Source organism: Wolffia australiana, chromosome 20, assembly GCF_029677425.1.
Source record: "Wolffia australiana isolate 7733 chromosome 20, ASM2967742v1".
Taxonomy (NCBI): Eukaryota; Viridiplantae; Streptophyta; class Magnoliopsida; order Alismatales; family Araceae; genus Wolffia; species Wolffia australiana.
The window spans coordinates 2028323-2100411 of record NC_135854.1 but is presented as its reverse complement, the minus strand read 5'-3'; the positions used below and the strand labels follow the sequence as shown (position 1 = coordinate 2100411).

General features: G+C 41.5%; 2 protein-coding genes across 3 annotated transcripts; one reads left to right on the top strand and one right to left on the bottom strand.

Moving 5' to 3' along the window:
- The first annotated feature begins 19455 nt into the window (after window positions 1–19455).
- On the top strand, window positions 19456–23731 carry LOC144716140 (receptor-like kinase TMK4). The gene is made up of 2 exons (XM_078591197.1): window positions 19456–21857; window positions 22547–23731. The coding sequence occupies exons 1-2, from the start codon at window positions 19607–19609 to the stop codon at window positions 23083–23085; spliced, it is 2790 nt and encodes a 929-aa protein (XP_078447323.1). The 5' UTR covers window positions 19456–19606; the 3' UTR covers window positions 23086–23731.
- A 4144-nt stretch (window positions 23732–27875) lies between these two features.
- Window positions 27876–62396, bottom strand: LOC144716141 (SNARE-like superfamily protein). Of its 2 annotated transcripts, XM_078591199.1 has the most exons (6): window positions 62238–62396; window positions 53166–53279; window positions 52388–52467; window positions 52058–52182; window positions 28304–28379; window positions 27876–28132 (listed from the first exon to the last, which is right to left on the bottom strand). In XM_078591199.1, exons 1-5 carry the CDS (start codon window positions 62393–62395, stop codon window positions 28308–28310), a joined length of 549 nt encoding a protein of 182 aa, XP_078447325.1. In that variant the 5' UTR covers window position 62396; the 3' UTR covers window positions 27876–28132; window positions 28304–28307. The 2 variants fall into 2 exon arrangements, with proteins under 2 accessions (XP_078447325.1, XP_078447324.1); XM_078591198.1 differs by lacking the exon at window positions 27876–28132 and having other exon boundaries at window positions 28167–28379.
- Between the last annotated feature and the right edge of the window lie 9693 nt (window positions 62397–72089).

Sequence of the window (72089 nt, the reverse complement as noted above, 5' to 3'; positions counted from 1 at the left end):
AACAGACAAAAGGTAAAATCCTTCTAGTTGTGTGTTCCAGCATTAATCGTTTGTTATCACTTTTATCTGTCACCCATCATCTGGTCATACGTCTTTAGACTAGACTTCGAAAGAGACAATGAGGAAAACCTTTCAGCCTTTTGTTTCATCATCAATTATCCATCACTTATTGTGTTATATCTCATCAATATTGACTTTGGAACATAAAATGGGGTCAAAGCCTTATTGAATCCTTCTATGTCCCATTCCATACAATTTTGGTGATTTAACTCTAGGTTTATTACCTACCATACTCCAATGGCAATGAAGAGCCCCCCCCCCCGGCCGGAACCACCCCCCCCCCCCACCCCACTCAACGGTGATGAAGAGCCCCTCCCCCTCACAGCTCGAGCGCCCCACCCCAATGGGGATGAAGAGCCCCTTCTCCCCCCCCCCCCCCTCGGCTGACTCTGCTTCCTCCATCCCATGCGCCAGAAATGAGATCTGTCGGCGAGGACCCGGGGTGGTGGCCAGAGTGGCCACTGGTGGCGCGTTCTTCCTCGCTGCCTTCGTCGGTGCCGTCGTTTGGGTGACGCGGCGTCACTGCCCTAGCCCGACGACAGTGAGCTGGGAAAATTTGTATAATGTGTGGTGCGGATTTCTGCACAAATCTGCTCATTGCATGGAGCTTCTGGTGCATGCAAAAATTTGCACAATTGGTGCTAATTTTTGCACCACACCGCACGCCCTTCTCTAGGTCAAACTCTGAAATTAAACACATGTAAGCCTCACCCTGTCAGCTGATTCTGCCAGCTGGATTCATCCATGTCGGAGGCCAATATTTCTGATTTACCACTTGAAAGAGAAAGGAGGAGATAATAAAAGGGATGTGAATGGATCTTGATCATTCGATCTTCTTTAAGAAGATCAACTTTCAAGATTAAAATATTTCAATTTAAAGAAAGCCTGGTCTAAGAAGGGCTTCAGGCCGTGCTAGTTTAAACCCTGAAAGTCACTTTCTTTCTCTATTTTGTTCTCACAGTGGCCCGGAAGGCCTTTATAGCTTTTTTCTTCGACATTCCCCTCCCCCTGGTTGTAGCTAAAAGCTCCAAGGAGTTAATCACTTATAAAAAATATCAACTTGGAGTCAAATTTGAATTCAACGGACAAATATGAGTAAGAGATTATTTTGCTCTTTTTCAAAGTCCTACATGCGCACACAAGGCCTAGGCTCCTCATTTACCTCTTGAATCTGCAGCCTAGGATTGCCTTAACACCTATAGTTTTGGTGAGTGGATATCTTAAAACCTGTGGCTATGGCTGCTGCCTCAGCTGCCCTAGTATCCGGGGCAGCACCTGCTGATGTGGCCACAAAACGCCTTTTTCTTTCCTTTTTCCTTTTACAAATACACTAAAACTTTCTCTTGCCAAGAAAGGTCACACATTATAATTGATTTCAAACGTTGAAGTTATATTCATTGTATCCTTCACGCATTAATCATGTCAAAATCAGAAAAATAGGAAAAAAAGTATCGTATGTGAAGTAATGCATCAAATGGGATTAATCGACAAACAAAAAGACCTGCATCAGAATTCAATGTTTTAGGCATGATATAATCTTATAATCATAAATATATGCATGAGTTTGTCTATGTCAGATAGGAATGTTGTATCTCCTCAAAACAGTTTCCCCCAATGTAGTTTTGTGACATGAACTGAGCATTTTTAGTGCTAGAAAATACATAAAAAACCTTTTGGTTTCCTAGTTAAAAATGGCTGAGAGTAAAACTTATTGTATAGGATCACAAAAAAAAAATAATTTGGTTTTTCTCTTTTCCTTTAACAAAATCTTCTTCTAATGATCAAAGGTTAAACATAATGATGAATGTATAATCTAATTTTTCCTCAAATAAAAAACGTAACCTCAATGTTCCCACAATCTTTCCTTGCTTCCTCTTCTTCTTTCATCTTATTCTTCTTGATTCTTATTTAAATTTCCTTATGGCTTTGTATAATCCAAACTATATCAGATGCCTAGGGAAGGGTTTTAGTGATATATCTAAAGTATGTGATGTAGAATGCCAATGTAAGCCAAGATACTAACCTTGTAGCCCTATGTTTTGCCAGCATCAAGGCAATTTCCTGATGTAGAATCCAAGAAGACCTTCTCCACGCACTCAAGACACCCAAAAAACCTTTGGCGGACCTTCCAAAACCTCTCTTTGAATCTACCTCTCCAGGACAAAGGAGTTCAGAGATGTTGTTTACAAAGATCTGGGGTCAATTCATAGTTCCAACCATATGAACAAATTGAGGGGCACAAGACAAAAATACCCTCTATAAATTTCAGCTAGATTGGCGTATTGTATCTTTTCAATGATTGGTTGATGTCTATCATTGATAAGTATAACTCATTGTTCATTGTTCCACGAAACGAACGGTGACACGTGATGCAAAAAATTTTGAAGCAAGAAATACATAATAGTGCATATGAAATCAATTATAATTCAAGAAAATAAAAATAAGCATGTTTTCCAACATAAAGAACAGTACATTCCTGAATATAATGTCAGAAATCTCATGAAAAATCATATTACAACTAAAAGAATTAGTTAATTTCAGAATATAGCATCAGAAAATTCCCAAAAAACTTGTAATCCATAAAATTCAAAACATTTTTCTAAAGATGGATTTCAACATTTTAGGCTTGATAATTTGCATATATAACTACTTTAATGCAAATAAGTATGCAAGTATGGTCATATTTACATATTAAGAGTGTGTCGATGGAAATATATATGGACAACAGGCCAACAACACGTTCCACATCTCATTCCATGTTCTTTAATAAGAAATACATTACAGTGCATGTGGGATGCTTATTAGAAAGTCCATGAATACATGATCAGATTTAGTGAATTATGATGAGATCATAATACATAGACCATTAGTATGTAAGCATATGTTATAAATATTACTATTCAATGGATACTCAAGAAGTATATCAAAGTATACATATAGAATAACACTATGTAGTCTCACTCATGAAGAGTATGGTCAATCCCGTAGTCATTAATGTGGAAACACTAAGGATAGATAGCGGGTGCTCTTAAGTGGAAAGTTCACTGAATTGGTTCATATGAATCCCTAAATGGTATTATACCAAACTGACAATCAGGTTGATTCGTGTCATGGTTGTGTCAGTGGTACTTAGACTTGAGACATCAAAGATATATTGTGGATGGACATTTACGAGTCTCTAATCATGGGATTCTAAATAATATTAGTTCAAGTGCATCAATAAGTTCAAGAATACAATTGAGAGGTCAATATAGGATTGTCCACCTTTGGTATGAGAGAAGACAACTCAAGAAAGATGATGTGATGAAGTCCTTGGCCAAGGTACTGAAATATCAAAGAAAATTTATACGATGATTTTAGAACACATCAATACTAACTTGGATGACCAATTAGGGCTTGACAGTTAACCACACCCTAAGTGATCCTTGGAGCGTTAAGTGAGTGAAGGATTCTACGTACACGATAACCGATGATGAACAAGTTCTATGAGTGAGTCGATACACACTCATTTGTATATTGGAGCACGAAGTGGAGTTTTGCAACCCACATGTTGAATACTCAACCTATAGATTGGGTTAGATCAATATGCCATTATTTTATCTATATGATGAAATAGTTAATTAATTTAGAATTCTAATAAAATTTATTAGGCTCATGGAGTTGTTAAATAGACTTATACATGGGCATAGAGGGTCACACATAGTTGGTCTTTTAGACGCCAGTAAATATACTTACGTTTGGGGGTTTGTTATGAAAAAAGCCCCCTTACTATAAATAGGGGAAGGCCATGAAAAAATTTCTCCCATGCTAGAATTTTTGAGGTGAATTCCACTTCTTCTCCCTTCTCCCCATAGCTCCTTTCCATTCCCAATGTGATGGGGACAACGTAACGACAACGATGGAGGGCGTACGGAGCTCATCAAGGTGAAGGAGGATATTCGATGCGTTGAGGATCACATCGATACATCTAGAGGCTGCGCACATGAGCTGCTCAGCTTCTCTTGTTTGAGGATATCTGATGAATAAACATGTGATTCATTTCATGCTTTGTTGATGCCGTAACGATCATTGTGCTATAAAGGATCATTGTGCTCATCCTGATCAAGGCCTCAAGAACCCAACATTTGTGTTATCAACCATCAAGGAAAAAGATAAAATATTCTTTATCATTATATCTAAGATGAAATCTTAATCACTAGGTCAATTATCCTTGATTAAAACATCTATTAAAACCTCAATGCTCAATATATCATTCCAAAATATAACTAATTCTTTTTATCCCAATTAGCTATATTTTTTTACTTTAATGAAATAGAAAAGAAACGATGTCATTGAAAATAATTTATTCGATTAAACAATCAAAACATTTTGAATTTGAATTTTAAATCCTCAAAAAAGGTAAATACTGTTTCAAACATTTCACATCAACAAACTGAAAACGCCTAGCATCTGATACTAATAAAAATCGTGAAATAATTTACTCAATAACATTTGAGCCAAAATATGCCATTTTTCTAGATAAATGAAATGATATTACCATAAAGATAAATAAAAATATATGTTTCAATCATTGCATTTATTTTGAAAATTAAACTATTTTCATTCTATATCACAAATAAATCCCTTTTACTCCAAAAATAATCCTCATTTCATTAAATAGAATGATGTTTTGAGCATATAACCATCATGTTACTAGCAACAAAATTTCCAATACATACCTGGATAAAGTTCTGCCTAAGTAGCAGCCACGTGTTAAGGTTTTCATAGTATCTCCCATAAATTAATATAAAAATTTGATTTATTTTTTTTATCTGTATTAATTCAAACATAGATCTTTGCTGATGTTAATTTTCTTGATGACAAATAGAAGTCATCATCTTTTAAATTTGATAAGCATTATTTTTTTAATTTCATGGTGATTCACTATAAGTTGTGTTTTACCCTATTCACATGTCTTAGTAATTAAAATCTTAATATTTGTCATCGAACTTTACAAGATATGTAATTGTAATCAAAATTTGATGTATGTACACTCAAATTAACTATACATATTATGTGAATCACCTCTGAGATTTGAATTATAATTATTATTTTTGTATTGTATATCTGAACTATGTTCTAAATTTAGTTAACATTCTTTAATAGTAAATTATTTGGAAAAATAAAATATAAATAGTCCTATAATTAAGTAACTCTCTATTTTATCAAGGAACCACCCTTCAAATATCCATGGCACACACTTTCACTATATTTTTAATATCTGTATAGACTTTGATATGACTGATAACATGGAATTTACAGTATTAGTTTCATATATATTGCATTTTTATTTACACTAAAATGATTATAATTGCATGTTATTATACTTAAAATCAAACAAATATGTATTTAGTATATTCTCCTGAATTTTCCTGATTTTATGGATTTTTCTATAAATTATTTCGAGGAAAATATGAAGAACATTGCTCTAAAACTGCTATCGGTAGTTTTAGCAGGCGTAAATCTCCTATTTGATTGAAGTTTTTGGTATCTTAACTTGTTTCAGAAGAACATAGGGGTTTTGCATAACTAGTTACTTCTAGGGCGGCATCCAAACATAATTTTGCAATAGGAGAGGATTTTTTCTGCTAATTTTGTGGAGAGAGAAGGCCAAAAGTATCAAATGCCTTATATTGCTCCAGATTCAAACCTTAATATATGCAGATCCAGCGATCAAATTGAGCTCACATTTTGAGGGCTAGTTTTTCATTGTATCCTCTTTCCATCATTATGGATAGATCGACGAGAGGAGTCCCGGAGCTAAACAAAATTAAGGAATACTTTGGGCAAAAGTGGAATTGCCTCACTCCTCTACCTTAGGTATAAATCCCTAATTTTATCTCTATTTTTTTAATTCTTAGATGCTTGACCACATTCTAAAGTCATATGGGAGCTCTCCTTAGATTGAATTTTCTCCTGGTATTTTATTTGATTTTTAGTTTCCATCTTCATTGAACTTGATTTGTGCTTTCCTAAATCACCTTCGCTAGGGCGAAATGTACTAGCCCTTGCCTTGATTCAAGAATGAAGTTGGCTAATGATCAAATTCTGTTATTAAATAGAATAATACTATAAAAATAGTTGGATTATCTATTCCTTAATTTTCTCCTTATCCCCACATTCTTCACCAACCATTATTGTTTAAAAACCCTATATTATGTACATTTCTTATCTCATTGCACTTCTGCTTCTGGATCTTCTTTTGAGCATTAAGGTGAATGAAGTGAGGAACCATATTCTCATAATATCTCTCATCTCTCCTACCTCTTCTCAAATTTCTTCCCTTGTGATCTCTAAGGATATATCCTTTATTTAAAATTGAAATTAAAAGAGATCATCCCGATTTAACCTTGGAAATATTATTGTCATCGAAGATCATATCTAATCAAGAATAAAATCTACTAAACTACATGTAAATCACTTGAATTAAATCTCTGAACTCTGCCTCCCTGTGGACGACCCCTATACTCATCATGTACATCTTAAGATAGTGAGTTCATTATTAATAGTATTGTTAAGTAGATAACAAACAACAGTAGTAATTATTTTGGTTAACTACAGTAAAATTCTATTTATCAATGACCCTGAAACTTTACATGCACTTCCATAATGAAAGATAATCATTACTGATGCTATTCATAAAATTAAATTGTTAAAGGTCAATAGTGGGAAATAAATAAATATATGGGATTCTAAATAATTTTTTGCCTTATCTTATCATGTAAATATGACCTTAAAAACAGCAGGTTGATATTGCATTTTCCACCTGGGGTGAAATCCTTCAAACTATCATACTATAAAATGATTCATATTGGAGTAAGTATTATAGCGATATATGAGATAAATGCATTCATAAGTTGGTATGTTATAATTTGAAATAAATGAAAGAGTTGAATTGACATGATACATGTGAAATAACAAACATTATATGTCATATGGTTCTAAATATTTATTTCACGGTTGAATTATATATTAATGAAAAAATATTTAAGTTAAGATTCCACAATATTAATGGATATATTATCAAACACAATTAAAAATGTTATAAAATATTACAAATGAATACATTACATAGATGTATACAAAACACCCTATCATGTCTTGATGTTAATTTTTATAAAATCATAAACCATAAGACTATATTATTAAAATATTTCCAAGAACCACATCAAGCAACTAGGGCAAGCTAAACAACGCCTTTATTTAATATTTGCATATATTGACATTTCCTTTATTTGTTATTTCCTTTTCTGGTAGATTACCATTACATGTAACTCCCTTGTATTCCATTATATAAGGGGTTCAAGGGGACTGATCAAATTAATCAAGAAGTTAAATTTCTTTCTGTTTCTCCTTCTTGGATCCTTTGATATGTTTTCTTGTCAATAAAGAATTGGACTTGGAAGGATTATTCGTCTACCCTTCCAACATGGTATCAGAGCATAATCCGTGAGGAACACGTTGTCCGTTTCTGGTGGCGACCATGACTGCAAATTGGAACCGGACGTGCCTCCACCTACACACGAGACATCCCGTGTCATTACATGTCGTCAATGCCAACTCCAGAACTGCTCTTTGACGTGACAGGTCGACATGTCGTCTATTTTTGTCTATTTTCTCTTACTTTCTCTTTCCTCCAAGGCCTATACATAGGCCAAAGTTGCTTGAAACACTTGGTGAATTTCTTTTGGGATTGAAGTTTCTTCTTCTAAAAGGAAGCTTGCCCTAGCCGTCTTCCTTGTCGAGCCGCCGTCGCTGCCTCTTGCCGCCGTTGCCACCGTTGAGAAGACCACTTGCCCTCTTGTGCCCGCCGCGCACATGGCCGCCCATCTGCACCCGCAGTGTGCACGCCCGCCGCCCGCCGCCCGCCGCCCGTGCCCAACGCGCTCTCGGCCACCTGTGCCCACTACACGCTCGGCGACCCGTGCCCGCCGTGCCCCCGGCCGCCCACGCCCTCAACCGCTCATGCCCACCGTGCCTTCGGCCACTCGCACCCGTCGTGCGCTCGGTTGCCTACACTGCCGCGCGCTCGGCCACCGCGCCCGCCGCGCGCTAGGCCACCGCGCCCGCCGCGCACGCTAGGCCACCGCGCCGCGCGCTCGACCGCCCGCCTGCCCTCCCTGCCGCCACTTGCCACCACCAATACCTTCACCTGCCATTTGGTCTTCGTCTCTAGCCGCCTACTCCAAATCACCCTTGCAGCCACTTGTCGACATGCACACCTTTTAGGTTTCGGGGCGCTGCCCCAAACCCCCCAAGGGGCTGACTTCCCCGTTGACCCCCCGCCAACTGACCGTGCAGTTGGATCCATGACACCCTATCGAAGCACACGCCAATCATCCCGCCAACGACACATCGAGAATTTCCCGCATTGCCACAATGCACTACTCTAGTGCCGAGGTACTTTCTGCACTCTTTGGTGATCGTATTCTTCATCCAGTATTGTTCAAGTGTTTATCCACTGCCGTTGGATTAGTTTTGGATTTTGAATCTTCAAGCGATTAGACTGAATAGGCCTTTGAATCTTCTAGCGATCATCTGTTCGAATTTATTGACATTGGTGCTTTATTTCACTGCGGTGGTTGTTGTTGGGTTCTAGAGGCCTAGATCTGGATGAACAGAACAAAACAATGTGCATCGGAAGATTTTTGCGAATCAAACGGCATCGACAAAAACATTAAATGAAGTACCTTTGCATGAATCTCATTCGTGATTTCTTCAATCCCAGAGTGAGACGAGTCGAGCTGCTCAAGTGTGCAGCCTCTAGACGTATCTACGCGGTCCTTGGCATGTCGGACCTCCTACTTCTTGTTGACGAGCCCCGTTCTTTCTCCAGCGGTGTTGTTATGTCGTCCCGATCACATTAGGGATGGAGAGGGGTTTGGGGAGCGTATAGAAGAAGGGGAAAGGCCCCTGAACAATTCTGGCCTGGGTGAATTATGTTCAAGGCCTTCCCCTATTTATACTAAGTGGATATTTTTCATAAAAACACCCAAAACTTAAGTATATCTTCCAACGTCCAAAAGACCATTTGCGTGTGACCCTCTAGGCCCATGTATCAGTCTAATTAATTACTCCAGCGGCCCAATAACCTTTATTGGCCTTCCAAATTAATTAACCATTTCATCATATAGATTAATTAACGTCGAATCAATTTAACCCAATCGATAGGTCGAGACTTCGACACGTGGGGTGCCAAGCTACACCTCGTGTCCTAGAAGATACAAAGGAGTGTGTATCGACTCACTCATGGAACTTGTTCGTCATCAGTTACTGTGTATATATAATCCCTCATCCACTTGACGCTCCTTGGACAACTTAGGGTATGGTCAACTGTCAAACCCTAATCAATCATCCGAGTTAGTACCGATGCATTCGGAAATCATCGGAGAACTCTTCTCCGATATTTCACTGCCTTGGCCAAGGACTTTGTTGCGTCGTCTTCCTTGAGCTGTCACCTTTTATACCGAGGGTGGACGATCCCATCTTGACCATTCAATCGCCTTCGTGTACTTCTTGATGCACCCAAACTAAGGTTGTTTAGAATCCCACGATTAGAGACTCGTTGGCCATAGCCAAAGTACAACTGTCCGTCCACAAGATGCCTTTGGTGTCTCAGGTCTAATGACCACTTATACAACCGTGACGTGAATCAACCTGATTGACAGTTCGGTATAATACCATTCAAGGATTCATATCAATCGATTCAGTGAACTCTTTCCACTAAAGAGCACCCACTATCTATCCTCAGTGTCGCCACACTAATGGCAACGGGACCGGCCATACTCATCATATGAGTGAGGCTAGATAGTGATATTCTATCCAGATACTTCGATGTCCTTCTCGCGTATCCTTCGAATAGGAATGTTTAGAACACATGCTTAAAGACTAGTGATCTCCGTATTACGATCTCATCATAATTCACTAAGTCCGATCATGTATTCATGGACTTCATTATACGCATCACACGTGCACTATAATGAATATGTTCTATTAATGAACATGGAACAAGATCTGGAATGTGTGATTGGCTTGCCGGACACATATATTTCCATTAATTGTAAGACAGTACTCCCGCCATCGATCAGGAAAGGGGCTGCACCATCATTATTTTCACCGGATAGAAATCCTCGAATTTGATTGTGTGATTCGTGGTCTATTTTATCATACCCCAACATTAGATTGTCCTAGTACCCAGTTTCCCCTCGTCATCCTGCAACCATCTCCCCTAGTCATCCTGGATCAATTTCACCATCGCTTGTGGAGAGTAAAGCTGTCAGCGAGGTTACGATCAACATCGTGCTGAGGTGTTGTTTCGATCTCTTGTGGAGAGTAAAGCCATCAACAAGGTTGTGGTCATCATCGTGCTGAGTCATCATCATCAAAATTATCATGGACGCTCTACTATTCAATAAATGGCTGTTCTAGATTCGTGGACACTACGAATTCAACAAAGTTGTCGGCAAGATTATAGTTATCCCCGTGCCGAGGAGTCATCGTCAAGGAAACTTAACGTAAGAAGTATTCTACATTGAAGGAGTTGTCAAGATTGTTGGGGTATATTACTGCTCAAGAAGTACTCATCATCAGTGAATATACGAAAAGAGTAACTGTCAAGAAATATCCTCTTCCAAATTTCAGGACGCCCTGAAAATTCAGCAATAATATCTATGGTGCAAGATGTCGTCTGGTGAAGCCTCATCCCATCTAGAGAACGACGTCCAAGGATCCATTTCATAACCACATCCGCCTCTCTATGGAGTTGTTGGATTGCGATTCTACTTTGATCATTATGAACTGGTACCAAACGACCTAAATTTAACAGCCAGCACAGTCACAATGAAAATGGCTCCTTCTTGTGGAGTCACACAGCCTTATACCATCATTGATCCCTCTAGTAGTTGAACCACTTCGGTATAGTGGAAAAAATTTTGCCCAATGGGGGAAGATAGTAGAGTTGACGCTGGTTGGCCGGGAACTAGATGATCACTTGATCATCGAGATGGAGCCATCATGTCCATCATATAAAGCTTGGAAGAGAGATGATGCAAATTTCCTCATTTTTTTACTTGGGAGTATGACCAAAGATCAGTTCCCAAAATGTCTTTCTTAAAAACTTCCAAATAGATATGGGATAATGTTCGAAAGAATACCCTAAAGAAGAGCAATCTTTGGAGAACTTCTGAAATCGTCATCAAGGCATGGAACTTGCGGCAAGGAGACAAATCTGTGACAGATTATGTGAATGAACTCCAAGCTATTCGGTTAGAATCAGACTACTACCGACCAATTCAAAATTCTGATGAGTGGGAGTATACACTGTGAGATAGAATGTTCAAGTTTCTAACTGGTTTAAACTCTGAGTATGAACAACTACGGAGCCAGATTCTCAATCGGGAAAAGGTTCCCAACCTGGAGCAAATTATTAATACTATATTGGAAGAAGAAGGCCATCTACAAGTAGCTTCAAATGCAGCAAAAGATGAAAATGGAATGAGACTTATGGTCAAAGTTAAGGGTCATAAGATTGTCAGGGATCCCAACTCCAATAATGCAACAAAGAATAGTGTGCCATAAGGGACTGACATTAACACAAAAAATCAGGGAGGCAAAGTATATTGAAGTAATATTTTGTGAAACTACTGCAAACAAAGGGCGCATACAAAGGACAACTACTGGGATATGCACGGACAACCTTCCAAGTTCCAAGCCCACTCAGTAAATACTCAAGGCAACAGTCCAGAAGTTGGGGGGAGTCATCTGAGCAGGAGTTAGGGAAGCATATACCAAAACATAAAAGTGATGAAGTCAGCAGTATCAGGGAAGAGCTTGAGACGTTGAAAGCCATAGGCAGTTCCACCTCCATGTCCAGAACAGCTACTATACCGGGTAATTTTCTACATTCTGAATGTCATCTTTACTTGGACTGGATTCTAGATTCTAGAGCTACTGATCATATGACTCCTCATTCAAAAATTTTCACTTATATTTTGTATGAAGAAGATAATACGGTTTTTACTGCCGGGAGAAGTGTTACCTGTAATTGGTATAGGTGATGTAAAGGTGGGAAGCTTGGGAGTAATTAAAAAGGTTCTGCATGTACCTAACCTGCAATCTACAATGATCTCTCCTCAAAGTTTGGTTCAAGATATTGGTTGCACACTAATTATTGATTCTATTAGCTGTTTTACTTGTGACAAGGCAAAGAACCAGAAGATTTCACAATTTAAGGAATGAAATTGACTGGTCTACGTCAAAGATGAAGTAAATGCAGGACTGATGGTGGTTGCTCAGAGATCGGAAGTGAAGGGCAACAACCGACTTGAAGAGTTTAAACTTTTACATTCTCAATTGTGACATCCAGCCTTTACTTTGCTGGAAACGATGTTTCCCTTTTTTGAAAAAGACTTTGAAGTTTCAAAAAATTTTTGTGAATCTTGTCAATGTGCAACATACAAGGGAAACATACAAGGGAGATGGCGAGAAGAGTATGACTCCATTCTCTATTATCCATAATGATGTATGGGGACCATCTCCCGTAACATCAGTAACAGGTGCAAGATGGTTCCTTATCCTAGTTGATGACTGTACACGACTGACTCGGGTACATTTGCTCAAACATAAATCATAGGTTACAAGAATAATATAAGAATTTTGTGTACCAATTCAAAATCAATTTGGCGTGTCAAGTAGTTTTGGTCCGATAATGCAAAGGACTTCTTTAATGAAAGTTTGTCTTCATATTTCTTGACACGCAACATACTACAAGAATATTTATGTGTATACACCCCACAACAAAATGGAGTTGTTGAACGGAAGATAGGTCATATAGTTAATACATCAAGGACTTTTCTTCTTCATCATAATGTTCCCAACTATTTTTGGGAAGAGGCCACACTAATAGTAGTCCACCTAATTAATAGACTACCTTCAAAGGTATTGAAATATGTCAGTCCAATCGATATTATCTCTAAATATTTTCCTCATATTAACTTGAAGACCATATTAAAGCCAAAAGTTTTTGCATATACATCCTTCGTTCACATATATAGTCCAGTTGATAAATTTATCCCAAGAGCAGTTAAGTGTATCTTTTTTATTGGAAAAATCATGGTGCCGAGTACGCCCAACCCTGTGGTTGTGCCCCTAGACCGATCCATCCGTGCCCTGGACGCCACCCAGGGGGTATTTATTGTTAAAATGTAGTATTTTTCATTGTTTTTAGGCATGGAGCGAGCATACATGTCCCAATTACACATGGACCCTACTCGCCCACGCCCATGTTGCAGGAATGTAAAGGTACATAGGTGTTACATAGTGAAGGCCGAGAGATGGTCACTCGTGTCACCATGAGTTGGGGGAGCCCTCATTGTGATGCAAAAGTGGAGTGCATATATTTGTTGGTTACTTGCAAGGAAAAAAGGGTATAAGAGTTATCACCCAAAGTCAAAGGAATTTTTTATATCTGCTAATGTAAAATTTTCTGAAAACGAGCAAATCTTTGCAAATAAATCAAATGTATGAGCTCAGAAATCATTTGAAGATAACTATCTGGATATATTTGTTGAGACAAACTACTGGGAGTACAACTCATGGAGAAGTGTTAGAGCAGATACATCCAGCTTTGATTAAGATCCAATTGATATTACTGTTAATGACCAATCACTCACAAAAGATATTAGATCAATTGAAGATGAGCCAACTTAAGAGGTTGTTGTACCTCAAAATGAAGAGCCGTAAACTGAGTTGAATTTACCAGATCAAGAGCTCCAAACTGAGTTGAATATACCAGATCAAGATGATAATTTAAGGTGGCACATTGCCCTGAGGAAAGGGAAAAGAACATGTACCCAAGGATTTAAGTATCCTATTTCTAATTTTGTGATTTATGAGCACACCTCTTCCAACTTTCAGACATTCCTTACTACTCTGGATTCAGCCATCATTCCAAAAACTGTTAAGGAAGCATTAACGGATGACAAGTGGATTGAAGCAATGAATATCAAAATGGAAACTCTTATAAAAAGTGGCACTTGGGAGATTGGCGATCTACGTAAAGGTAAATGGCCAATTGGATGTCTTTGGGTGTATCTAGTAAAATACAAAGCAGATGGAACCATAGAAGGGTTTAAAGCCTGATTAGTTTCCAAAGGATATACACAGTGTTATGGAATTGATTATGATGAAACTTTTGCTCCACTATCAAAGCAAAATACAATGCGTATATTGATTCCAGATCAGAAAATCAGAAAGTTTGGGATGGAAACTACATCAATATGATGTTAAGAATGCCTTCCTACATGGTTATCTGGAGGGGGAAATGTACATGCAATTGCCTCCTGGATATTATTCCAAACTATCTGGTTCCAAGTTTTGTAAGCTGAAGAAGAGACTCTACGGCCTCAAACAATCCCCAAGGGCATGGTTTGGAAAGTTCTCCCAAAGTCTCAGAAACATGGGGTACACAAAGAGACATGGTGATCACACTCTTTTTGTGAAGCAATCTCCCTCTAGACGTATTGCAGTACTTCTAGTTTATGTGGATGACATAATCATTACCGGTGATGATGAGGAAGAAACAAGGCAGTGAGGAGTTTGCTTGTCAGAGGTGTTTGAAATTAAGTTCTTGGGACCTTTCTGATATTTTTCTGGTAGGGTAGGCTAGCTTCACTAGGGTAGGATAAATCAGACCACAATTCACACGATCGAATTCGAAGATTTAAGTCCGATGTAAATATTGATGGTGTAGCCCTTTCCTCGATCGAGGACGGGAGTATTGTCTTTCAACTACCCTGGTAAAACAAGCAAAAATTTTAATAAATCGAAGGGTCGATCACGAGAAGATTCAAAAGCCAAATCTACTAATCCGACAGCGGTGGAAAAACAATCGAGGAACACTGGAGGAAGAACACTGATACCAAAGAGGGTACAAGTTACATCGGCACTAGAGCAGTGCGCCGTGGCAATGCGGGAAATTCTTGACGCGTTGTTGACAGGGGCGAGTGACGTGCACTTCAATAGGTGTTGCGGATCCAACTACGTGGTCAGTTGGCGGAGGCTCAAAAGGGGAGTCACTCCCTTGCGAGGTTCGGGGCAGCGCCCCGAAATCTAAACAGTTTATGGGGCGTGCACTTGCAGAACGAGGGTCTGAAGCCCCTAGATACTAAATACGGAGGCCGCGTGGGCGGGCGGCCGCATGGGTGGGCAGCCGTGCATGTGGCCGGCGTGGGCTGGCGGTTGTGCATGCGGCCGGTGGGGGCTGGCGGCTGTGCATGCGGCCGGTGCGGGCTGGCAGCTGTGCGTGCAGCCGGCACGGGTGAACGTGCGCGCGGCAGGCGCGGGCAGTCGGCACTGCACACGAGCACAAGAGGACATGTGGTGATGGCGAGGACGCCAACACATCACCGTCGAACGCATCGCCACGGTAAACCAGAGTCAACACGCCTGCTATGGACCCAACGGCAAAGTCAACCGAAGTCAACCGCCACAGTCAATTGAAGTCAGCATCAAAGTCAACACGCCGCAGCCGTCGACAAGCACGTCTCCACTCGCGCACGTCCCTACGCGCGTCATGACACGACGCCAGTGGCAGATCCATAACTGCCCTTTGGCGTGACACGACGCACGTCTTTACTTTCTCGTCTCTAATTTCTCGTCATTTTCTCTTTCCTCCAAGGCCTATATATAGGCCATTGTTTTCAAGAAACATTAGGCAGTCATAATTTCAAGAATTGAGTTTTGTTTAACTCTTCTTGGAGGACTGCCCAGCCTTCCCTATCCCTCTTAACCCTAGCCGTCGTCGTCGCCGCCGCCGCCACATTGCGTCGCCGGCCTTCCACCTCTTCCTCTCCCCCTCTCTCTCTCTCTCTCTCTCCCCCCAGCCACGCAGCCGCCCCCACCCGCAGTGCGCCGACCGTCTGTCCGCGCCGCACACGCGGTGCGCTCCGTCCACTCCGCGCACTCCGCGCGCGCGCTGGCGCTCTGCGCGCTCAGCGCCCGCGCGCTGCTCTGCGCGCTCCGTGCGCTCCGCGCACCCTACGCGACCACGACATCAACTCTCTACCAGGGCCGTTCAACGCCCAGAACGCCCAGACTCCTTTGTCCAATGGGCCGCTCAACGCCCGGATTCGCCCAGCCTCGTCACGATCAGAATTTCCCGCACCCTCTTCACGCACTACGGTGCCGAGGTACGCCTGAACCCTTTGGTGTCGAAAGTGTTCTCCGTCCAGTGTTTTCTCGAGAAGTTTCCACCGCCGTCAGAATTAGATTTGGTTTGGATTAACCACTAGTTCTTTATCTTTCTCGACTGTTTCTTTGCGACGCGAATTCGGATATTGATTTCGGTGCTTAGGCATCGTCGCGGTGGGGGAAGACAATACTCCAGCCCTCGATAAGGGTCGGAGCTGCATCACCAGGTTTTCATCGGTTTTAAAGTCTGAATCCGACCGTGTGAATTTCTGTGGACTATTTTATCCCTCCCTACAAACCCGTCTATCACCATTTACCCGTCATCATCCCATCCATCTCCTCAGTCGCCCTTTTCCTTAATCGTCCTACGTCATGTGGCCTTCTCTCGACGGTGGCGGCGGTGGCAAGAGGCAGCGGTGGCGGCTCGGACTGGAGACAGCTAGGGCAAGCTTCCTTTTAGAAGAAGAAACTTCAATTCCAAAAGAAATTCACCAAGTTTTTCTTACAACATTGGCCTATGTATAGGCCTTGGAGGAAAGAGAAAATAAGATAACTGTAAATTTAAAAACCTAATATTAATGGACACTGGCAACGTGCCAATGTATCACGTCAAAGGACAGTTGTGAAGCTGGTGTTGGTGACATGTCATGACGTGGGACGTCTCGTGAGAAGATGGAGGCACGTCCGGTACTGGTGCATTGTCGTGGTCGCCATCAGCATTGTTTTTTATTGACACATATATGTTGATTACATATAGAGATGAATTCTTTGTGTTGTCAGTTGACGACAGATATGGCTCAATATGGAGAGATTGATATATGCCGTAAAGATTAGAAGAACTGTTGTACATTAAATATATGATGATATCCATTGAATAATTTCACTAATTATCCAAATATATTAATTAAAAAATATCCAAATGCGTGAATCTCTTAATTTTAGGTGACATGAAAAAATATGAGTAATTATTAATGATAGCTTTTCTAAATAGTTTTTTGAAAAACGATTACTTGAGAATTACACTTTGATAGTAATTGGAAAATAAGTTGGTGAATGTTATTCATTTGAAGTCCAGAGACAGTAATAATGTTTTTGTAAATTTCAGATCAATATGATGGTAATTATACTATGAAAAATAAAAAAACAGTACATCAAATTCAAATGATATTGGTGAAAAAGTTGACATGCATGCATGCAAAATAATATATACAAACTTGATTAGATATCAATATCCGCTGTTAGCTGGTGTGAAACCACAACTTCATTAATTCCCTATGTAGGCCTTTGAACAAGAGAGTCAAGGAATTTCTTATTGAAAATGTAAAAAATATCTTGTTGAAAATGCTGATTTTGGTATTCAAAATTCAAAAGCATGAAGAGATGCATTGCACAATAAATCAAGTCTCTTTACCTTTCAATGTCCAGTTTTTTGTTCAAAATAACAGTTCACCATTGTTATTACTATTTGGAGTTTAAGGTTTTAACAAAAACATGTTTTTTTATTTCCAGTTATGTGATGCTAATTTTAGTGGTTCAATTTTTATGACCTCACCATAACTAAATTCATTTTTAGGACTTCTCAGCTTTCAAAGATATTTGGTAAATATTATAGACTAAAGTTTTACATTTTATATTTTATTACACAACAATACACATAATTTTTCTACAATACACTTAAATCAACTTGACGTCTCATAGGGCTTCATATAATGAATACTTAGGAAATTAACCATGATTTTAATTGTATTATCAATCATAATTATCAACCATTGCGGTTTGCCAAATGGTTGGACAGGATTGAGAGGTAAGGACATGGTATCCTATTTAACCCAGGCTAAATGTGTCCTGTTGGACAAGTCAACTTAGTTGATACACATGTTGACTGGGCTCCTCTGACCTCAAACATGGCCTCTTAGATAGGTGATTGGGTCCACCCTGGTAGGGTCAGCGCCGGATCGATTTGACCCCACTACCTGTCGTCCTATATGTGTAGGGTTAGTTGATCCAAAATTCAATTGGACCGATTTGATAGGGCTATGTGGCATCAGTCTAGTGGTGGGGTCAGCCTCGACAAGGTCATGTGCCAAAGAGGGGAAAACAAGTCAACTCTATGAAAATAGACTCATAACCTACGGCACGTTCACTTTAAAAGAGTCATTAGACCCACATTTCAAGTGGGCCAATCCAGACTCGAGGTGGAACCCACTCCTGACATGTACTCTTCAAATTCAGTCGGTGGACCCATAATTCAAGGTGGACCAACCCCGCCCCCTTGTACACCCCACTCCTAACCAGCCATTTTCAAAGAATCATTTAGTAGACCCACAGTTTAGGGAGGGTCAACCCTGCCCACTTGTACACCCCACTCCTAACCTCCCATTTTCAAAAAATCAGTTAGTAGACCCACAGTTTAGGGCGGGTCAACCCCGCCCACTTGTACACCCCGCTCCTAACCTCCCATTTTCAAAGAATAAGTTAGTAGACCCACAGTTTATTGTGGGCCAACCGGGCCCCGGGTAGACCCCACTCGTGACATGCCCTCTTCAAAAATCAGTTAGTAGATCCACAAGCAGTTAGTAGATCCACAATCTACAGTGGGCCTACCCGGTCCCAGGTGGACCCCACTCCTGACATGCCCTCTTCAAAAATCAGTTAGTAGATCCACAGTCTAGGGTGGGCCAGCCCAACCCCGGGTAGACCCCACTCCTGACATGCCCTCCTCAAAAATCAGTAAGTAGATCCACAGTCTAAGGTGGGCCAGCCCGACCCCGGGTAGACCCCACTCCTGACATGCCCTCCTAAAAAATATGTTAGTAGGCCCACAGTTCAGACCGACCCGACCTGACCCGACCCAAACCGACCATGGGTAGACCCGTTCGAGATCTGCCCTCTCGGAGTGGTCAAGTTAACCCACAGAACCAACCCAATCATGAAACCCTAATCAACACTCCCTGACATAACTACTATTCCCCCTTGATTGAGACTATCCTATTCTGGGTTTGAAATTAATGCATCATAGATTACATTTAAAACTCAGAACATAAACATATCATTCTCCCCCTCTGTAAACGCACCGGGCCCGTGCAAATCGCGACGCATCCCTTGAAACAACGCGCTTTTGCCAGCATTTCCCCACCCTTTATCCTTCGCCATGGCCTTCCATCCTCGTCTTTTTCCCCCCCCCTCTCTCTCTCTCTCTTCTTTCCATCTCTCGTCGCTTTCTCTCTCTAGGGCGATCATTGTCTTTCCTTCCGCCATTGCCGGAGCTCCGAGCTCGCCGCCGTTGGGTTGGGCGGCGCCGCCAGACACCGCCGTGGCCATGGCCGGAACGCGGGTAACCGTTGCTTTCTCCTTGATCCTCCTCTTTCTAGGGTTTTGCGAAGCGATCACCGATCCCGGCGACGCGGCGACAATGGCAGCGCTGGCGAAGGCGATCACGCCGCTGCCCTTGAAATGGAGCACGGATCCGGCCTTGGATCCCTGCGGAGATCGCTGGCAGGGCGTCAGATGCCTCTCCGGCAAGGTCGTCGCCATTGATCTCCAAGGAACGAATCTGAAAGGGGGGATTGCTCCGGAGATTGCAAAGTTGTCGTCTTTGGAGAGCTTGTCCCTTCAGAAGAACGAGCTCGGCGGCGCGCTTCCTTCGCTGTCTGGGCTCTCCGATCTCCGCGAAATCTACCTGGGTAATAACCTGTTCCAATCGATTCCCGATGGTTTCTTCGGCGGATTGGTTAGCCTGGTGAACGTCTCCCTCGATCACAATCCACTCTCGCCATGGGCCTTCCCTCCGGAGCTCGGCCAATGCCCAAGCCTCAGCCATTTCTCCGCCATGAACGCTTCAATAGTCGGCGAGATCCCGGATTTCTTCAACGATCTCACCAGCCTTAATCTCCTCCGGCTGTCATACAACTACCTGATTGGATCTCTTCCCCCTTCTCTGGCCTCGTCCCCCATCAGCGAGTTCTACATCAACAACCAGATCTCGAACGGCTCGTCGCCGGAGAAGCTCGGCGGCCAGCTCGATGTGCTCGGCGCCATGGTGCAGCTCACAATGGCTTGGGTCCATGGAAACAGCTTCACAGGGACAATTCCAGACTTGGGGAAATTGACATCTCTGGTGGATCTTCAGCTAAGGGAAAACCAATTGACTGGGCCGGTGCCGCCCTCGTTGGGCTCCTTGCCAAGCCTGAGGAGCCTCAATCTCTCCAACAATCTCCTCCAGGGGGAATTTCCTAGCTTGGGGAAAGACGTTGTCGTCGACGCCATGCCAGGGAACAGCTTCTGCAAGCCGCAGCCCGGGCCGTGTGATCAGAGAGTGATGGACCTGCTGGAGGTGGCGAAGGGATTCGGGTACCCGCCCGCCATAGCCAGAGCTTGGACGGGTAACAACCCTTGCAATGCTTGGCTCTTTGTCTCGTGTGATCCTCAGGGGAACATAACAACACTCAATTTCGCCGACCAGCGGCTTACCGGCGTTGTGTCTCCGGCGATTTCCCGGTTTCCGGCGCTGCGATTTCTCAAGCTTCAGGACAACAACCTCACTGGGGGCATCCCTTCCAGCTTGACCACCCTTGCCCATCTCCAGATAATTGATGTCAGCAACAACAATCTGACTGGGCTGATACCGCTGTTTGCGCCGTCGGTGAAGGTGATCACTACGGGTAATCCTTTAATTGGGACTGATTCTGGGTCTGGTGCCTCTGGGAGTGGTGGGGATGCCAGTGGTGGGTCAACCTCTGGTGCGAGCTCGTCTTCGAGGACAAAGTCTCTCTCAATTGGTATCAGTGTCTCGATTGCGATGTTCGTTGTTCTTGTCATTGCCGGCGCCGTGGGACTCTGCTACAGGAGAAAGAAGAATAGGCTGAAGAACTTTGGTAAAGTGGAGATCCATACCCCCCCAAATGGCTCAGAGATGACCAAATTTCCCTCCCCGAGTGAAATCTCAACCCTCCAAAGCTCTGATTATGGAAACAATTCCAACACGATTGAAGCTGAAAGGCTGTATATCCCGGTGCAGGATCTTCGAAAAGCGACAAACAACTTCAGTGAGGGTAATATACTTGGCAGAGGAGGGTTTGGGGTGGTTTACAAAGGGGTGCAGCCAGATGGAACTCTAATTGCAGTGAAGAGGATGGAGTGCATGGACATAAGTAAGAAGGGGATGGGTGAGTTTAAGGCGGAGATTGATGTTTTAAGGAAGGTCAGACATAGGAATTTGGTTGCTCTTTTGGGGTATTGTGAGAATGATAATGAGAAGCTTCTGGTGTACGAGTACATGCCACAGGGCACGCTTAGTCAGCACTTGTTTGGTCAACTTAATTGCCCTCCTTTGACTTGGAAGCAAAGGCTTGTGATAGCTCTTGATGTGGCCAGAGGATTAGAATACCTGCATAATTTGGCCCAGGCCAGTTTCATTCACAGGGATCTGAAGCCGTCAAATATTCTTCTGGATAATGATTTGAGGGCTAAAGTGTCAGACTTTGGCCTAGTGAAACTTGCTCCTGATGGCAAGCATTCTGTGCAAACTCGGTTGGCAGGAACGTTTGGCTATCTCGCGCCAGAATATGCCAGTAAGTTATAATACGCTTCATCCTTCTCCTTGGTATTTAACCTTTCTGGTTGTCAATTGAGGATTTTAGAAAAGAGAACATAATTTTGTTATTAAATTTTTGCCTTTAAAACTCTTGTTTTGGATGTTAACCAGATGATCCTTTAGTCTTGCATCCAACGTCATTAACATGATTTTTTTTCCTAGTTGTTTGACCGAAATAGCCCTATTTTAGTTGCTCATGTGTCTAATAAATAGGTATGACGTGGTCCATCAATCAATAGAGTTGCATCTGCATCAACTAATTTGTTATTTCTGTCCGAATAACTAGGGTTCTTCGGATGATGACAAATGACTAAAAAGTCGTCATCTTTTATTTATTGCGATCCACAATCTCGTCATTGTCACTCATACTCAGCTTGGAACGGCCATGGTGATGATGAATCGCCATCATGATCCATAGCCAAGTGGGGATGAATCATTATTGTTATCCTATAGTGGACATATGACAATGACAATGATGATGGCGTCAAGAAAGAGTCAAGAGAGAGCCATCTAGAGGAAAAAAAGTTAATAATGATAATTAATTCCATTTTTCGTCGCATCTTCATTGTCATCATCCTATTGTCATTGTCATGTTTACCAATGATCATCAGCAATCAGATAAATAGTGGAACTATTTATATTTAATACCATTTTTCCAACCTGCAGCCACTGGTCGGGTGACGACAAAGGTGGACGTGTATGCATTCGGTGTGGTGCTCATGGAGCTGATCACAGGCAGGAAGGCCCTCGACGAAACCCTCCCTGAAGAGCTCTCCCACCTCGTCTCCTGGTTCCGTCGCCTCCTCATTGCCAGAGACAACGACAGCAGCAAGAGCGGGTTTATGAAGGCCGTCGACCCTCGGCTTGACATCGCGGACGAGGACCGGGCCGGTGTGGCCGCCATGGCAGAGCTTGCAGGCCACTGCACGAGCCGAGAACCGCACCAGAGGCCCGACATGGGCCATGCGGTCAACGTGCTCGTGCCGCTGGTAGGGCAGTGGCGGCCCGTGAGCGGCTCTAGCAGCGAGGACAAAGATGATGACGACATATCGGGAAGCCTCGTCCACGGCAGCCTTCCCCAGAGGCTGCGGCGTTGGCAGCAGAACGAGGGCACCTCTCTCTCCGCAATCGACCTCGCGAGCTCCACGGACTACTCCCATGACAGCATTCCAGCCAAGCCAGACATGTATCCAGACGGCAGGTGACCTAAAGGTGGAGTCTTTCTTGCTGGGTCTTTCTCTTTCTATCTCTATCTGTATGTCCATCTCTCTAGGAGCCTGCTTCTGGAGAATTCTCAGAGTTTGAGCAAAGCCTGAAATGTGCCCAAATGGCTGGTCATCCAAAGGTGGAGTCTTTCTTGCTGGGGTTTTCTCTTTCTATCTCTATCTATATGTCCATCTCTCTAGGAGTCTGCTTCTGGAGAAATCTCAGAGTTTGAGCCAAGCCAGACATGTACCCAGATGGCAGGTGACCTAAAGGTGGAGTCTTTCTTGCTGGGTCTTTCTCTCTCTTCCCCTCTCTATCACTACTTTTATCTCTCTTGGTTCCGCATTTGGAGAAATCTCAAGGCTTTGATGGGCTACCATACAGGTCAGAATGCTCCTGATCAGGTTCTTTGTTCTTTCTCTGTCTACCCGTTTTTTTTATTTCTCTATCTATCTTTAAGTGATCATTGCCTCTGCTGTACCTTTCGATGTATCTTGAGTGGTATTTGGGCCCTCGTGAAGGGGGGGGGGGGTGGGTGATTGGCAAGATATTGTACATGTAGCTTACTAAATGCATGGACATTGCTCGCCGATTCTCTTCATGATATTTTTTTAATATTTGAGATGCTAATTATGTCAAAAGTTCTCTCTCTGTCTCTGTCTCTCTCTCTAGTCTTTAATGTCAAGCATACTGCGCGTGGAAATTTGTTCTGGATGTTGAAGTCGTACTGCTGTCCTCGAATGGTGTCACTGTGCCCTCCGTCTCTCTCCCTCACTTTCTCTTTGTCTCTCTGTCTCAGTCACTTTTTCAGAATCCCCTCCGCCTCCGCTCCTTTCTCTTTCCTATCTCTCTCTTTCATTCTCTCTCTCTCTCCCCCTACATCTCTCTCCTTCTCTCCTCTTTCTCTTTCGCCTTATCTCTCTCTCTCTCTTCCTTTATCTTTCTCTCCTCTCACTCTATATCTCTTTCTCCGTCGTTCTTGTTCTCTCTCTCTCTCATTCTCCCAATATATCTCACTCTCCCGTATCTCTCTTCTTTTTCTCTCTCTCTCTCTCATTCTCCCAATATATCTCACTCTCCCGTATCTCTCTTCTTTTTCTCTCTCTCTCTCTCATTCTCCCAATATATCTCACTCTCCCGTATCTCTCTTCTTGTTCTCTCTCTCTCTCTCTCTCTCTCTCTCTCTCTTTCTCCCTATATATCTCACTCTCCCGTATCTCTCTTCTTGCTCTCTCTCTCTCTTTCTCCCTATATATCTCACTCTCCCGTATCTCTCTTCTTGCTCTCTCTCTCTCTCTTTCTCCGTATATATCTCTCTCTCCCGTATCTCTCTTCTTGTTCTCTCTCTCTTTCTCTCCCTCTCTTTCTCCCTATATATCTCTCTATCCTTCTCTCCCTCTTTCTCCTTATATGTATTTATATATCTCGCTCTCCCATATCTCTCTTCTTCTTCTTCTTCTCTCTCTCTCTTTCTTGGTTCTTGGTTCTTTGTTCTTCAAGCATACTACAATCCAAAGAGCGATGTCTCCTTATCATCCATCTCTCTCTCCTCTCCCTGAGATTAATCCGATCTTTTATTTCTCTCTCTTCTTTATTCATGGTTTTGGAGAGTCAACCAGAAACAGGGCTGGCGGCGGCCCTGGCCAAAATCGAGATGCACGGTGCAGGTGCGAGTAGGAGCTTATTAGGTTTCATTCAGACACAATAGGATCCTTCAATAAAGGATGACAGTTGGCCGAGTTAGAAATGCCAACCTACCTTAGCTGGTCGGATAAGGGAAAAAGTATTTTAATAAATGCACTATTGCATAGAAGGGTAATGAGTTATCCTCGCATAAATTGAATTTTAGGGATAATTTATCCCCCCCATCGGATATTGGTTCGATGTCAGTCCAGTTTGCTCTTTGTATCTGAATCCATGTTAACAGTATTGGTTAGGTCTGGTTTTACTGAATTTTTGTAAAAAAATGGCAACCGTAATCCCCCTTTGTATAGTGCACGATTGTCCAGGATGGGGATGAAGGATGGAACGGGACTAAGATCATCCTGCTCCATGTCCCAAGTTTTAGAGGTTTGTCCAAACCGTCACGTCGGGGTTCTGTCCCATCTCAAATATTTCCATCCACATCCCGCCCAGTGCGCAAACCCGCCCTGTTTGAGATATTCTCGTCCCATCTGACATACGGGACAAAAATAAGGTCACCCGAATAAATGTTAGGCTCGCGTCTGCTTATGCTCAGATAGTGTTCAGCTCGTGTTTGGCTTTTCCCCTTGCCTTCCAGGCTCGTCCTCCACTTTCCCTCTCAGGCTCTCAGCTCCCACTTAGCTCCCATTGAGCTTTCCCTTTTGGCTCCTACTTGACTCTCACGGGATGACAAAACCGGCCTGCCCACCATCCAAGACCCTGGACTGAACGGCTATTTCGTCCATGGAAGACAAAATTGTCAAGTCCAGAGACTGGTGGGCAATTCTACGTCCTGTCATTGGTCCAATCTTCCCGACAAAATAACCGTCCCGTTGGCATCCGTGCACTATACTCAGCCCGAATAGAAGTAGTGGGTTATCTGTAAATAAAGGTAAATCTTAGGAATTCTAGTCACATCTAGCTTTCATAGAGAGAACGTCAAACAAATAGTTGTGGATTGTGAAAGGGCCCCTTGACTTTTCGTTTCTATGGACTTTGTCATGAAAAGGAAAGGACCCCGCAAGTGCAGAGAGAGATGAAAAGAAAGATTAAACCTTTTCTGCTTTTTGACCAAATTTAAAGAAAGGAAACCACATGGGTAAAGAGAGATAGAGAGTGACAGGGAGAGATTTACACAGAGATATAAAGAGTGACAGAGAGAGAGATAGAGTAGATAGACAGTGGTGACAGAGATTAGTCTTGTTCCTTTTTACCAAGTAAGATTAGATCTCTGTTTTCCGAACCCAACAAAACATTTTCTATTGAATTTTTTTGTAAATCTTTGTACTTCATTAGTACTCATTCGAATTTGTGTACTCAAATCTTCATAGTACTGGCAAGTGAATCTTAGGATTTTCTACTTGATAGTGATATATTCCAAGACTTAGAAAGAATATAGGTTCTTCTGTGAAATGATCTACTTATTTTGATTTTTTACGGCTTTACAACTTTTGATTAGATTTTTGATACGTTAAGAATATTTCATCAACAATTATGATTCATGCACATTCAAACATTGTTAGGATGATTTCTGAATCCTAGATCATAACTTTGATTACAAAGCAGAACTAGGTAGACCAAAGAAAGAATTCGAGTATCACCTACAGAGCTCTCCAGTCATCGAGGACCTAAAGATCCTCAAGCCCTCAAAAGGGCACTTAGGACCAGAACTCAAGAGCCTTGAATTCTTCATACTTACTGCAATTTATAGACAATCAACCAGAAAATGATCCGAGACCCCAGAGGAATAGTTCTGTAATTTCACCCCTCCTGAAGAATTTAATCCTTTATCTTTAAAACATTTTCCCCTTTAAGTATATGTATCCCTCCCTCCCCTTAAAAATGTAACAAAATTGTTGCATCATAATTCTATGGCTGGTCTCCTATCTCCTGAAGCCTCACTTTCTCCCTTCATCTCCCAGCCTTTCCCTATCCTCTTTCCTTACCACCAGATCTCCAGCCATCCATCTTTGAATTGATACCTTTACCTATCTTTTGATTGATCATCTCCTTTTCTCTCAGATTACACATTTTCTCATAGGAACTTCAGAAACCAATCACTACCCCTGATTAACAATCAAGAACTCAGCTTCATAGATGAAGTGTGATCCCATTCAAATATCCTCCAAAACTAGCCCTTCAATTCTTGAAACCCAAAGCCTTCTCAGAGGTATGGAATAAATTTCTATCGTGGCCTTGTTTCAGGCCCTTTTCTAGAAGATTTTTGCCGTATTACAGGGAATGGATAGTCATAACAAAAAAAAAAAACTGATGAAATGGTTGATGTGAACTTCAAATTCCATGCTGTTGGAGGCTCCCAGATACATCATTCATCTTGGGGATATAGTAGATGAGACCAATTGCCCTCTGTCTGTCTTCTGGATTTCCACTGAGTAGATATCCAATCTCTTTGGTACACATTGTCAGATGAAGTTCAAACTTCTTTTTTTATAGAAGATTATTGGAATCCAGGTTTCTACATAAATTAATCAATATTCTGGAACATAATGTTGTTTTAAAATTTTCAACAATTTACCTGTTATGGATCTTATTTTGTGCATATTTGGTAAGTCAAGTTTAGAAAGAAAGTCCTCATAAGTTAACTGGTCTCTCACACTAGTCAGGTCGTCTAGTGAAACATTTATTTTAAAGTTTCTCCGTTGAAATGAATAATTGTCAACTTCACCAATACGTATTGGTATCTCTACTGATCAGGCCTTAGAGAGAGACTAATAATGGTGTTTGACCAAGAAAAGGAACACATCAAAAAACGAAACAATTTGGCCTTCTGAGTCGGTCAACGAAAAGAAACACATCTGGCGAGATAAATAAAGTCACATTTGGGCTCCTCCAAATCATGGACCTCAACCCATTTAATGTATTTCACACTTTCATTATTATTGACCATAAAAGTTCAATACTTTTCTGCCTTTCTAATGAAAGCCTAATCATACGAAGTGTATTTAACCTTTCATAATGTTTAAATAAATAACACTCAGATACAGAGAGAGAAACTAATCCAAACATTGTTGTTTCTCACGCACACAAGTTTCGTCTTCCTTTTCCATCATAAAAAGTGCTCAAGGTTCTCAAAATGAAATAGATGTTGTCTTAAAGTTGGAAATCATAACTATATTATCTGAATTGATGCGAAAACTCAGAAAAAGTATGCCTGGAGGGTTTGCCCAGCATAATTTTTCATGAAGCACATCACTCAGAAGTATTTAACAATCTTGAAGGCCCTTATTACAATACAAAGCTGGTAAAAGTTCACCCTATTTTTATACCATCTACATACATAAAAGAAAAAAGGTAGAATTTCCTTTGTTCCTTGAAGTTCTGTACCCTTCACCCATAAAAAATCTGTTTTTTCCAAGATAAAAGGGGGAACAAGAACTTGTTAAAAAATAATATCGACGACAGAATAATTTATTGACAACAGAAAGACTATTATAAAAAGTCTGTCATCCGGTATCATGAAAAAGGTAACTTTTCTAATTTTACCACAGATGGCTTCGATACAGAGTATTATACCAGATCAGATGTCGCTGGGTGGTTTTAGCCTAATCATCCTTCGGACACGGTCCTTGTCAGTGTTCTCCAGCATGCCCTATATTCATTACCAACTTGAAAAATTAAGCAGAACTACGACTATAAAATAAATGGAGCGCCATGACAGTATCTTTCAAAATATTCTTCGAAACATAAAAACAACATATATTAAATCTATGAACGGGGGAATTCGTACAGAGATCAGAAAAATTTTAATGCTCTGCCAGAGAGAATCATCTCAATTCAGTAAAATAAGCAGAACATACTATGGCAAACTAAATGGAGAGCCATGACAATAACCTGCATCATTTTCTGTATAATATACACAAATCAAATATTTAGCTCAGATTGATGGGGGAAAATTTACGGCAAATTTTCCCACAGAAAAGCCTTTGCCGAGGACTTATCGCAGGAAGAAGAGGTGCAAGCCTAGCTCTGTACATGCGAGCTAATTTTGCATGTGTGAGTCATTTGAATAAGAGCCGGAGGTGAGAAAGAATAAGAGTGTCATTTGAATAAGAGCTAATTTTGCACCTCCTTGAGAGAGAAGAAGGGAGGTGAGGTCAAGAAGGAGAGAGATTGAGATGGAGAGAAAGTGAAAGAGAGCCGGCGGAGTTGGCGACGCCGAAAGAGAAGAATCCTCGCTCCTCGCGTGCAGGGACGATCACTGCGAGAAGAGCAGTGAGAATGAGCTTAGGTGATGGGAGGATGCAAGAGCAACTCACGTTAGAACCAAAACTGGCGCCTCCCGTGTAGTCGGCGCCCTAAGAGGTGCCGTGGCCTGGCCTGTCATTTGCCGGGCCACTGGCATTGCTTGTGGGCCGACGTCGTTGTTCGTAGATCCGTCTTTGGATCACATCATCCAGAAGAGGGGAAACGGCTGATGCGGCTTAGTTCCCTGTCTACAACTCTTCATTCTCCCTATTCTCTTCTTCCTCTCCTCTTCTAATTGTCTGTCCGAGTCATCTGTATCTCCAATCATGGACATTATCGGATCGGAGCATGTCATACAGACTTTCTTTTGATTCTTGTTGAAGATCTACTTCGGCATTATATCACATTTCCAGTACGTCTTATCTTATACCGGATTTTACTACAAGATATCTTGTTAAGATACATCTCGGAGTTCAGTTCTAATATAGCTGCTCTTGTTCAGAACGAGATTTTAACACAAACTAGGTAGAACATACTATTCATAATATAAAACACAAAATATTTTTGTGCTCAGTGGAAATGCTAGATGAATACCCATTGGCTGATGTGCGAGTACTTCCTAGACTGCTATCAGATCACGTCCCAACTATTTGGCAAGATAATGTCGACCAAAATAGATCTACATATTTCAAATTGGATAGATCGTGGCTAAGAGAGAAGGGCTTCAAGGAAAAAGTGGTATCATGGTGGACGTCACAACCCAATCGGGGCGCGACCACGGTGAGGTTGGCTACCAAACTGACAGGACTAAGACAACATCTTATGGGGCTCAAGAAGAAAATTTGAGAAGGGAGACACCACAGAAGGGATGAAACACTATTAAGAGTCCAACAGCTTGATGACATAGAGGACACACGGTGCTTAGTGGAAGCTGAAGCCAATGAAAGAAAGGCCTGTAGAGAGGTGGTGGAAAAGGAAGACAAGAAGATAGAGCTTGATTGGAGGCAGCGTTTACGGCAGCTTTGGCTGAAGGAAGGGGACGCCGACACTTGCTTCTTTCATTTGATGGCGAATGGAAGACATCGGTCAAACCAAATACTGAAGGTGCAAGTGGGGGACCATGAATACACTTGAACACGAGCCGTGGGAGGAGCATTAGCAAATCACTTCATAGTGGTAACTAAACGTGGGCCTCAAAACTGGTGGTGGAGCGGAAGAAATGCATCCCAGGTGACATAAGAGCAAAAGATTGAGATAGCGAAACCATTCATTGAAGAAGTGCGGGAAGCGATCCAAGGGCTAAATGACGAGGGTGCACCAGGCCCAGATGGATTTCTGGTATTCTTCTTTAGTGAGTTTTGGGAGCTGGTCAGGTCCAAGGTTATGGACACGCTAGACGAATTCCGACGAGAAAATTGTGGCTTGGAAAGGCTCAATCGATCACACTTGTTTCTGTTGCCCAAGCGGGAACAACCAGTGTGGGGGATTTCAGACCCATTGCATTATCAAACTCAATCTATCTCATCATCGCCAAAGTGCTGGCTGATAGCGCCCCTTTGGGTTAGAGATTTACGTTAACATGGACTGAAGAAATATAAGCCACCAACGGCACGAAACCTCCTGACGAGAGGAATGAAACCAATGTGATAACGTTGACTAGATTCTTGGATGAATTGGGTCGTAAAAAGAAACTAGAACTCCACCTTGAGTGTTCCAACAAGAAGAAATAACAAAAAAGACCAGGGTATTTGCCTACAAGGTTGTATCGACCCCTTGACGATCGGAGACGAGATGGATCAGCAACTTCTCCTCCTCCTCGAGAGCATCTCTCGCGGCTGCTTCAGAAGACGTTCGACGCCTCCCCTCCTCCACCTTTTCCCGTAAGGACCAGGGTATTCCCTTTATTCACCTTTTCCTGTAACGTCTTCATTCGTTTGAGCTTCTCGGCTCCAGGTTGTCACGTGACGTGGCAACCTTCCTCCTTTTGCTTTCATACGTCCGAGGTAGTGCCTTATCACTGGCCAACCAGTTAAGGAAGGTAATTGGAGACTTGGTCGGACCATTTCAATCGGCATTCATTCCAAGGAGGCAATTAGTGGACGGAGCAGTGGTAGCAGGAGAGATTGTATCAACATGGAAGAGATATGGGACAAAGGGCTTCCTATGGAAAGTCGATTTTGCCAAAGCCTATGATTCTCTTGATTGGAGATTTCTTTGTTCTGTTATGCGAAAACGAGGTTTCCCTGATGAATGGGTGGCCTGGGTGCAGCAATGTGTTATGCCCCACTCATTCTCAGTCCTGGTGAATGGAAATGCGGAAGGAGGTTGGATCTGTCCACAAAGGGGAGTCAGACAGGGTTGCCCGTTAGCACCTTTACTTTTTGTTCTAGCAATGGATACTTTGGCTACTTGCACCCTCAGTACCTGCGAGCACGGTCTCCTAAGAGGCTTCCAGACAGAGAGTTACCCGACGGGCATTCCCTTCAGTATGCAAGCGACAAAACATTCTTCATAGAAGGATCAGCAGAGAAGGCACGTACTTTATCTACATTATTAGATCTATTTTCAGACTTCTCAGGCCTACAATAGAACCGAGTCAAGTTGGCATTTGTGGGGTTTGGACTTTCTGATTAGAAGGAGGCCCAATGTGCTAGCGCTCTTGGCACACCTAGAGGGTCGATCCTGATGAGCTATTTGAGTCTTCCGTTGACAGGGAGACGTACGTTCAATGCAGAATGGCAACCAGTGATTGAGAAGGTGGAGAGGAGATTGTTAGGCTGGCAGAACAGAGTGCTATCAAAAGGGGGTCGCCTGGTGCTGCTGAGATCGGTGCTTTCAGCAATCCCAGTTTTCTATCTTTCGATCTTTAAGATGCCAACAGGTGTGGAAAAACGCTTGGATAGATTGTTGAGAAGGTTTTTTTGGGGATGAACATGAAGAGCGCAAGGAGGTGCCTCTGGTCTAGTGGAACATAGTATGCAGACCCGTGAAACGTGGGGGGTTTGGGGATCCTCCACCTGGAATCCATGAATTTGCATTATTGACCAAATGGGTGGTAAGACTTGCATCAGCAGAAGAGGACCTGGTCTTGAATGTCCAAAGGGACATATGGCTCAAAAATTGATTGGGAGCGGCGTTGGGCAAAAACTCGAGGGGAGTCTCCATTTTGGCGGGGTCTACGTCAAGCCATACCGTGTATCTGTGGGTTTTCTGTCGCCAAATTGGGAGATGGTGCTGATTTTCGATTTTGTACCAATAACTGGTCCAATAAAGGCATCTTGAAACTAGAGTTCCCAAGACTTTTTGCACTAGCATGGAGTCCCTCACGCTACCATAGGTGAGTGTTGGAACGGAGCTTGGAACCCAATCATGACAGGGGCATTATCGAAGCCACGGTTTTCGGAGTTCATGAAGATGCAACAAGTCCTTCTCCATCTTAGCCTGATGAGGGAGTCTTGGGTTGGATGGATGTGGCAAGGGACAAATTTTTCGGTGAAAGAGGCCTATATGAAGATCAGAGGGGAGGCGCTGGAGGATTCAGCAATCAGCACCACATGCTCTCTGTTGATGAAACAAAAAATCCCTCTCAAGGTGAGGCTCTTCAGCTGGTTGTTGAGGCGACGACAATTAGTTACAAGAGTCGTACGCAAGAGATGGGTCCCGACGGCTCCCACAGAGTGCCCTTTGTGCGTCGGAGACGATGAAGACTGCTCCCACTTATTCTTCACATGTCTCTTTGCCCAGGGAATATGGGCATTGCAACAGTTGGCAGGGGAGGATGTGTCCTCCGATGAGGCATTTTGGGCCTCAACTGGTGACGGAAGATACAGGAGCAAGCTGGATTGGGGGAGACTCCTTGCGGTGCTATGGGCAATATGGCTGCACTGTAATAAGGGAAAGAAGGCTTCCATGGAGAATGTCCTTCAGGACGTTAAGGTGCTAATATTTTTTTGGTTTGGAGAGAGGTGAATGGCAGACCATTGTGGCCAATTTGTACATGGTTTGTACACAACTTCATTTCTTAATAGCACCAGGTTGACCACCACTCCGGGTGGTCTTCCTTATTTTCTTCCAAAAAAAACACAAAATATTTCACCCCAGATGGATGTGTGAATTATGATATGAAGTCTGTATTGACCTAACACAGGAGAAAGAGAAAAAGGCTTCTTCACACAGCACTTGCCGAGTAAGCAGCAAATGCCAAGCATCTTCAAACAAAGGGTGGAAAGTTTCGAGCTATTTTTTTTTAACAAAACGAAAGTTTCGAGCTATAAACAAGGTCAGTAAAGGTAAAACAAGACAATTGAAGTCCTTTCATGAAAGTGATTGCTGTAGTGACTAAGCTGAAGGCCAGGAGATCCTCTAGATCCAGATGGAGCTTTGGTCAATGCAACATTACTTCCAAACCTATTTCTTCCTTGTTCTTCTCTTCTGACATATTCTCTCTTTGATCTCTACCCATTCTCATTCTGACTCGATTGTTAGGAATGACATTGTCGCAAATCCTACTACGGATTAGATTTCTTCTTCTTGATGCTGCCAGGGCTTGCATAAAATTATACCGAAAAATAATGACAAGAAACCATACGAATTTAATTTAGATGTTGATGTGAATCTTCTCAGTTTAGTGAACAAAGCAGAACATATTATTATAAAATAAATGAAGAATCGTGACAGTATCTGTTGAATACTCTATATGTATCTTATTTCCTTTCTCTCTCTCAATATGTTTCTTTTTCCCTGTTTTCTCTCTTCTGTTGTTCCCTCTATATGTACCTTCTTGAAGAGAACCCTAAAATAAGATGATCTGTTTTCTTCTACACTTTCTCTCTCCTTGAAGCTTTCTCTCTCCTCAGAGCTTTCTCTCTCCTCGGAGCCTCCTCTCACCTCAAAGCTTTCTCTCCCTGGAGGATTCTTCATGGTATCAGAGCCTTCTCCTCGGAGCCATCTCGCCATCTAGCTCGATCTATCTGAGCCCTTCAAGCTCTAGCTGTTCATTGGATCTATCTGCCGCTCGATCTACCTCCTCGGAGGAGGGGACGCTCGATCTGCCGCTCAATCTATTGCCATCGAACTTGACCTTCAAGCTCTACCTGTTTGGTGTTCAAACTCGATCTAACACCAACAAGGAACCTTCGGCATTCAAGCTCGACCTGCTCGGCATGTTCTCATCACCTACCACTTGTACGACATTTGTCCTGAGTCGTTCTTCGGTCGACATTCCTGCAGATTCAAGCTCAACCAGCCAACGTTTCTTGGCCTCCATTCCTTGCCTTCTCATTTGGTGTTCCTCGACCTTCACTCGTCGTTCACCGAGCTCGACCTTCATTCGGCGTCAGATTCGACCGGCTGACGATCAGTCCATCGCCATTCTGAGCTACAGAGATTCAGGTACTTCAGCATATCCGTTCTATTGTTGTCGACCTGTTCGACGTTTGTCCAGCATCTCTCAGCGTTATCAGTGCCATCTTGATTTGTCCAAGTCAGAGTATCTCCTCACTCATATTAATCTTGCCGGATCTCCCTCAACAATGTGGCGTCTAATGATCTACTACCTCCGCTGCCTCTTTGCCACCAGGGCTGTCTCCTCATTCATCCGAATTGAGTTCTAGGCATTATTCGTTGCCCTGTATGCTTTCTGAATTTTGATTCACTGGGTTAAATCTTCTTCAATGGCGTCAGTATGTTCGAATTGCTTTGAAAGGGAAACTTATGAAGCATCTTCTGGAAGAGCCGCCGTTCTCCACTACCAGTCACTATGATCATTGGTTGATGTTGAGGGTGTGGTTCATCAGTGGCGTCTCGACAGTGCTGTGGAATTCTTATCTCTAGACTCAGCTAAGGAGATATGGGATGCTGCTCAAGAATCCCACTCTAAGCAAAACAACCTGGCCATTATTTATGAACTCGTGACTCGCTACACTAATTTAGTCCAGGGCCCTAGATCTGTTCGAGCTTATAGCCTGGAATTGACATCTCTTTGGGCTGAGTTGGACCGCTACTTGCCTCCTGATCCCAACTCGATTGATCGTTGGTATATTCTCCAACTCCGGGTCATCAAATTTCTCATGGGGCTGAACCCCGAGTACGAGTCTCTACGCATCATCAGGAAAAGGTTCCTACCTTGAAGGAGGCCCTTCTTGCCGTCCAGATGGAGGAGACACGCCTGGGCATATTTCACTCTGAACTTGTCTCAGCGATGGCTGTTCAGCAGCTGGGGAACTCACGACCTACACCTACTCGGGGTGGGCAGCCTCATATGCCCTCTCCACCGGTGCTGCAACCTCACATGGTTTCCACAGCCCAGAAGTCGATGAGTACGGGCCACGGGCCCAATGGAGATTCTTTTCTTTTCTGCAATTATTGCAAGAAAAGAGATCATACTAAGGATACGTGCTACAAGTTACAGAAAAAGAACGCTCACCAAAGACACTTGGTGACCACTTCGGTGCCTCCGATCAATAACCCTGCCTTCACGGGACCATCCACGGCTTATTCTACATAGCTTCTCGGGGCTCCTCAACCGATTACTGCAGACACATCTTCTATGGGAGATCAACTCAGGCGCGATGAAATTGACCAGCTCCGACAGCTCCTTCAGTCTAAATTGGTTGACTCTACTTCACTGGTTCATCAAGGTACACATTTTTCCTCTTCCTCTTCTCATATGCAATGGATCGTTGACTTAGGTGCCACCTGCTCACATGACTCCCGCCTCAAAGTGTTTTCTCACCTACACCCCCTCTACTAGCTTTCATAAAGTTTGTACTGCATCTGGTCAACTCCTACTTGTGGCAGGTGTTGGGAGTGTTCAACTCTCTTCCCATCTTACCTTCAAACATGTTCTCCATGTTCCCCGCCTTACCCTTAGCCTTGTTTTTTTCTTAGTCACCTTGTTCAAGACCTTGGACAAGACTTATTTTTTAACCTTAATACTTGCTGTATCGTGATAAGGTGTCGGAGCAGACGACTACACTTGCTGAGGAACGCGGTGGTCTCTACATCCTTCACCACTCTCCACTTATTTCTCCTTCAGTCCCTTCGGTTGGTGTGGCTCTCTCCACTGCGGCCTAGGACCCTCTTTGGCTTCTTCATCGTCACTTGGGACATCCTTCCTTTCCTATTTTGAAATTCATGTTCCCTGGGTTGTTTCATGGACGTCCTGTGGTTGGGTTTGTTTGTGAACCATGTAGGTCAGCTAAACATACTAGGGCAACGTATCTTCCTTCTGACCCCTCTTCGCGTTCATCTTCTCCTTTCTCTCTCATTCACAGTGATCTTTGGGGGCCAGTCCCCCTCTCTAGTCCTTCTGGCGCTTGCTGATTAGTGATATTTGTGGATGATTCCACCCGCTTTACAGGTGGTTATCTCTTGAAAAATAAATCAGATCTTTCTGCAACTATCATTTCGTTCCATGCCCTCATCCATAATCAATTTGGTACATCTCTCAAACGCTTCCGCTCTGATAATGCCCGTGATTATGTTAACTCCACCATTTCCACCTTCTTCACCTCTCATGGTATCGTCCATGAAACGTCTTGTCCTTACCCGCCTCAACAGAATGGTCTTGCGGAACGCAAATTTCGTCACATCTTTGATACCACTAGCTCTCCTTCTTCACATGAATATGCCCAAATATTTTTGGGGTGAAGCTTCTCTTACTGCTGTCCACCTCATCAATCACCTTCCCTCTCGCATTCTTTCTCATCTTTCCCCTCTCGATGCTCTACATCGGACTATCCCACAGTTTCCTTGAAAACTAACCTTATTCCACGTAGCTTTGGGTGCACATGCTACATCGCTAACCATCATCTTTCTCGGGATAAACTTGATGCTAAGGCGCTTCGTTGTGTCTTTGTGGGTTACTCTTCTCATCAAAAAGGGTATAAATGCTATCACCCTTCTACTCATCGCCTCCTCGTGAGCAAAGATGTTACCTTCGACGAGTCTACTCCAGTCTACATTCCTAGCTCGTCGTCCTCTCCTTCCCCTTCATCTTCATGCAATGAGTCCCTTGATTTCCTTATTCCACTTTCACCTCCCTCCTTGTCTCCTCTCCCTGCCACTCCTCCATTGGCTCCTCCGCAAAAATTTGATGGGACCACGTACCATCATTGTCGGCGTCGTCCCTTGACTGCACCTGCCCTGTCCCCTGCACCCCTCCCTGCTGCGCCACCCTCTCCTCCCTCTCCTGCAATGCCCTTTCACCGGCCCCTTCACCCTCTCCAGCTCCTGCTGTCCCGAACCCTTCCCCTGCCCGGGATGATCTTCCCATTGTTCTCCAGAAAGCCCCTCGGTCATGTACCTCCACTCCTCTTTACTCTTTGGCCAATTATGTTTCCTTCCATCGCCTCTCCCCCTCTTATCAAGCCCTTCTCACCCGTCTTGATTCGATTGCCATTCCGACAACGGTTGCGATCGCCGTGGCTTCCCCTGAGTGGCATCATGCAATGGAAGAGGAATTGGCTGCCTTGGAAAAAAAAACCGAACTTGGGATCTTGTTCCTTTGCCTTCGGGCAAGCACTTGGTTGGCTGTCGGTTGGGTCTATACTTTCAAGTACCAGTCTAATGGCTCTCTCGAATAGTATAAGGCTCGTCTTGTGGCTAAAGGCTATACACATCAGTTTGGTATTGATTATCTGGAGGCATTTGCCCTCGTTGCTAAGATGAACACTGTTCGTCTTCTTATTGCCCTCGCGACTCATCATGATTGGCCTCTTCAACAGTTCAACAAAAAGAATGCCTTTCTTCATGGTGATCTCCATGAAGAGGTTTATGTGGCCTTGCCTCCCAGCTATGCAGCTCCTTCTTCCGCACCCCCCTTGGTGTGTCATCTCAAGAAGGCTCTCTATGGCTTTAAGCAGTCTCCTCGGGCTTGGTTTGGTCGTTTTACGCACTTGATGAAACTATTTGGATATTCTCAATGTAATGGTGACCATACCCTCTTCTATCGTCATTCCTCGTCAGAGAGTCACACTGCCTCTTGTGTATGTGGATGATATTATCATTACGGGGAATGACTCACATGTTGCGGCTCAGTTGGCGACTCACCTTGCTGGTGAATTTGACATCAAACATCTTGGCCTCCTCAGCTACTTCCTTGGCATTGAGGTAGCATACTCTGCAACTGGAATCGTTCTTTGCCAGAGGAAATATATTACGGACCTTCTTGAAGAGCTTAGAAAGGCAGACTCCCAACCCCTTACCACTCCTATTGAAGTGAATTACTGGCAATCTCTGGTGGAGCATGAGGTTGTTGACCAAGGACGGTATCAAATATTGGTTGGTAAGCTGATATATCTAACTCACACTCGCCCTGACATTGCTTATGTCGTGGGCTTGTTAAGTCAATTTATGCATTCTCCAAAAGCAAGTCATATGCAAGCTGCCAACCGCGTATTTCGCTATCTTGGTCTTCAATTCAAGCATAATGGTGGTCTCCAATTGGACGTCTATACTGATGCCGATTATGCTGGTTCTCATGTTGATCGTCGCTCAACGACGGGTAACTGTACCTTTCTTGGTGGCAATATAATTACATGGCGCAATAAGAAACAATCCGTTGTCTCTCGATACAGTGTTGAAGCAGAGTTTCGTGACAAGGTCTCTGCGAGGCGTTATGGCTCACCAATCTTCTTGCAGAACTGAAGCTATCGTGTCATCAACCTATTCAATTATTTTGTGATAATAAGTCAGCTATCAGCATCGCCCATGATCCAGTGCAACACGACTGCACTAAACATGTTGAAGTTGATCATCATTTCATAAAAGAGAAGCTGGAGTCGGGACTTTTTTTGCATTTCTTACATCCCGTCTGCCCATCAATGAGCTGATATTTTCACCAAAGGACTGTCTACCCCGCGTTTTCAAGAATCGTGCGGCAAACTGGGAATAGAAATATCCACTCACCAGTTTGAGGGGGAGTGTTGAGTACTCTATATGTTTCTTATTTCCTTTCTCTCTCTCAATATGTTTCTTTTTCCCTTTTTTCTCTCTTCTGTTGTTCCCTCTACATGTACCTTCTTGAAGAGAACCCTAAGATAAGGTGTTTTTTTTTCTTCTACACTTTCTCCTCGGAGTTTTCTCTCTCCTCAGAGCTTTCTCTCCTTGGAGCTTCCTCTCCCCTGAGGATTCTTCAGTATCCTTCATCATATTCTTCATGGCATAAAAACGTCAAATATTGGGGAAACTTAATGGATGAATGTCGCACAAGAAATAGGAAGAATTAAATTAAAGTGTCAGAAGAAATCTTCTTGAAAAGACTTATCATATCATATTGACCAGAAGGGCTTTCTAGTTATATAATAAAATTTGACTCTGGGATAAACATCTGACATGGTGCCTGTCCCGACCCTCAACATTCTGGCTTGGATATAATAGATTGATGAAGATATATTCAAATCCTGATGAGAGAAATGAGCTCTCGTATCTCCAGATCCAGAAAGAGACTCAAGAACCATTTGTCGTACAAGATTGATGTGGAGAAGAACCGAGGAAAAAGGGAATAGAGTAGACATTCAGAATGGAAAGAGTACACATGGAGACACCGTATTGGTAATCCCCTTCTGGATGAGAGAATCTCTACACTCCAGCCAAGTCAAGTAACTGCTTCTTGGAGATTCAAAAGCAATCCTGCCAGAGACAATCTGATACGACTCTTCCACGCACGTATGTGTGAAGGAAGAAATGTCTCAGACTCACACGTGAGGAGCCCCGCCCGGGAGACGAATAGAGGCAAGTTCAAACCATAAATAAGAAGACAGGGAGTCGGAGCAAGCAGGCGAATGGACATTCTTGCAAAGAGCTGAGGCACTTTGACGCTACGAAGGCTGCCTAGGGAGATCCTCCCTTCCAGAAGACGGCCAACCGATATGGTGTGGTCATTGCTATTTTCTTTCATCTTTCTTCTACAAACGCTATTGTGATTCCGAGATCGCTTGTTACAATTTGAGTTACATTTGGGATTCTTGATCCAAGTCTCTTCCAGAAATTACTCATATTTGCGCGAAGTGTAACACAATCTCTTCTTTATTTATAGGATCCATAGGGGCCTGTCCTGCCTTTATTTGAATCTTAGCCGAGGTTGGGAGTTCAGGTTTAGAAGCAAGATGGATCTTAGCTGAGGTTGGGAGTTCAGGTTTATAAGCAATTTATCCTACTTTATGTAGAATGGGAGTTCAGGTTTATAAGAAATGTGGGAGAAATTTCTCAAAAGGTCTCTTTGCCGGAGTCTTCATAAGATACGGTCTGATTCAAAAATACTTTGTCACCCACTTGGAATTGGACATCTCTTCCGTATTTATCTGCTTGTACCATCATGTATGATTGGGCCTTGGACATGTGGTTCTTGAGCTGCAACAATGTATTATCTCTGTATCAAAAATGTATTTCTTGTAGTAGAGTATCAAAAAAATCAATGGGTGATGGTGGAGAACCGTAGTGTATTCGTGTAGGAAGTTCTCTTTCATAAACTGCCTTAAAAAGAGTCATCTTAATAGATGAGTGAAATGGTATGTAATAATTGTACTCAGCTCATGGCAACCATTTAACCCAGTACCTAGGAGAGTCAGAAGAGAAATAATGTATGTAGCAGTCAAGATTTTTGTTGGCAATTTCAGTTTGCATGTCGGTTTCTGGGTGGTAGACAGAGCTAAAGTTTCATGTAGAGCCCTATAGTTTGTGCATTTCTTTCCTGAGGGCACTAACAAAAACACTGCCTCAATCTGATATAATTGACCTGGGAATTCTGTGTAACCTTACAACTTCCTCAGAAACTTCTGTTATAATGTTACGATCCACTAAGCCCACTAGGGGCATGTTAAAGACGTACCAAGGACTATCAGAGCAAGAGAAGAAGAGAGGACGACAAATCACGTGGCCACCTGGCCTGTGGACGCCCAACTGAATGATGGGGGGAAACGAGAAGGCAGAATAAAGGGAAGCCTCGGGGGGGAGGAAGTGCATCTTTTTTCAGAAGTTGTTGCGACGAGATCCTCGCGTCTTGGAGGCTGATCCAGCATCTCAAAGACTCGGCAAGGGAGGGGACGCCGATCCGGCCTTCTCTTGAGAACTATCTTTACTTTCGTCATTAGCCTATGTGTTGAACAATCTTCTTACTCTACTACGTTTGATTTGAGTTCGACCGACGACTCCGCTACTCGTCTCCGTCCTTCCCTCTATTCCCTCCTCGTGCCTTCTTCTACGGGCAAGATACTTGGTGGAAGGCTACGACGTTGGGCTCCTAAGGAGGCTTAACAGGGCATTATCGTCTTTTGCATTCCCCTGGCGTTTCCCTTTAAATATGTAGCCCTCCTCATTGGAGGGCAGAACATGAGTTGTTAGTTGTTATCTACCTTCCAGTAGTCTCTCCTCTCTCTATGACATCCACTCTGTCGAGCTCCGTCTCTCCGGCGACGCCCACTCCGCCGTTCCTCCGCCCGCAGTTGAGCCCTCGGCGTCATCGACTCCGCCAGGGTTCACCCCGTCATCGATACGATCCCGACCGGGACTGTATCAGATAATTGGTTCTGAAGATGGATGCCTTGTTGGTATGCAATATGTTAGTCCGGCCCATCTCGCACGGGCCCATTAAGAGGTGACCGTTGGACTACAACGGTCATCTCCTCTTGTGTACAAGACTATAAAGGATCGATTGCATTCGTTGTAACATTTTAATGGGTTTTATGTGAATATATTGTTCTTTCTTTCCTACATTCTCTCGATCAATCTACTGGTGTAGTCGTGAGGATTCTCATGGTATCAGAGCGATTTTTGGATTCGGCGGAAAGGAAAAATACTCGGTGAAGTGCGTCGCTGATCCTCAGCGAAGTCAGTTCACTTCTCCTTGGCGGAGAAGACCGGCGAAGCTCGTTTTGTTCTTCTCGGCGGGAAAGATCGGCGAAGCCTGATTCTCTCGGCGGGAAAGATCGGCGAAGCCGGATCTTCTTGGCGGAAAAACGAAGTCAGTTCTTCTCTTCTCGGCGGAGAAGGCCAGCAAAGCTCGTTCTATTCCTCTCGGCGGGAAAGATCGGCGAAGCCGGATCTTCTTGGCGGAAAAAGTCGGCGAAGTCCGATCTGCTATTTTCGGCGGGAAAAAAGGTTGGCGAAGTCTGATTCTTTTCCTATTGGGCATTTCTTCTATTGAGCATTTCTTCCGTAATTATTCCTTGGGAAAAACTCTTGTGCTATCCCAAAACGGGATTATTCATTGGGGCCGTATCCATTCGGCAACAGTCTTGCCTTCAAGAAGAGAATCAACAACAGGCGGCCGTACTCAATTGGCGGACGTTGATACTTCAAAAGGACAACAAAATCTACTATATTATTGTGCCGTGTTCTTTACTCGTGTTCTTTATCAGTTAAGTAAGCTTTATGGGTGGTAAATCCCGATCATTCTCTACTCGTGTTCTTTATCAGTTAAGTAAGCTTTATGGGTGGTAAATCCCGATCAACGATGTTGGAAAAGGAGTCTGAAATTTCGACCCCCAAAGAGACTGATATTACAATCCAGAACAGGGTGATCTTACCTGATCTGGATATGAAATACAATGGAGTTAACGGTCAAAAATGGGTTACTCTTGCTCAACGAAGTCTTAAAGCTGCATATTTGGGTAAACATCTGACAGAAGATGCACCTTCAGAGGATGATCCAAAATTATATATCTGGGAGTCAGAAGAAGCGCTAATTGTCAACTGGATGATACGAAATATGGAAGAAGAACAAAGAGACGATTATCTACTTATGGACTGTGTTCACGATTTGTGGGAAGAGATTAATAAATCTTGTGCAGAAACTCATAGTGACTTTCGGGTCTTTGATCTCCGGGAACAAGAGAGGACACTGAAGCAAGGCAGCATGTCTATATCTTCATATTCGGCAAAGCTCAAAGCTATTTGGAGGGAGCTGGATCTCTTATGGCCCACGTGAGATAAAAATTCCCCCTCCTATCTGCGAGAAGTCAAATTCAGAACACTTACGTTTCTGATGGGATTAAATCCAGAATATGAAAATTTATGGAGTCAACTACTACATCGGGAACGATTTCCAACGCTGGCAGAAGCTATCTCCGAACTACAAGGGGCAGAGCGACGAAGAAAATTGATATGCAAGGAAGAAGAGTCTACTCCTCAGCCCTCTGTAGCTCACCTAGCAAAAAGGGGTGAACCACGGAGTACTCCAATTTCTACAGCACCTACTATGCAGGCTCCTAAAGCAAATTCTAAAGAAGGTAATCCCCCCGACCCACCAGTTTGCAGCTATTGCTGGAAGGAGGGCCACGTAAAAAAGGACTGCCAAAAATTGGCTTGGAAGGAGGAGCAGATCCGGAAAGGCCTTTGGGTACCTAGAGATCAGAAGAAGGCGTATGTTGCGAGTGAAGGGAGCGATCCCTCCACCAAGAAGAGTAATGACGGGGGCGAGATTCAGAAAATCATTCAATCCGAAGTGAATAAACTTTTGCAGAAGATTAGCTCCACATCATTGGCCAGATCAGGTAAACACCTTGCATTTACTACTCACAATCATACTAGTTCCATAACATCATCTTGGATTTTGGATTCAGGGGCGACAGACCACATGTCACCCCAAAAATCCCTGTTTAAATCATATGAACTGGTTTCTAGTGGTCATAAAGTTTTTACCGCTAATGGTGGGGTTTTAAAAGTAGAAGGAAGAGGGACTGTTCTTGTTAAGGGAATGCAATTAAAGGATGTTTTACACGTACCCGAATTAAAAGCAAATTTACTCTCTCTAACACAGTTGGTTGTTGATACTGATTTGAGATTCATTCTCGATGCCGATTCCTGTTTTTTGTGCATAAAGGACACCGGGAAGAAGATTTCATCTGTTAGACGGGAAGGAGGACTTCTCCTACTAGACGGATTGGAGGAGGGTAATCATCGAAAAATGGCATGCAACACCCAAAGTGAAGAGCGGGTCATCCTTCTTCATCGAAGACTAGGGCACCCCTCATTCTATCTTTTGAAACATGTATACCCCAACTTGTTTAAGGGAATCTTTGTGGACAATCTGATTTGTGAGTCATGTCAATTTGCCAAACACAAAAGAACGAGTTTTCCCCTTTCCAACCATCGATCTTCCGCTGCATTTGAATGTGTCCATAGTGATGTATGGGGACCGTGTTCCACCACGGGTCTCTTTCATCACCGGTGGTTCACCTTATTTGTTGATGATTTCACTAGATATACCTTGGTATATCTGCTGAAATCAAAAGCTGAAGTTCCATCAGTCATTACACTCTTTAGCGAAATGATTAATACACAGTTCAATAGAAAGATCAAGGTCCTCAGAACTGATAATGCTAAAGAATATTTTTCTGGAGAGGTCACAAAATATCTAGGAGATCAGGGAATTGTACATCAGTCCTCTTGTGTAAACACTCCTCAGCAGAATGGACTTGCTGAGAGGAAAATTGGTCATATTATGTCTACAACTAGAGCTCTTCTGTTCCAAGGAAACTGCCCCAAACAGTACTGGAGTGAAGCTGTTGCCACGGCCACCCACCTCATAAATCGCACCGCGTCCAAAACTTTAAATTTCTCTTCCCCTATTGATCTTATGTCTTCGGAATTTCCACATTTATGTTTAAAGACTAACTTGCCAGCCAAGATATTTGGTTGTGTTGTATATGTACATGATCACCATGCAGGAAAGTTAGACCCCAGGGCTCTCAAGTGTCTATTCCTGGGGTATTCATCGACTCAAAAAGGTTACAGATGTTATCATCCCAGCTCCAGACGCATCTACACTACAGCAGATGTCGCCTTTGACGAGGGAAGGATGTTTCATGATGCAGAAAGCCAATCCGATGGGAACCTCGACTTGGAGGTGCTGATGAGTGACAATGAGCATCTGGCAATCTCCGCACCACCCAACATGGGTCCACCGCCCGTTGCAGATCCGCTTCTCTGCTCACTTTCGGAGGAAGACCAGCCTGATATCTCAGAGCTCAATACAAGTAATGATGCAGCGGTGTGTGCCGACACTCCTAGCAACAATGGCTGGTCTATTGCCGTCAGCAAGGGTGTCCGAGCATGCACACAAACAAAGCGCTATCCTGTTGGAAACTGTGTGTCATGTAATCAAATTTCTCTGGAGTATAATAAAATAATTCAAGCCTTATTGACCGTGACGGTCCCAAAAACAGTCAACGAAGCCATGCTGTCAGCTGAATGGAAGCAAGCTATGGATGCGGAAATGGAAGCACTCGAAAGAAATCATACGTGGGAAATGGGTCCTCTACCAGCTGAAAAAAAGGTGGTTGGCAGTCGATGGGTTTTCTCTATTAAATATCATTCCGATGGCTCCATTGCACGATATAAGGCTCGCCTGGTCGCACGAGGATATACTCAGTCATATGGTATTGATTATACTGAGACTTTTGCTCCGGTGGCAAAGTTGAATACAATTCGTGTGTTATCGCTTTGGCAGCACTATTTGATTGGAAATTGTTTCAATATGATGTCAAAAATGCATTTTTACATGGGGACTTGGAAGAGGAAGTGTACATGTCACCACCCCCAGGCAAGTCTCTGGGTCGCAATTCAGGCGATGTATGCCACTTTAAGAAATCTTTATATGGCCTCAAGCAGTCCCCTCGCGCCTGGTTTGGAAAATTCTCCCAAACCATGCTAGCTGCCGGGTTTTTTCAGAGTGAAGGAGACCACACGTTATTCATCAAGCATAGTCCTCACGGGAAAATCGCCATTCTTATTGTTTATGTTGATGATATTATAATCACGGGGAATGATGTGGACGAAATTCGGAGCCTTGAAGCACACCTCACTAGCTCCTTTGATATTAAAGCACTTGGTCTTCTTACCTATTTCTTGGGCATTGAGGTGGCATACTCTAAGACTGGAATCGTCCTGTCCCAGCACAAGTATATCCTTGATCTATTACGGGAAACCGGTAAATTGGACTGCCGTCCAGCAGCTACTCCGGTCGACATCAATGTCAAGCTAAAGGCTGAGCAGCATGGTCAAGATGCCCCAGTGAACAAGGCGTCGTTTCAGAGACTTATTGGGCGACTGTTATATCTCAACCATACTCGCCCTGATATTGCCTTTGCCGTTAACTCCTTGAGTCAGTTTATGAGTGACCCTCGGGAGTCACATCAACTAGCAGCCAATCGCATTCTTGCCTATATTAAAGGATCTATTGGCCAAGGTCTCCTGTTTCGGACGGGCGGAGAACCTACTGTGGTTCTCTACACCGATTCTGATTATGCAGGGTCGTTTGAGGATAGTCGGTCCACCACGGGCTATTGCAGTTTTATCGGAGGCAACCTCATTACCTGGCGAAGTAAAAAGCAGAAAGAAGTATCTCTCTCCAGTGCTGAAGCTGAACTTCGTGCCTTAAAGAAGGGTGTTTGTGAGGGCATGTGGCTCAAAGATATTTTAAAAGACTTACATCTCTTTCCTGGTACGGGGCTCACTCTTTATTCAGACAGTAAGTCCGCTATTGCCATGGCCAAGAACCCCGTCCAGCATGAACGGACCAAGCATGCACGAGTGGCACGTCATTACATTAAGCAAAGCATCGATGATGGGTTTATTGTTCCCCATTACATCCCGACTTTGGAGCAAGTAGCTGACGTCTTCACGAAGGGCCTACCTGGCCCACAATTTCAAGCTTTGGTGTCCAAGTTGGGCATGTTCAACATCTATACCCAACTTGAGGGGGGGTGTTAGTCCGGCCCATCTCGCACGGGCCCATTAAGAGATGACCGTTGGACTACAACGGTCATCTCCTCTTGTGTACAAGACTATAAAGGATTGATTGCATTCGTTGTAATGTTTTAATGGGTTTTATGTGAATATATTGTTCTTTCTTTCCTACATTCTCTCGATCAATCTACTGGTGTAGTCGTGAGGATTCTCACAATATCATACTTACTCAGTCTATCAACCACAACAAGAATGATGTTGAACCCATTAGAAGATGGTAGACCTTTGATAAAGTCGAATGATATGTCTTCCCATATATTGTCAGGGACTGGTAATGGTTGTAAAAACCTGGCCAGGCTAAGTGATGATGACTTATGTGTTTTTCAAAGATGGAATTATGATAAATATGATTTGATTTTGCTTTTCATCCCTTGCCAATAGAATTGCTGGGATATCCACCATGCCCCCCAACCTAAGCATCTGATGTGTTCTTTACCCGGAAGTACCAAAGAAGAAGAAAGAGACAAAGGAGGGCAGTTACTGACACGTGCGGGGCCGCAAGTGAGAATGTGCTTTAAAAGCCCAAATCGAGGGGGAAAAGAGTACAGGGAGAGATTGTCAAGAATTGTGCGGTCGAGCGACCGGAGGCCGGAGCAACGGGAGCCCCGCGGCTGGACAGGAGCTGATCTAGTCGAGTGGATTTGTTTTTCTCATTTTATCTTCTTGAACTCTTCTTCTACACATTGTTTCTGTTCGCGAATCGGCTACATTGTGGTTTGAAGCTTCAATAACATTTCTATATCAAAGATCTACTATCTCGTGATAGTTATTTCCGGGAGTTGAAACAAGTGGTGGTATCAGCATCATGAAGGTCCTTTAGTACCAGGGGTATTAGCTCGGAATTTGCAGGGAGTACTAACTGTCAGCCGGGATACATGTTTCTATTTTATGCTTTTGCTAGATTTTGACTTGCCTATTTCGTTCTTTATTTTCATCTCTGTACTAGTAGCCCAATACGGTGTACTTCAACCTGGTATTTAAACCAGGGTTACATACTGAATAGAGAACTTTTTTGGCTCCTCGATCTTGAGGTGTCTCTTAGGGTTTCCCAGAGGAGAAGAAATCTACTCTGGGGATCCAACCTCTCTGGTCCAAAGCTGACATTAACCTGTTTTCATAGAAGAGCAGGTAATTGTGCAAGGTATTGTTGGAGGGTTTACCTCTGTTATTGTCAGCTTATAGCTGATAAAAGAGAACATCAACAGGAAGCTTCTCCTTGTTGTCTTCTCCACTTGTCCTAACCCAGCCGCTAAGTGTGACATACCTCAACCAAAAAAAGACTTGCTTTTCATTAAGAGGAGTTACCCAGTACTTATACTGGGTTACATCAATTGGGTCTCCGTGAATCCATTATGGTGGATCCGAATTCAACGGATCTCATAAGGGTACTTACACAATTAAGAGAAATACAGGGCTAAATAGCAAAACATATAAAAGAAAGGGAAAGAGCGCCTGCTGACAGTTATCAATCAAAGAATTTTTGACTGCTGATAATTTTGGATCGGTATCAATCTCTTTTTCTAGCAGTGGTCGGTCTAGCCAATGTGTTACCGCAATACTGTTTAATGAGGGATCTTCCATACACCTGTACAGAGTATCAGAAACTAGATTGTTCTTGCAGCTTTTATCTTATTTCAAAATCAAAACCCAAGAGTTTGAAAATCCAGTAATGGTATGGTTGCGGAGTAGGGTGAACCAATCAGTCTGGATTGAAAATTTTTTGAACAGTAAACAGTGCTCCCACTTATGCACAGCCCAGACTATAGCCATCAATTTTCATTCATAGATAGATTTGGATTGGGTTTTTTATCAGATAAGGCCCAACTATAATAGGCAATAGGGTGGGATTCTTGCACGAGCACTATTCCCACACCAAATCCCGAAGTGTCAGTCTCAACAGAAATATGGTAATTTAAGAACTGGAATTGAAATCATAACCTTTTTCATTGCGTGGAAGGCTGTATTGGACTCTGATGTCCACATGATTGAGTTCTTGAGGAGCTTGTTGAGCCGATAGGCTATAACTGCATAATACTTGATAAACCTCCTGTAGTAATTTGTCAGTTCCAAGAATACCCTTAGCTGCTTCAGACAGGGACGTTTTGGCCAATTCTGAATGGCTTCTATCTTGCCTGCATTAGTAGCTACCCCAACAGTAGAGATTCAATGGCCCAGATATTCAATTTTATCTTGAAATAAACTGCATTTCTTGGTGTTTATCCATAACTGGTTGTCTTTTGAAACATCCATAACCATTTGGAGATGTTTATCATGATCCATTGAATTCTTGTTATAAACTAATATCTCATCGAAGAAGACCAGAGCAAACTTCCTGAGATAATGTCTGAAGCTTGAATTCATCAGAGATTGCAAGGTTGCTGGGGCAGCTGACAGACCAAATGGCATTACACTAAATTCATTATGATTGCCCTGGGTTTTGTCAGGAATATATTAGTTTCTGGAATATCTCCATCATGCATCCTGATTTGGTAATTCTCAGATTTCAGATCCAATTTTCTAAAAATTGAAGCTCCTTGTAACTCCTTGAATAATTCATCAACGATTGGTATGGGGTATCTATTAGGCACTGATATTGTTCAAGGCTCTGTAATCTATACATATCCTCCATCCGCCATCCTTGTATCAGCAACGCTGGACTGGAAAATGGGAAGGTCGATGGCCAAATAATGGAGTTAATTTTTGAATGTTTGTTTCCATTACGCTTTTGTGCAAATAAGCGTAACAGAAGGGTCTAACATTCACTGGCTTTGATCCTGGTAATAACTGTAAATAAATGTATTCTATGGTCCAGATTTCTTCTTGGAGGTAAAGTCATTATTCGATCAAAGACTGTAATGTTTCTCATGGTACTCGTAACTTCCTGAATTGACGCTTTCCACACATCATCTCTGGTATTTACAGTTAAGAAGGTCGACTGGGAGGTCTGAAATCACGGTCCGACTGCAGCATATATAACTTCTCCTGCCATTAAATTATGAGAGTGAGTATGTTATTATTTGAGTAAAGCCAATCCAGTCTTAAGCCACTGAACGTCCAGCACCACATCAAACTCCCCAGGGGTAATGGAAGGAAGTCATGCACCACTATGAACCCTTGTATATGTAGTGAACCAGTTAAGCGTATGCCCGTGATATCAATCTACAATCACGGTTGGAGATATGATTGATATAAGGATCCGAATGGTAAGAACACTCGTTTATTGATCGATAGAGAAGGACTAGAATCGCCAAACTCAAGGTCAGTTGGAAGAGTACGGAGAGATACACACAATCAGAGGACGAAAATGAGAAAAGAAATGCAGAGGGCTCCTCGAGTCCTCTCCCTCGCTCTGGATGGCAGGCCCGATCCTGCTTCCCTAGCCCCTGCCACTTTTGGCTACTGACTTCTTGAATAATGCCCTTCTGGTTGCCGATGCTCTTTATTTATACCTGCACTCCCACATGCTTAGTCAACGTTGAATCCACTACACGTGCCTACGCTTCTTCCTTTGGCATCGTTTAGAGAAGAAACGCTGCGTATCAGCCCGGCAATGATCTCATATAGCCATCACCCAGCAACACATCAAATCTCGGTCCCTCTAGTACTGGTATTGGTAAAATCGGCAATATAATGGATTAGTGAGTTATGAATGGCTTCTCCATCGATAAGGACCACTACTCGATACCCTTGAATGCTACCCCACATCTTTAAGCACCCCGTATTAGCATGACGTTGAGTTAATCTGAGGTTGACTCTGGCTAAGAAAAGCAATCCTTCAGTAATGGCCTCATCGTCGGTTTGGATTGGATCATCCAGATCTTTGAAGGAATCTTCTGAGGATCAAATTCAGATTCTTCTTGCATCTATGACCCCGCCTAAAACGATTTTTGCAGTATTAGCAGAGACCCTTGTCTATTCTCTGTTGAAATTCTGCATCTGTGATTCTTATATTTCTTCTGGTGCATCTATCAAGGTTGCATTGTGTTGCTCTGGATTGAGGGACTTTGGAGGAGTTAGCATTTCCATCTACTCTTGTGCCTGGATGATGGGGATGAGTGATTTGCTGGCGCTGAGGTTGTGTGTTTATTGGTTGTGGAGTTTGAATCTGATGAGGAGTTAATTTGGCATAGGGGGAGGGGTTTTCCATGCTCTATACAAAACACCTAGATCGGATTCAGTTCTGATCGACAAGTCCATCATCTCTTTCAACCCGTATGGTCTACCTTTTAAGACGTCTCTGCGGATCTCTGTTAATAAACCCCAATGGTATGTCTTAATTTCAGGTGGAACCAGCGGAAGTTGGAAATAATAGCTTTGAATTCAGTGCGATACTCTTGAACAGTATTTGTTTCTCTACTCTCAAAAAGGCTTTGATGCAGTGAGTGAGCAGACATACCATAGCCTTCAATGAATGTGGATTAAAATTCCCCTCAAGATGACATACCGAACTCCACTTCAGCATAGGGAAACCACACTCTCCGTCTCCCTCCTCTTTCCCCCATTCATGCCAAATCAGCCCCAACGGTTACATCTTCTTGCCTGGCCTCCTAAGGGGAAGGCAAGATCTATGTAAAGGGAAATTATCCCATTTCTTAATGATGTTAATATCCCTCATACGGACGGCGATTGCAACAACCAGTTGTCACGTGCAATAACATGCGATGACTCAGCGATGCAGTGCCATGGATGGGACCATCCAATGCGATCCTTTACTGCCAAAGATGTAACATATCTTGCACTTAAGGAATAAAGGGTAGATCTTCTCTTTCAAAGTGTCTAACATGCGAGAGACATGGGGATGAGAAGAGCCGAAGAGAACAAAGTCAGAGAGTACTGGGATGAAGAGAATCCTGGGATAAGGGAGACGTCAGCCCATGCACTGTCAGAGGGTTAAAGCTAAACTAGGTTAAATGCACCTACAATCTTCCAAAACCAAATATATGTAACCTTAATCTTCCAAATGGTTCACTGCCTTCCGACAAGGAATGCTACATCTATTATATGATTGGTAATTGTCACCTTCATGAATAATTCCTTTAAAAAGGGCTTATATAAGGAGGCAGACAAGGAAATCTCATGATCTTCTGGCTGTTGGGATTCTTCGAGCTGGTGACCTCTGGAGTGAAGGAGACTGAATTCTGTCTGGGAGCTTGAGAAGGTGCTCGGGCTATCGGAGATCTTCCATATCAAAAGGAAAAGAACATTGACTGAAAGACTGTAGGTCAACTGAACAGTGATCCAAAGGAATGCTAACTTGATTGTGAGTTCTTTAATTCTTGTTCTTATTATGCTTCAATATTGTTCCTATAACAGAAAAATAAATAATCAGCCTACCGTCCACACGATTTCATCCAGGCTTAAGCATATCCTTCCATACTTGTCAAGGAAGAGACGCTCAGTTGGGGCTTTTCCGCAAACATCTTTGATAGTGGAGGTTATTGTAAATATAACCTCTGCCACTGGCATACAACAAAGACTGTTAGCGTCTGTGAGAAAGAAAGAATAAAAAACTCCTATAAACAAATTCAAGATCCTTAAAAAATTCCCTCAGGAACTTTTTTTTCTTTATATTCAGAACGCCATTTAAAATGTCATGGGTTCCCAATAATGGAGGTAGTTACAAAATTAAGATACTTAAAAAGCACATTGAGGGTATTTACTCACATGCCAGTTCATCATACTCATCCTTGCCGATAACATATACAAACACATCCCCAATCACAGTATAAATGATGTAAACCGACCTGATGGCAAAATAAGTAAAGCGAAAATTAGGGGAAAACATTGGAACAAGAAACAAACTGCAGAATAGAAAAAAATTTAGAGCTCTTTTAATTACCAGTCGTAAACATTTTGAAAGATTCAGAGAATGTCAACATTTAATTTTAAATGTCATTTGCATTGGATAACCAGAGAAAATTTATAACTCGTACTGTTGTCAGAATTCAATGGAGAGAAAAATTGCTCATGTTAGAGGCTTGCACTTCTTTCTGGAAAACATAAACTCTTCTTTTTTCTCTCTTTCACTTAGCAGACGGTAACATTTGACAAATCCAAAGGATATTAATATTAATGAGAATTTCTGGCATAGTGAACCAAGAGACAGAGTTCAAGTGTCATTTACATTGGAGAGTCTGAAAATTATAACTCTTAAAGGTGTAGCAATTCAGAGGGGGTTTTATATTAAATTCATTTAATACTTTTCTTTCTGAAGGATGTAATGGGTTTTTATGCAGTTCTCTCAGAAAAAACGTTTACTCATCATTATTTGTTCTCTCTAATGAGAGTTCTTTTTCAAAAAGTGTTAAGCCAAGGGTTCGTTGATATTTTCTTTGCTTCAGTGTCATTCACTATCTTCGGAATCTGATGATATTCATCCACAAAGGAAAAAATAGTTATTTGACTTATCTTGATGAAGGTTCAAAGTTGATGGGAATCATACTTGTGGGAGGCGACAAAGAGTTCCTCATTCTTTGCCCCTTTAAGATTATCAGCTCCCAGCTTTACAAGGAAAGACCGCCAGTGGAGTCTTTCCTCTGCAGGAACTCCATGAAACCTGGAATACCACACCAATATCATAATGGTTACTGATTCATTCATTAAAATAAAAAACCGAATGATATGAAGCGGGATGTGGTTAATAAATAGCCCTGTCGTTCAGAAAAAAAAAAAATGATATCGAGAAAAAATAGGTCATTAATAGAGACTTATCTTCATCAGAATTTATGCGCTAGAGTAAATGAATGAAGATACAAAGATATTATTATGCCTACTAGTAGGGACAAAAGAGGTTTTTTTTATTGGGAGCTGTTAATTTATGATTCTGTTTTATCCCCCATCAGAATCTTCAAGGATCTGTAACTTCCTAAAAACTAATGCCACAATTTCTGGTTTTCTGTACATTAAATTGAAACAAAGGATTTCTGTTAACATCTTCTTTCCCTGTACTTGAATAAATTCTACTAGAAAAGTCAAATTGGGACAAATATTACACAAATAAATTCCAAAACTTCCTGACATACATGGAAAAGGAGTATATATATTTAAAAAACATAAAGCAGGTGAAAGCCAAAATCCTGACTAGTAGAATGCAGTTGGAATTTTTCATGCATTCAGATCCATCCACTTTCAGTATTCTCTTCTTGTGCTCCCCGTAAGGAACGTATTTTCTACTTGTATCGCCAGAACTTCAGAAGTTCCATAACTATAAAAAATGATGGACGGCCAGTGTTCCTCAAAGAATAGTAGCCAGACATCATGATTTCTGGAATTATGAATTCTATCAGGAGAAGCAGAAATATCAACCTCTGTCCCAGAGATATTACCTCAGGGAACACTGAAGAATCGTGATCAGACACCAAATATGGCCATAGGAGATAAGACTTAACTAGAACACAAACAATTTCGTTAAGGTAACGGTTGGAGCCTCCATTCCATTTTTCGCGGTATAAGGGAGAAAATTTTACAGGCCTATTTGATTCCACGATGTACATTCTTCTTCAGAAATGAAGAGGCTAAAAATAGGAAGATGAATATTGGGATGAGAACTCAGGAACTAATGTGGTCATTTTATTAAAGAACCAATCTGTAGTGAATCACATACTTGGACTAAATGGGCTGGGGGAGGGGGGAGGTCTCACCAGAGACTGCGCAGGAGGACATAAATTTAATGGAAGATAATTAATTTGCTAATGCGCTACTTTTAGCCTGTCGCAAGAGGGAATGATGGAACCTGATAAAATTCCCGTACCCTCTCAGGGTTATTTTCGTCATTCGTGTTAGGAGTCTCCTTTTAAATAGATGTAGAACCTCCTCCTAAGAGAAACTGCTAGAAGATGTAACCACATAGGCTGATTCGGCAAGAAAGGGAAGATGAAAGGTGTTAAGATACCCGCAATTAAAAATGTAGAACTGAGTACTCCTCCCACACTGAATATACTCTGTTTAGCGTTCCCAATGAGAAGTAAGAGATCTCAGCAGGAATGCATCATATCCAAAACAAAAATAAAAGAAAGTCGTTCAGAGAAAGGAACTGTGCCAAGAACAAGATGGAAATCGATCCCAGAGAACGAAGTACACTGAGGAGAGTTCCCACGAGAAAAACAGGGATGGGGCGTGAGGAACCCAAGAGACAAGGAAGGAGAAGAGCTGTCATCTGGATCGGTGCCAACAGCCCGCGATAGGAGAATCTCCAGTCGCCTGCAATCGTCATAACCAACTTCTTGGGCGTCGTGTTCTCCCCTCCTCTCTTTATGTAGAGTTTCCTATGCTTTATTTCTGGTCCGCACGTGTCGCGCTAGTTGTCACGTGCGATAGACTCTTGGCGCTTCCTCTTGCTTTGATACATTCTTCCTTGTGACTTATCAAAAGGAGCCGGGACACAACGGTTGGGGCTGATCAGTACGGGAGATCCCGTACTTACGAGAGGGAAGATCCATATGGTAGATGCTCCTTAGAAGGTAAAGGCACCGATATGGGCCTGTACCGTGACATCAATCCGAAGAATCTTTTATGAAATGAGATCGAATATCTATTGAATAGAATGCAAAATCTTGCAGTTTCGATCTGCCAATGTTGATAACATATTCATCCACAGATCAGATGACGCAGCCTTAGTACACGAACAGTGTAGGAACACGACTTGAGACCACAAGCCTTGCTCTACTTGAAGTAGCTAAGTCCTGAATCCACAGAACTAGCCTCTTCAACCCTTGAGTCCACAAGGGGTTGTACTTGAATCCACAAGCACACAAGCACTCTCTAACAAAGAGAACACTCAGAGGGGAGAAACAACAGTTTCAACAAGACAATAGATTTCACTAATCATCATTCAGGGGTACATGGGGGCCTTATATAGGCCACAAGAAGTGCAGGGTCGTCCATAATGACTGTACCCATGATAAGACAGGTCAAAACATTGGGAAAAACAAATCTGACAAGCTAAAACAAGGGATAAGCAGCCTGTCAGGCCTCAGCAGTTATATCCTGCAGATTCTGGGGCATGTAGAAGCTGTCAGGAGATATTTGTGTGGCTCAAGAAGATCCTGATGGGACAAAACAGAAGATATGCAGATCTGACAAGTTAGAGCAGAGATCCTGGCAGAAGAAGAATCTGGCAGAGGATTATGTCAGAAGATCTTGTCAGAGGAAATCCTGTCAGAGATAATCCTATCAGAAGATCTTGTCGGGGAAAATCCTGTCAGAAGATCTTGTCAGAGAAAATCCTGTCAGAGGATTTTGAGGGGCTTAAGGTATATTGCTGCAGATCCTGTCAGTTCTAGAAGAATCTCCTTCTTGGGCCACAACTTGCTAATGGGCCTCATACAATGGGCTTCTGGGCTACATCATCAGAAATAAGTATGTAGCAGATAAGATATTGATGTTGGAGTATCTCCCGCAAGTTCTCCCCCACTAGTTGGCAAGCCCCATCGTGCTCCCCAGCCCTCAGTCTGCACTTGCAACTGAATTCTTGAAAAAAAGAGTTTCTTGTTCTTTTCCATTTCCCTTTATTTATACCCGCTCCCGTGTTCAGTCAATGTGGGGTCTTCTCACATGTCCCTTCTATTCTTCTTTTGGTAATGCTTGGAGAAGAATCATTGTGTATCATTACTCCCTCCATGCAGTTGGAGCTTGACCTCTTGCTTGAATTGGGGAAAGGTCTTGCCCTGGCGTTCTGCATACTCCCATGTAGCTTCAGCTGTCGGGAGATTACCCAATTTGACTAATACTTCAGTTCCTCGGGCTGTATGTCGTACTTGGAGGATGTCTTCTCGTAAGACCTACCATTTCCATTTTGAAGTTAGAAAGGAGGGAAGAGGTTGAGAAATATTAATAAGTCCCAAAGCTCTTTTAAGTTGTGATGCATGGAAGACTGGGTGTAATCGATGAATGATCTGGGAGCTCTAAACAATAAGCAACGGCACCAATCTATTGTAGGACCTTAAGTGGACCAAAGTATTTGGGTCCTAATTTTTCAAATGATCTTTTGGCCAGGGACTTATATCAATACGATCGAATTTCGAGATACACCATGTCTCCTTCTGAGAATGATTCATCTCTTCTATGTTTGTCAGCCTGAGTTTCCGTTCTGGATTGGGCCTTTGCCAGATGTGATTTTTAAGTAGTGATCATTAAATCCCATTCCTGAAACAGGGGCCAATAGAGTCAAATGGAGATGGGGTTGAGCCATATCAAAGTTTGGAGAGTGGCTCTCTTCCATACACAGCTTTAAAAGTTGATATCATGATGGATGTGTGGAAAGAAGTGTTGTCATTATATTCTTCCCAATGGAGCCACTGGGCCCCTTCTTGGGCTTTTCTGAAGTGAAACATCGTAAGTAGCATTATAATCCCTTGTTGACAACCTTGGTTTGACCATCCGTTTCAGGATGGTAAGAACTGAACCTTCAATTGTGTCCCTTGTAGCTTGTGAACTCTCTCCATTAGTGACTTGTGAACAGACTACCTCTATTAGAGATGATGGAATTCGGTATCCCATGTAGTTTCACAATTTCTTTAACAAATAACTGTGAAATAAAGTGCATACTTGCATACTTATCCACAATGACAATGATCTAATCAAAACTGTTAGAGTTTGGTAAACCTTCAATGAAACTATTGTGATATCTTCCCATGTTTGGTTTGGGATAGTTAACGGTTGCAATAATCCTGCTGGTGAAAAAGTAGATAATTTGTAGTGTTGACAGATAAGGCATTGATTGATGCACATTTTTATTGCCTTCTTCATACTGATAAGTCTCTGCTGAAGACTTATCACAGCAAGAGACAGCACCAATCTCCAATCGCACGTGCCAATTGATACAGCACGTGCGAGGTTTGAATAAGGCGCGGGAACTTCTATATAAAGCTGGGAGCGGGACCGAGATCGAGATCACGAATTGGTTGCAGAAAAGAAGACGTCAGAAGGAAGGAGATCCTCCTCCGTGTAGGAGCTGTTGTTGCCGATCCGGACATCAGCATAGCCGATCTACCAGCGAGAAGCTACAAGAACAATTCTCGCATTGAGTTTGACGTTCTTTACACGTTGTGTTTCTTCTATCATCTTCTATTGAACAATTGTTTTGGAGATACATTTACTGGTTAGATTCAATCCGTATCATGAACTATGCAATTGTTGGGGGAAGAAGATTAGAGTCGGTTCTGGTTTTTCGTTATCTCTGGATAAAATTTGATATGCCTTAACACATACCTCTCCAAAATACTTGTTGAGAAATGTGTTTATATGTCTTTTGGTATCCGCCATGTCCCCTTATATTGAAGTCATGGAACTCTGTTAAAATTTGGGGAATCAAAGATGAATCAGCATTTAGCATAATGCGATTTCTGTAGCAGAAAAGGCCCTAATTTAAGGAGTAGTTTGGGTGGTCAGATGGAGTAGTTGTTAAGGATGCCTTGATTTTTGCCAGATTTGGATCAGCTGAAATTTATTGACCTATGGTTGTCTTGTCTAACCAATGTATGACCATTAGGGAGTTGTGATTTCCATCTACTGCTTCTGATTTAGATCGGGAGAGTACATGTGCCACGACTTTTCTTTTCCCCTTCTACTAATGATTTTCAAATTCGAACCCGAGCAGTTTTGACAGCCACTTGTGATACTGTAGTGGCATTTATTTATGGTCTGATAGGAACTGCAGACTGAACTGATCGGTGTAAATAATGATTCCATCTCTGTACCACCCAGACCACAGCAATTAACTCTTTTTCATAAGCAGACCTGAATTTGGAATGTTGAGATAATACTTGAATAAAGTATGCAATAGAGAGATTTTTGTAGCAGCACTGCTCCCACTGCTTGCCCTAATGCATCTGTCTCCACTGAAAAAGGCAATGAGAAATCTGGTAGTCGAAGTATGGGGTTAGTTGTTAAGGCCTGGTTCAAAGTTTTAAAGGCCTTCTCTGACTCCTCTAACTGTTTGAAGGAGTTTTTCTTGAGCAGGGTTGTAAGAGGACCTGCCTAGGCTGCATATCCTAATACCAATATGGTCTAATATTGACTGGTTGAGACCCTGGAAGTCAATGGATCCTATGATCACATTCCCTACATGATGGTAGAGCCTTTGGTTTTTAGAAAACCACCGGGAAGGAATCTTTAAGCTGTTGAATGTAAAATTTAAGGGTAAAAGAATATACCTCTGCTGTCGAAGTTAGATGTCTCCAATTGATCCAGTCTTTTCTTTCTATTGAATTGGCCCACACAATATGAGCCTGTTCACTCTAAAACAGAGAAAAATGGAACCTATTCAGCTCGGATCAGCTTGTATAGTAAGGATTTGATCACGCCACAGTATCTTCATCATCAAGTGGTTTTAGTTACGATGGTACCAATCTAATGTCCGTAGCCATGGTACGCCTAGGATGATGTCCGCATTGCCCAACATAAATGGGATCAGATTGTGCTCAAAAGAAATTCCTTTGCATTTTATAGGAACATTTATGCAAATACCAGATGTTTGCTTGCATGATCCATCTCCCAACATTATAGTGAACTTGTGATGAGGGCGAATTGGAATGCCCATTTGCTTGACAAATTTCTGACAGATAAAACTGTAAGAGGCCCCACCATCAATTAATATCTTGACCTTGTGCCGATTGATGAATCGCCAAAGTTTAATTGATCCATGAGATCTAGGAGGACATACCCTTGTGGTCATCTGCATTGCCATGAGAGCTCCTTCATAAGTCGGATATTCATCCAACTGCATGAGTTCTTCTGTTATAGGCAGTGTCTCTTCTTCTTCCTCTTCCTGAGACATGTAGTAATTTAACTTCTTATGGCATTTGTGTTCCGGTGTGTAGTCTTCGTTGCAGCAGTAGCACAGCCCTGTTTCTCTTCTTTCCAATAATTCTTCAGGGGAAAGACGTACCAGCCTCTTCATCTTTAGTTTAATTCCCTGATCTGTAACTGTAGTTTGTGGTGTAGACTTTATGTGCACCGTATCATTCTGACGTCGAACCCCAGGTGTATATGTACAACTTGGCCCTGTAATATAAGTTTGAACGGAATTATAGGCCGTATGTTGCTTGCATGGAGTTCGATTGTCCAATACTTGAAGATTGCTTTCAGCTTCAATAGAATAATCCATGATCTCTTGTATCCCATAGGGTTTGTACTTGTCTAGCTCCGCTCAGATGTCCGGTTCTAATCCCCTGAGGAAAGCAGTCTCATGTACCTCTGTTGGGAGGTGTGACAGAAATGCTGCTAAATCTTTGAATTCAGATCTATAATCTGAAACAGATCTGGTCTGGCTCAAGTTCATCAGACCTTCACAGAGTGATGTGGATGAAAGCTTATAACAATGTTCGAAATGCTACCTAAATACTAGCCAATGATCAAATCCAAAATTTTCTTCATTGTAAATAAACCAACGTTGGGCAGGGCCTTCCATATGCAAAGAGACTAAATGAAGTTTCTCGGATCTGGAACACAGTTTACCTTGAAGAACCGCTCAGCGCAGTTGAGCAAATTTATGCACGTGTACCATTGAAGTAAGGTAAATCACCCTTCCGAAACTGATGACGTATTTTGTTGAATAGGAACTCTCGTGTACCTCCTGTTGGATTCAATTGAGTTCTCAGAAGTGGTCGGTGTAGCAGTAGTTTCCAACTTGGAGTTCATGGATTGCAGTTGTTGGAGAACGTTTGAAAGAATTTCAGCGGTATCCGGTTGGTCAACAACCTTCTGTTTTCCTTATTCATTTAAGTCTTCCATTGTGTAAGTGGAGATAATTCTATGGTTCCCCTTTGGTCTTTATGGTTGAAGTCAATCAAACGTTTGGATGATCCTCGAACGAATGTCCATGCCGTCGTAGATCTGTGTTGGTTGTTGCTGAATTCAAGAATTTTTCACGGTCGCGGAAGCGGCTATGGTGGCTCTGATACCAGTGATATCGATCCGAAGAATCTTGTATGAAATGAGATCAAATATCTATTCCATAGAATGCAGAATCTCGCAGTATCGATCTATCAATGTTGATAACAGGTTCATTGATACAGGTCGCTTCTTTTCCAAGAATTACCAGAGAAGGAAAAGAAGGCTCGTCCAATAAGAAGACTTGGAAGATATATAAAGGGGGAAGCCAAGGGAGGGGCATCGAAGTTTAAGTTTTCAAGAATCAGTTGCAGACTGCAAATAGAGGCTGCGATCCAGAGAAGAGAGCTCGTCTTCCAGAATTCTCGTCCAATTTCCTAGTCATCTCCACTGCATTTTCCCCCACTCGTCTCTTCCTCGCTGTTGTATGCATTGTTCTCTCGTGACAATACCCTGTATGAGTAACGTGTGACGATTTCTAATCATTTCCCTATAGAATATTAGTGATCTTCTTCAACATCCACATCATTCATCCACAGATCAGAAAGAAGAATTTTGTAGATAAGAGAGGCCAAACGAGATGAATGCGGAAAGAGTCAATGGAGATCCCCCCGGAGTTCTCCCCATCTAGATCGCATGCCCAATCCTGCCCCCAGCCCTCAGTCTGCTCTTGCAATAATTCTTGAAAAAACAAGTTTTCTTGTTCTTTTACGTTTCCTTTTATTTATACCCATTCCTGCATGTGTTCATTCAACGTGGGTTCTTCTCACACATGTCTTCGCTTCTTCCTTTGGCAATGCTTGGAGAAGAATTGCTGTGTATCATACCGCCATTTTTTATCTTTAGCTTCTTCTTTCCTCAATCTATACAGCTATCATTTACTTTATTCCCCTCAAAATCTCTCCATTGATAGGGACCTCCATCAGGGTCTCTTCAGAATCTGCCAAATGACATCTGTCTCTAGTTAAACTTTTTCTCGGAACTTATTGAGGTGATTCCAGCAGCCCACATGATATGAAAAAGGAAAAAAGTGAAAGTGCTACTAATGACGATGCTCTTATAAACACACGGTATATAAGTGTAAAAGTAATTTGTGTTTTTAAAGACCTCTTCAAGACTTAGTCCTAATGACAGAAGTGTCAATATTATCGTGCAGTTGTAGGATCATCAGGAACAATTCTCAAAGCCCATGCTGAAGGATCATCGGGACATCACAATCGAAAATCTTCATCCAAGATACGAGCAAATCATAAATATTAGACGCATTCAACTTGAGCGCATTCCAAGATGGACTAATAGGATTTTGAATAAATTGGTAGTCCGAGAGCTGATCTTTCCAGTGATAGGAAAAAATTGAATCAAATATCCTGCTCATGCGCATATCGTCCCTAACACTGTCAGTTGTTCCTTTATTGCCGTCAATTCGAACCCTATCTGTACAATGAACACCAAAGGCAGATTAACACAGCGATTCAGTAAGATTTCACGCCCAAAACCACATCAAAGGCTCAGCAAACGCCCATTTTCCGTCTCCAAATTCAATCAGCACATAATCGAAGCATAACCCGACGACGAACAACACAGAATTTAACCGAAAGACCTTTTAAAATTCACCGATCGTCCGATCTACGGCAACATTGTTGGAAATTGAAGATTGAATACAGGGAAATAAGACTGAGGTTACCTTTCAATCAGGATGTTGCCATCAGAATTGGTGAAGAGAACAGCGAGTAGCATTTTCTCTGCAATCTTCGCTCTATCTCGAGATTTGCGTTCTTTGCAGATCAAATTTAAAGTGTAAACTAATTGAATATATTTTGATCGATTGGCCCAGCCCAGCATAGGCCATAAACAGTTACACGTTGTATAAATAATAACTTATTTATCGTCTTATTATCGTCTTATTATAATAAGACGATAAATAAGTTCAATAGCCTAGAAAAAATTAATTACTTCGTCATTATGATCAAATAAGTGATTGCCTTTTCAGGTATTAAAGTCAGGTTTTTTAACGTTCTTAACTAAAAATCATTGATTGGCTTCACCTTTTGGGATACTTTTGTGATAAATACTATATGTTCATGGATAAGTGTATTGCTCAATGATCAAATAAGTGATCGGTTCTTAACGTAATTAGTGGAATATTTGTCAGATTATTTTATGAAAATGATTGATTGCAATGGCATTTTTTAGGGAAAGGAGGAGGTTTTGGGTAGTTATGTGGCTAATACTATATGTTCTTGGATAAATGTATTTTTCAGAGATCAAATAAGTGTTTCCTTTTCAAATAATTAGTGGGATGTTTTCTAAATAGTGAATGAAATTACTGATTTCATTGGCCTTTGTCGAGAAAAAGGTGAATGTTTTTGGGTACTTATGTGATTAAGACTTTATGCTCATTGATGATTGCATTGTTCAATGAACAAATAAATGATTTTTTTTTCAGATGATTTGTGGCATATTTGTAACTTATTATAGTGAAATTATCGATTTAATTACCATTATTTGAGGGGAACAAGGGGTTAACTGCATATATTCATGGATAAATGGATTGCTCAATGATCAAAATATGAAATTGCCTTTTAAGTAACTACTAGCATGTTTTCAAGTTATTATAGAAACATTATTTTTGCATTGGCATTTTAACAAGGAATGTGAAGGGTTTTGGGTACTTATATGATTAATATTGTATGTTCATGGATAAACAGATGGAAATATATTTGGTCGACAAGACAATCACACATTCCATATCTCCTTCCATGCTCATTAATAGAACATATTCATTATAGTGCATGTGATGTTTATAATGAAGTCCATGAATACATGACCCGACTTAGTGAATTATGATGATATCATAGTATGTAGATCATTGGTCTTTAAGCATGTATTCAAAATATTCTTATTCAAAGTATACTCAAGAAGTACATCAAAGTATCCAGATATAATAACATTATCTAGCCTCACTCATATGATAAGTATGGTTGGACACGTAGCCATTAGCATGGAGACACTAAGGATAGATAGTGGGTGCCCTTAAGTGTGAAGAGTTCACTGAATTGATTCATATGAATCCTTAAATGGTGTTATACCAAAATGACAATAAAGCCGATTCACGTCATTGTTGTGTGAGTGTTATCTTAACTAGAGACACCAAAAATGTATTGTGGGCGGATAATTCTACTTTGACAATGACTTACGAGTCTCTAATCATGGGATTTTAAACAGTCTTAGATCGGATGCATTAAGAAGCTCATGAAGATGATTGAGTGGTCAAAATGGGATCGTACACCCTCAATATAAGAGGAAACAACTTACATAAGGCAATGTGATGAAGTTCTTGGCCGAGGTAGTAAAATATTAGAGATGAGTTTCCCGATGATTTCCGAATGCATCAATACTAACTCGGATAAGCGATTAGGGTTTGATAGTTGACCATACCCTAAGTCAACCTAGGAGCATCAAGTGTATGAGAGACTATATATATATGGTCACCAATGACAGACAAGTTCTATGAATGAGTAGATGCACACCCCTTTGTATCTTCTAGAGCACGAAGTGTAGCTAGGCAGCCAAAGGTGGAGACTTGACATATCGATTGGATTAAATTGAGGAGACATTAATTAATATACATGATGTTATAGTTAATTAATTTTTAAGGCCAATAAAGGTTATTAGGTCACTGGAGTCTATAACTAGACTAATACATGGGCGTAGAGGGTCACATGCAAATGGTCATTTGGACGTCAAAAGATGTACTTAAGTTGTGGTGGCTTTTATGAAAAGTACCCACTTAGTATAAATAGGGGAAGGTCCTGAATGAAAATCACCTGTGCTAGAATTGTTCTGGGTCCTTCTTCTTCTCCCTTCTCCCCACGACTCACGCTCCACTCCACTCCCGATGCAAACAAGATGGTGTAACGGCGTTGACAAAGGGTGAACATAGCTCATTAAAGTAAAGGAGAACATTTGACATGCCATGGACCATGTGTCTATTTCAATAGGTTGCGCACGTGAGCAACTCAACACAACTCACTCAGAGATCAAAGGAATCACAAATGTGATTTGTGTTGAGGTTATTTGTTATTTGTTTCATGTTTTAATGATGTCATTACGATTCCATCTAAGTCTTTCCTACAGATCGTGTTGAGTTCTTTATCCAAATGCATGCCTCTATAACCCAACATAAATGTTTTTTTTAATGAGTAACTATCTAGAAATAGTTAAAACTTCATCAAGCTCATCATGAGTGAAACATCATATTTTAGTTTTTCTTTCAAATTAAGCTCCACTACCCATAAAAAAATTAAATTTCGTTGTGATCACTATCTCAGTAGTGATGGCTTTTCAGGTAATTAATTGCCTGGTTTTTAAATTATTGTATGAAAATGATTTATTGCATTGACATTTGTGGAGGGGACGATGAAGGGTTTTGGCACTTATGTGTATTACATATATCATTGGATAAATGTGTTGTTTGATGATATAATTTCTAAGAAACATTAAAAGCGCGGTCAAGACCCTTTGAAAAATAAAATCAACTACCCGCAAACATTTTTATTCATTTGTCCTAATTTAGCATTTTGAAAATATGCTCAACTACCCAAAAATATTTTTATGAATTTGTCGTTGTGATCTAGTGAGTGTCTGCCTTTTAGGGGCCTGTTTTTCAAACTATTGTATGATAATTATTGATTGCATTGACATTTTTCAGGGCCATGGTGAAGAGTCTTAGGTTCTTATGAGATTAATAGTATCTAAAAATTGATATCTGTTTGTTTGATGATTTAACTATGAAGAAAGAATTAACATATAGTCAAACCCATTAATGAGTGTCTGCCATTTAAATAATATTTTAAGAGGAGAAATAAAATCAACACAACACATATATCTTAGCATCAGTGATTACGTTTTGCTTAAAAATTAGTGGAATGAGTGTTAATTTATTAACATGATAATAAATTGATTCTGTTGACGTTTGTTGAGAGGGAAGTGAAGGGTTTGAGTAATTGTGTGATTACTAGTTTATATTCGTGTATGAACATATTATTTAATGAATTAACTTATGAAGAGAAAATTCATTTTTAAGTAATATCTGAAGATAACATTCATTTTTTAAATGATAAAGAATGTGTCTCTGTGCACTTATTTAAGAGTAATTTCCTATTTTATTACTTTTTTTTTTGCTCCTCATGTTTGTGAGTGGGGTAGGGGTTGATTTAGATACTGGAAGCCCCCAAGACATAATTAACTAGATATATTGAACTTATTAAGAGGTAATATGTGTATTGGACTTGTTAATTACTGTATCTACTGGAATATTTAAGGTAGCCAAATACGTAAATAGTGGATACAGCTGCAATTTGAAACTTACGTGTGCATTAAGGAATATTAATAACATTGAAATTTTAAGATTCCTTAAAAAATAAAAGATTCAGAACATGTATGATTATTACCATATATTACAAGCATATACCATGAAGGAAATAAAGTAATACAAAATTTACCCGAATACAAATATAATGCATCTTTGATATTTTGTTTTCACAATATATAAAAACAAGAGATATAAAATTTAATGAAAGTTAAAAATAAAAAATGAAATACCAGATGAAGAAATCAATTGTCGAAATATAGGCATTGTCCCCATTGTCAAAGGTAAGGTTGTACCACAATTAAAGCTACACTTCTATCTCATACATTTCGCCTTCAACAAGTTAATAATGTTTAAGTTTTTACAGATCTATTTAGTGGAGGTATAAGGAAAGTAGAAAAAGGAATTTATAGCTGAAGTAGGCTATCTTTTTTTCAGGCCCTTTTTGAAATATGTCCATATGAATAATTGTCCCGAATGCCTGTGTACATGAAACAAATCCCAATCAATTGTTTTTAGTTGGATACTTTCACTAGATCACCACAAATATCAATTTTTTTATAAGGAACATATCAAAGACACATCTTCCTTGCAGCCATTATCACTAGTTTTACTAAATGATCATCCCACTATGGCCTTAAGTCCATGAATAAGGAATTAATACAAAACCCAAAAGCCAGTATCAGTATGTCTTAACAATAGAGAGCCAGCTCCTAGTTTTTTCCAATTAGACTTCCCCTTGCAATTTATGATGCTTTATTTATCTTTGGGATCACCAAGGCTTTCCCAGATGCTTCTATTCAGATGAGAACCTTCTGTATCATCATATCTCAAGCTACAAATGTTCAACTATTAATCTCTAATAAAATGTAAACAAAAACACAAACATGGAATATATCAATGATCTGACCAGAAAATTCCATCCAATCAAATTATTCAGTGATGTTTGTTAGGGAGAAGGGGAGGCAAACCCTAATGTTGTTAAACCACGAGTAAAAAACTATCATGACCTCAAAGTGGGAGTCATGAGTCATGTATTCTTTATCACACACTTATTATGAATTTTGTGTATGCATGTCTCCCTCTCTTTCGTCCTTAAAATGTGAGAAATTATAAGTTTTTTTCAACAAAACTCTATAATTTTGAGGTTGAATAATAAAAAAAACTCTAGAAAATGGTTAAAGAGACTATTGATAGTGTAAGCCCACTTATGATATAACCATTGATATAAAAGATATGTTATGTAATTGTACTACACTGAATTGATAGGGTAAACTTGTGAACACAAGTCAACTAATTATCTTCATCTTAGATGCATGCTCATATTTTGAAAACCATGATGCATTCAAGGAAGAGTTTAGGCAGAGTCTAACTCAATGAAAAATTCCAAGCCAATAATTATAATTTGTGTTATTTTATGTATAAGTTCAGTGTAATACAATTACATAACATATCTTTTATATCAGTGGTTATATCATAAGTGGGCTTACACACATTGTACTTTATATCAATGGTTATTATTGACGTTGTTTTTCCCATATGATGTGATTTTATAAGCTTTGGGATTAAGGCATCCCTCATAATGCGATGGTTGCATATAGGTGTAGAAACCATGTCAGTCACACAACTCTAATGGGTGGTTTTGTAATCTGACATACCCAAGAAGGCTGATAAAAGGATGGTTGTGATCCCTGGATTAGGCAGAGAGTGAGATCATCTAGGGCCTTGACTATGGGCATTGCCTTGTTAACTATGCAGGGGTACTGCTCATCGGCAACATCATCATGAATTCCCAAAATAATCTGTAACTTGACATTGTTGAGGAGGGACACATGATAAACCCAAAATGAGGCATGAAAGTATACATATTTTAAGGCTACTTTGGGATCATTTTATGTACATTATGTTCATTTTTATTTGGATTCCCATTTCATCCATTAAACAGAAACCTTGGTAAAAAAGTTTTTAATATAATGTTTACATATTTTACAAGACCAATTATTTCTTAGTAATAATGTGTTTAAAACATTATTAAATGTAATGAGTTTAATGGTCCCTCTAGTATGTCAGCTATATTTTGCAGGGATGAAGTCAAAGTTGAAGGAAGAAATTAAAGGAGGGATAAAAAAACTCATTTTATGAAATGCAGTAGTGTTCAAGCCATCCATAGGTGGGCGAGCACAGGGCGCTCAACCGCCCTTCAGCCAGCATGCGTCAGCACACCCAAGGATCAAGGACACCCAAGGCCAGCTCACGAAGCCCCATGTGTGGTCAATAGGGATCGCCTGTCCCGATACCGGTATCGGATTACGGTATCAGGACGGATGTTGTACTGGATACCGAAAATCAAATTTTTGGTATCTGTTTTACCCGATATCCGGATATTGGATAACGATATCGGATATCAGATAACGGATAATGATATCAGATATCGGTTGCTACAGTGTCGATATCCGATATCAGTATCCGTCTCGATGACGTCATCCGCCTCCGCCTCATGGGGAGGATGACGATATCGGATATTGGGGTTGGATATCGGATTTCGAGATCCAATGTGTCAAAATATATTTTAATCATCATTGTGCAGCAGTTAGAGAGGAACAACGTGGGTAAGAGGGTAACTAGAGAGCTTTTTTATTTATTTAGTGGCTCGTTTAATATATGCAGCTCAAACTTTTTTTTTCTTCCATATGGGATAAGAGGATTCGGAGTTTAACATCAAATCCTTTTATCCCATATGGAAGAAAATAGAATTTTGACCTGTATTTGTTGGATGAGTTATTAATATCTTAAGTATATTACATATATAACGGGCTTAAAATATAGTCATTATTTATTAAAATATTATTATATTATTTAATGTATTTTCAACCTCGGTTAATATATACAGTGAAAGATTTCTATTTTCTTCCATATGGGATAACAGGATTCGGAGTTTAATGTAAACTCCGAATCCTGTTATCCCATATGGAAGAAAATAGAAATCTTGCATTGTGTATATTAGCTGAGGTTCAAAATATATTAAAAGCATACGGCTTTGACGTACATAAATCATTGAAGGTGTCGATAAATATTAATTTTTTCTGTCGATACCGGATATCAATATCCGGATACCAGTTTTGATATCCAGATATCAAAATCTGATATCCGGTATCCAATATCCATCTCATCCTTACCCTTCTGATATCCGTCTTCGATATCCGTCTACACCTAGAGGACATATATCGTCCGATATCCTATATCAGACACCATCCTGGTTTTTTCTGGATATCAGATATCGGTTGCTCCATATGGGGCCACGCGCAATGATATCATGCGCATGCTGGGAAAAAATTCATTTAATTCATTGTCATTTCCCTTGGCATTTAAATAACAGTCATCTTTTTAGTGTTTTTCAATTTGTGACAGATACAACTTTTCTTCCAGCTCCACACCGGGTCAGGGCGACAAGAAACAAGAGAGATTGTCGCCCAACAGGCTGCAATCTTAAGAGAATTAGAAAGAAAATATGATCAGGCTTCGAGCCGACCCAGCCTGAAGTCCGTGTCATATATGGTTGATTTTAAGTTAGGCAATATAATCACAGATGCATGATCTTCCTAAAAAAGATCGGACGGCGAGAACCTATTCATTTTATTAAGTTTTCTTTCTTTCTTCTTTTTCTAGGCCTCTGATTGGCCATGTCTGCTGATGACGATGGCGGGGTCCTCTGAAAGACAAATACATAAAGGAGAAAAAGGTTGACTGGGCTGATGAGGGGGCACTGACGTGGCTTGTGGGCGCACCATAGCTAAAAGGTTTCCATGACAATAATTTAATCATAGCTGTTGGACTCCCTATGAAGGATATCGGACAATCAGGACGATTGAGACTCGCACGACGGGGGGAGACCAGTCAGGAGAGATGAGTGACACCTCTCTCATTGCTGGGAAAGCCTAGGATGACGCCATGGGAGTGCTAGAGATCCTTGGATTTGCGTTATCAATAGAGGAAGGCCGAAGGATACAAATATCGATGTTACGCACGAGCGACTGGCGCCCCCATTCTCCAACTGCCTGAATCATGGTGATTCAGGTGAGTTTTGTTGAACTCCATAGGTAGATTGCTACATTGCATTGTCATTTGCATCCTTGTATTTGGTTCAAATCAAAGACTGAATTGGTTTTTGATCTGGTTTCCAAGTTCGGCCTTTGTGACACATTTTCACAAACACCTTTTGGGAATCAGATATTTTGCACAGATTTTCCTCAATTTTACCTTATTAAAAAAATAAAATATATCTATTACATATATAAACTATGTAAACCATAGTATGCAATCATATGATACCCCCTAACTATATATTATTAAGTATAATTAATTAAATAGCTCTCTTACTTGTTCGATCTCTCTTTACCGTTATTATTTTTCCTTTTACGAAAGTTCTTCTTCTAAAATTAAACATAAATATATTCTCTCTTTTTCTCTTGATCTGAAATTTCAATCATATATAAATATTTCTTACCTCATTAATCTAATCATATTAAGTTTCCCATCATTACTATATCCATCTCTTATCTTATACATAACCTACTATTAATTAATTAAATAAATAACTCTCATATATTCTATTAAGAATACTATATTGTTTTTCTGTCTAGCTTAATAATATATATAACTCTAACACTGACTATCTTAATACATCCCTCTTCTATAGTACTATAAATAATTTATTTCGTCCACTTAATCACTACATCTAATATTTATAAATATATTAACTCTATTAATAATACAAATATTGTTTTTTGCAACCATAGAACCTCTCTTTTTTCTAATTCTCTACTCCCCTAGCTACCTCTTTCCAGAAATATTCATATTTTCACTATCTTTATTGTTATTATCATTTCTTCTAGTCAACATTTAACTAATCTATTTAATTGCCCTTATTATCATACTAAACTCTCCATTATCCTAACTAAATAATTAGATTCACTTCTAAAGGCCAGTCCTTGTGGAGACGACCTTACTCTCACTAGACCCATATGCGGGTGAGTTTACATAATTATAAATTTTATTTGATTTGCGAAAAGTAAATTACAACAACACTAAAATTAACATCGTAATTTGCTACTATCAAAGTGGACTGAGGCACTGACGACTAGTCAGTGATGTTGTCAACATAAACAACCATGAAGTCAATGCTAACCATAGGGGGATACCTGTCATCATCAACCACCAAAATGTCGATGATGTCGATGATGGACACCGACTGAGCCATTGACAACTAGTCAATTACATTGTCAACATAAATAGCCATGACGTCAATGTAAACCATAGGGGGATACCTATCATCATCAACCATCAAAATAATCGCCAGGTCGATGATGTTGACTGAAACATTGACAACTAGTCAATGTCATCATCAACATCAACAGCCATGAGGTCAATGTTAACCATGTAGGGGTACCCATCATCATCAACTACCAAAATAATCATCAACTCGACTGAGACTATGACAACTCTTCAATGTCATCGTCAATAGCAACAGCCATGAAGCCAATGTTACCCATGCTTGTACCCATCATCGTCAACATCATCATTAGCTACCAAAATCATCGTCAACTCGACAACGGCAGTTGGCATTGCCTCTCCTTATTTAAAACGACCCCTCAACATCACTGTCCTTGTCAATGCCAACTGCCTATCTCATCAGCATCATATTAAACAATAACGGTGATGACAATGATGACTGTATCAATGATGATGAAGATGACAGTGCTCATGAGGATGATGACGATGTCAATGTTGATGATGAAGATGAAGATGCTGATGACGAGGATGAGGATGAGGTTGAGGATGCCGCTGATGAAGGTGACAATGGCGATGATGAAGATGCCGATGATGATGATGACGAGGATGAGGATGAGGATGAGGACGACGACAATAATGATGATGAAGGTGACGATGACAACGATGATGATGATGACAACAAAGATAAAAGATGAAATATGAGTATGATGTTCTAGTTGTTGTTGATGATGAGGATAATGATGATGCAATGGATATGATGAATATGAAGAAGATGATGACGATGACGACAACTACGATGAGGATGATGATGATGACGATGCAATGAATATGATAATATAAAGAAGAGAGTGATGATGACAACAATGCAATGACTGT

Coding starts and splice junctions, on each gene's coding strand:
- LOC144716140 (XM_078591197.1), top strand. CDS start 19,607: ATGGCCGGAACGCGGGTAACCGTTGCTTTCTCCTTGATCCTCCTCTTT. Junction 21,858..22,546: donor TCTCGCGCCAGAATATGCCA/GTAAGTTATAAT, acceptor TCCAACCTGCAG/CCACTGGTCGGGTGACGACA.
- LOC144716141 (XM_078591199.1), bottom strand. CDS start 62,395: ATGCTGGGCTGGGCCAATCGATCAAAATATATTCAATTAGTTTACACT. Junction 52,468..53,165: donor CTCTTTGTCGCCTCCCACAA/GTATGATTCCCA, acceptor TTTTGCCATCAG/GTCGGTTTACATCATTTATA. Junction 28,380..52,057: donor TGGATGAAATCGTGTGGACG/GTAGGCTGATTA, acceptor TAATGAATATAG/GGCATGCTGGAGAACACTGA.